At 42.7% G+C, this 72,089-nt stretch overlaps 1 long non-coding RNA gene across 1 annotated transcript; it reads left to right on the top strand.

Moving 5' to 3' along the window:
* The first annotated feature begins 35,337 nt into the window (after positions 1–35,337).
* Positions 35,338–42,559, top strand: LOC142488521 (uncharacterized). The gene is made up of 3 exons (XR_012799464.1): positions 35,338–35,576; positions 41,974–42,134; positions 42,311–42,559. It is a non-coding gene; the product is annotated as an uncharacterized LOC142488521 (long non-coding RNA).
* The last annotated feature ends 29,530 nt before the right edge of the window (positions 42,560–72,089 follow it).

Below are 72,089 nucleotides of genomic sequence, written 5' to 3'. Positions count from 1 at the left end.
GTCCAAAAGGCTTAGGGTTTTGTGCAATGCGTTTCGCCCTTTCATGGGCTTCCTCAGTCTCCGTAGATGGGGGTGGTCAGTCTCATGGTGATATATACGAAAATTTCAACCAATCCATGCTACCCTCTAAGCAAACTCCCTATAATCAATAGTTCTGAGTGAAAAAGGGCTTAAAACATTGTAAAAAGGCCATTTTAGGGCTCTAAATGTTAAAAACTAAACCTTGGTTATCTTAAATGATATTGTGCATTTTTCACAGAATTGAATAAGTGAATAAACATATAAACTGCGTACAAATAAATAAATAATTAAATAAACGAATAAACTGCTTGTGGATACATGTGCTAATCAACAAATGATTATACAATCAATGGATAATTTAATATTAGACAGACAAAGTGATATATGGAAATCCAGAGTTATGATGACACTGGGTCTCAAAAGTGCTCTCAAATGCAGATATTAGTTATAAAAAACTCTGTTGGTAATAGATGAAATAATATACATCTGGATATAAAGTAAACTATGGTGCCAAATTTTCTACAAAGACTTTAACGTGAGCCAAATGTGATTTGAGTAAAAACCTTAATATTGGTACAGGTCTAATTGATGTTGTTTAAAACAGCTTTCATACAAAAACTTTAATGTGAAACAAAATGTGATTCAAGTGGAATAATTGATATAAGTACAAATTTAATTAATATTAAATATTTTTGAAATATACAACCAAAAAATGGCACAAATAATACCATGAACCCTTATTGTAAATGCTCTATAAAGCGTATGAGGAGTGGCGATAATAAATTAATAAATGTATAGATATGCATGAATAAATTCAAATTATATAGTGAGTCAATTAACTAACAAAAAAGTATCCGTGAGATGTCATGCTTATAAAATATTAATAAACATATGTGTAACATCCCAATTTGGGTAGCGCCCGGGTATTTCTCTTTTCCTCTGGATATTCGGTCATCCGCGGGACGAATTCTCCATTTTCTCTAGGCTGCAGGGCATCTCGGACCCCCTTTCCCTCCGCGGGATCTGCAGATGTGTCTGTTCCTTCCACGGTAAGTGAAGACCCTTTTTTCTTTTTCCGCCTTTTTGTTTTGGATGACTCCGTCCCATCAGGGACCCTGGGGTCTCCGTCTTTATTTGAAACTTCAGCAACTTCACTGTATCCGCCATGTTTTCCTTGCAGTTGCGTTAGGTGGCATAAATATTCAACGATCTGCTGTTCCCGCTCATCCTCCTGCCAATCACATTCGTCATCATGGAGAGCGGTCTTTTCAGTTCATACCGAGTACAGGCACCCCCACCATTCTTGGGGTGTTCTGTGGGTGTGATTCAGTTCGGGTTCCCCGTAAGAGATGTCTTCCTCCTTATCGGACTGGAAGGGCCACTCTTCCGTGGGGTAGGGTTCATTACAGGAACGCTGCATCTTGTCCTCCATTTTGGGACTATCAGGTATATTTTTCTTCCTGACCTCAGGAGGTGCTATTGCAGCTGTTGCCACTGTATTTGCTGGAACCCCAAATGGTGGTAGTCCTACAGATGGGCATATTTTGCTTGTATAGGTAGTAGCTCTCACAGGCCTCTCTGTAGACTTTTTCTTCCCTTGGGTAAGTTTTACAATATTAGCAGTACTGTGCATGCATTCACTCTCATCGTCTGAATAAGGCCTGAAGAGACACTGCTCCGTGTGGTGGGGTTCTTTACACCAGGAACAAATTTTCTTCCCTATTTTTGCAGTCTGTATTTGACTTCAGCTGGGCGGCCATTTTAAATTCCCAGGTTTTTTTTTCCAAAGGTGTATTCTTCACCTTGACCTATTGGGGCTCTATTTCTTTAAATACAATGCTTGCTAGCTGCCCATTTCCTGGCTTCAGCAAAGGCATTTGGTTTTCTGCTTGAGTTCAGTAATTTTCAGTCTCATCTTTGGATAATATGGCATTCACTCTTCACACTTTGGGTGCATGTTGTACATACAGACTTTACTTGCAGAAAAAAAAATATTCTCTTTTTTTTCCCCCACTTTCTTTCACTCTGGGCAGGGTGACTTAACACTCAGCAATTGGCTTTGGGTTACCCTTTACACAGTTCAGCAATCCCTTTTTACCCGGCGGGGCAATTTTACACACAGCACTTGTTTGCTGAAAATTCCCCTGCTTCAGCAAAACATTTGAAAACAACAAACGCCTATCCCTTTTTAAGGGCTAACTTACTTCTTGAACCCTGACTACGGCTGGAAGGCAAAACCCCTATTTCAACTACCACATTACACTTTATTGTGATAGGCAAGTAAGGTTTACCTGCTTCAGCACAGTCTCTCTCTCTCCTCTTGGAATCGGGGAAAAGAGTCCATCTGTGGTTTTGTGGCTTTCTTCAGTGCAGTGTAGATTTCCTGCCTGGATGTGTATCCCTTTAATTCTGATCTCTGCTGCAGGTGAATCTTTGCTTTGTTGCTCAGGCTGCTTGCAGGAACTATGCAGGCAAAAGCACAAAAAAAATCACAGGCAGTCCCCGGGGCCACTTTGAACTTCAAGGGCCACCTCTCATCCCAACTTCTGACACCATATGTAAGAGACGTGTTCAGAGGTACGCTTTATTGCGCCTGTCCCTTTTACACAGCAAAACATATGAAAATAAGCCAAACAAAAACCTTGCTGCCTTTTCCTCAGGCTATATCAGCAGTCAGGTTTAGAAGTCTTGTAAACTCCAGACATCTGTGTTCCCTCTGTCAGTCTCCTCTGTGAGACTCAGGAACCTCCCCTCTGTCTGTCTCCTTGTTCAGCTCACATGTGTACTCAGGAGTCTCCTTCCTGTCTCAGGAGGAGCCTTTTCTCTAACAAACCTCCAATCAGCCAGGTGCTGGTCAATTAACCAGCACACTGCTGGATTAGAGGCAAGTTTTCTGAACAGGGATAAATTCCCACTTACAGGAGTCCATACCCCAAAGACAACAAGATGTTATTTTGGATAGCATTAAGTTTATTTTAACTCCTAATTTTTTTTATTTTTTGGATTAATATTATTTGCAATTCTGTGGAACTGCAATGGAGATCAGGTTCACCCCCAGTTATGCTAATCTTTTCATGGGTTGCTGGGGGGATCAGCAAGTTTGGTCTAGCAACCCATCTGGGTCGAGCCTGGTGTATTTTGGCCATTACATAGATGATATCCTTATTATTTAGGATGTAGAGAGGACATTCTGGCCAGTCTTTTATCACAATTCAACAATAATTTATTTGGCTCGACCTTCATGTACACTATTGAGTTTTCATCAGTGGTATTTCTGGATCTCTTGTTGTCTGTTAATGCAGATTTATCGATCAAGACCAACACTCATATCAAATCAGGTGCTTGCAATAGCTCCCAGCAACCATTATCACAAAGGGATCCAGAATATCCCCTATGGACAATTTAGTAAAGTCAATTGTAATTGTTCATCTGAGACAGATTTGTTTGGAAGAATCATCACTTGTAAAAAAAAAGTGAAGCTAAGAGATATGATCATCAGTTAATAACTACTGCTTTTTGAAAATCTTTATTGTTGGATAGATATGATCTTTTGGCCTAATCTAAAATGAAATGTAGGGATGGAAGAGATAGGAACAGTGGAGCTCCGGCAAATAAGGAGGGTTTAAAATGTCATCCCTTCATTACGAGATTTAATTAATCAGCATAAAAAATTAAAACTATATTACATACTCATTGGAGAATACCAAGATGTGATTCGATACGTAAAGGACATATATCAGATACTCCAAATGTAGTTTTTGGTAAGGTTCATTGGCATTGGCAGTTGGGAGGATGAGTTACACTGTAGATAGTGTGGATTGGTTGGTCCGTCATCCAGACAAAAATGCACTAAGCAACTCACCGGGTGTTGAAAAAAGAAAAAAGTTTTATTAAGTTACATAATTAAAAAACAAAAAACATGATAGGGACAAGACAGGGACAAAAAAATCTCGTCCACGGGCAGTCCCGTGGGAGAAGCAGGCTGTGGTGTGGACAATCTATGATGTTTTATTTCTAAAGAAGACGGTGGACAGACTGGGAGCAGCAAAGTAACAGATCTCAGCAGGGGCCCCAAGAGATCAGGAATTTTCTCTCAGCTACAACGCTGATCGTGAACTGCGGGACGCTGCATCTGTCGGATCCGGGTTGAACGGAGACAGAGGTAGGACTAGTATTTGGTAAAGGGACTTATGAGGCCAATCAATATATCCTCTTTGAATACAGCCCTTCCAGTGGTCCGGTATACCCCATTATTGACGGAAGTGACGTCTCCATCTCTCCAGCGCCACCCCCCCACACGCCTGCCATCGGTGCCGCTCCTAACGAGCGCCGGTCCCCCCACACGGCCAATCACATACACGGCGGTGGCGATAGCGGCCGGCGCCGCTCATAACGGCCGCCGTTCCCCGCTGCCATGCCGCGCATGCGCAGTTGTGATGGCGCCGCTGACGGACGCCACACATGCGCAGAAGCGGCTGGCAGCGGCGCCGTTCCCCTCACACGCTCAAATTAAAGATGGCTGCCCTGCGCGATTGCTGTGGATTGCGCATGCGCCTCAGATCTGTTGAGAGCACAAGGCGGAGGCACGTCTCTTCGGTCTCCAAGGTAAAGTTCATAAATAGTGGGCCTAGCGAGGTGGAGAGCTGCGCAGCCCCAGAGCGGCTGCTGAGGCAGAAAGGGAGAAGGGAAGAGCCTGGAAAATTCAAGATGGCTGCGGATGCTGCAGTTGCTATGAAGCCTGGGAGGGGTAGGCCATGAAACCCACACACCCTGGGACAGGGGTCCTCACAGGTAATACAACATAGTGTGGGGACCTGCTGAGGGGGGAGGGGGAGACTAGGGAGGGGGTACAATGGAGACCCCCTACATACAGGGGAAGAGCAAAGAGACCTTACAAGAACCAGTGACCCCATACACCCAGCTCAGGCTCCTTATAAAGGGTCAGTGACCCCATACCCCCATGGCCCTGTACCTCTGCCGTGTGCGCTGGCTGCAGCAGGACATGCAGCCATGTGCGCATCTCCGCCAGAGGGAAGAGAGTGGGGGTTTCTCCGGGCATGTACCTCTGGGGGGGGGGGAGAAAGAGCTGCTCAGGAGACTCAAACAGAGGCCCCCGTGTCCGCAGCTCTGCCGGGGGTGGGGGGAGGACACCGACAGAGAAAGACATACCACACAGAGAGAAAGACACACACATACACTGACTGACACACATACACACTGACTGACACACATACACACTGACTGACACACATACACACTGACACACACACACACACACACACACACACACACACACACACACACACACACACACACACACACACACACACACACACACACACACACACACACACAGAGACTGACAAACACACACACATAGACTGACTGACACACATATACACTGACTGACACACATACCTCCACAGGGGGGCTGGCTGCCGCAGAACACACAGCCTGTAGCTCTGCCGGGGGGGGGGGGGAGACTCAGACAGAGCCCCCCTGTCCGCAGCTCCGCCGGGGTGGAGAGAGTCAGGAGAGGGGGGAAGGACACAGAGAGAGACATACACACCACACATAGAGAGAGAGAGACACACACACACGGAATTCAGTTACTATAAATATAGACGTGCAAATGGCTAAAACACGTGCTCAAACTTCTTTGTGTTGTGGAACTGAAATTGTGTTTTGATTTTTAATTAAAAATATCACCATCACAAATACAATTTCTGTGACAAAAGAAAAAGAAGTTTCACTTACTATGCGCGTCCACTGCACATCCAGCTTTGTTTTTTATAACACTATACATAAATAACTGGGATAGGCACACCAAAGTTATGTATCGCCTAGTATACAGTGCTTCCACTGCAGCAAGGGTTTCTGGGAAATGAAATGCAAATGACACACAGTGTCACTTTTTTAATCATATTCATTTGGCCATGCAATGCTTAATACTATAGAAACAAGATCCTTGTAATTTTGACATCCACTATATAAAGCTCAACATCTATATATCAATCCATATTTCGCCAAGTGCAGTTAGCACACTGTCCTTGCATCCTAAAGTATCAGGTAACAGTATCAACTGTCGCACACAAACCTAGATGGTGCTCTAATACTCTAACAAGTGCAAGTGAATACTAATGATAAACAAATAAATATATAATAAATAAATAAATGGAAGTGCAAGGTGATAAAGCAATAACAATAACGTGCAGTGTAAAGGTACAAAAAAACACTCAAACCCTTGGGAGGACTGTTTCAAGGTCCAAGAACGAACATGAGCAACGAAGAACCAGGGGAGCGATGGTATGTTAAAATAGAAAAAACTACATAGTGCAATAATGTTTCAATATGACACAAATAGTGAGACTCCCAAATGACTGCTAATGAAGCTGGGTTAGAGCTGGAATGAGCAATGTCCAACATGGTATAGAGTCACAGGCTGGAGCCAGTAGGAGGAGGTGCAATCTCAAAAGAGAGAGACACACACAGAGCCAAGGTAAAAATAAAAATACGATTTATCCACAAACATAAAAAATGGAGGCTTACAAGATCCCAATGGGATAACAGCATAGAAGGTATGGTGATCTCAGAATCACATCACGCCGCCGCTGATGCTGCAAACAGCCGTACTGCGTCTCTGCCAGGAGCCGATACGTCACTTCCGATGTTCCGGCCGGTTGGAGATGATGTCACGGAATCCCCAGCAGTCTCTCTCCCTCTCAATCGTAGGGCTCATTCCAGCTCTAACCAGCTTCATTAGCAGTCACTTGGAGTCTCACTATTTGTGTCATATTGAAACATTATTGCACTATGTAGTTTTTTTCTATTTTAAGGTACCATCGCTCCCCTGGTTCTTCGTTGCTCATGTTCGTTCTTGGACCTTGAAACAGTCCTCCCAAGGGTTTGAGTGTTTTTTTGTACCTTTACACTGCACGTGATTGTTATTGCTTTATCACCTTGCACTTCCATTTATTTATTTTATATGTATTTGTTTATCATTAGTATTCACTTGGACTTGTTAGAGTATTAGAGCCCCATCAAGGTTTGTGTGCAATATTTGTTTTGTTTCTTTTAGATAGGCTGCACTACTCTTTCACTATGGAAGATATTGAAATAGATAACAACTCCTCCACCATTTTTTCAAGAAGACACACAAGATCTGTGGACTTCAAAAGCATTCTAAAATTAGATCTAGATATTGCCCCCATTGTTAGGGAGGCAAATATCCTAGAGGCTGAATTTGAAAAATTGGAGAAGTTGCTTATCAAAGATATAAAGAAATTTTGGGATTACACTTTTTTGGAACAATATGTTTTAAATGGGAGAGTCCCAAGACGTTTACGACTAAAAAAAGATCCACCTATAGATCTTGAAGATGAGGTTTTTCTTGATAAGTGGTATAACCTTCTGGAAAAATGTTCACATGATTTAATGGGTTTAGTCATAGATCAGCAAAAGAACCGTGTGTCTCAAATTGACATAGAGGTGAAGGAAATTGAAGAGAGGATTGATAGATTAGATCAAACTGCACTCTTTAAAGAGAAAGATACCAATTTACAGAATAAATTGGATAAAATTTGGAAAGAGACTGTTACAAAGAAAGTAAAGAAATTCTTAAGAGATAAAGAGGACTATAAAGAGGGTCTTCCTAGAAAGATAGAACCTATTGCCAAAAAGGAAAATGACAAAAAGAAAAAAAAAAAAAACCCCTAAAGAATCTTTTCTCAAAAAAGATAAGCCCAAAGAGGGTAATAAATCTAGGAAACATACGCCTAAAAAACCTAAAAAATCTAGGAAAAGCACAGAGAGGGATAATTGGAGGACTAAACAGCCCAAAGTAGCCCAAAGAGACAGGCTAAAGTACAGTTAAACATAGAGTTAACTCCAAAAAGAACTATGAGTACAGATTACGACTCAGAATGGGAAATAAATATAAGCAATAGAAGGGAACAAAGAGAAGCTCAAAGAGATAAAATGTTCTGAAAAGGTGATTTGAAATTAGGAAAAAATAAGGATTTTTTAGGGGAGGGAGGATCCACTTCATTTCAGAGAGCAAATCGATATGCTCCACTGTCGGAAAGGGACCCCTCCTCGGAAAAGAAAAAAAAGAGGAAGAAATGACGAAAACGGAGAAAAGGAAAAAAAGAAATACCTCAAAAAAAGCAAGAGATAGGTAATAATATTTTCAATTTGAGTTCTAAGGTACTATCAGAGTCTGAAAAGTCTCTCATCTCAAGAGGTCTGAAGTTTGCCCCCACTGTTGGTCCAAGCAGCTTTGGCCTCTTTATAGATGCTCAGAGATTCTTAAGAAAACTTACGATCAAAAGATTCTTTAGACAAAAAGAGGTAGAACTAAGAACAAATGAGAATTTAAAAATAGATTCCCCGAAAAAATTTACCGATCAACCCTCAGGAAAACCAATTTTGGTGCATTCTGGGTTAAAATTGCCGAGGACACCTGCTGGCTGTTGGAGGGAATGGAGACTTGATTCCAGAGCTCCTCTCCCACCGGCACTATTAACGCAATTACAAGCGACAAAAGTGTGATTCTACCTGATCGCTACACAGCACATCATTTATAAACAACCAGAGATGCCGATTAGCAAAACAGCTCGGTCCAAAAGCCAACCGGTTACTACTTATTTCAAGAAAAATGGAGCACCCCCAGCCGAAAATAAGGAGATCCCTATGCAGACATCAGACAAGGCCCCTGTTGTGGATCCTCTCATAGAGGAGGAGGGGGATGAAGAGATAGTCCGGCGCAAAGACCTTAAAGCATTCTGCACAGATATGAAGAAATTCTTTATGACAGAACTTTGGGCGCTTAGAAAAGACCTTGATGCTCTCGGGGAGCGGACTGACTCCATTGAAACCAAAATGGATGAGACAACTACTGTCCTAGCTCAAACTCACGACCAAGTCACTGCATTGAATGACAGAGTCAGGTTCTTAGAGGACAAGGCGGAGGACGCGGAAAACCGTGACTGGCGTTGCAACATCAGGCTGCGGGGGGTCCCTGAAAATATAAATGATCCTGAGGACTTTACCAATAGGTGGCTGGAACACCTTTTTCCAGATAAGCCAGACTCTGAGATACTGCTGGACCGCTGCCATAGAGCTCTACGTAGAAAACCTCAGGTTGGTGACCCCCCTAGGGACATAGTGGCAAGATTTCACCATTTCCGCAGGAGGAGGTGTGCAGGATTGCCCGGGAAGCTAGGACACTGGAGTTCGAGGGGGTCAAGCTTCAGATATTTCAGGACTTGGCCCCTGCTACCCTGATCAAAAGAAAGGCTCTGGCTCCTATAACAAAAGTTCTCCGTGAGCACAGCATCAGATATAGATGGCTGTTTCCCTGTGCCCTCCTTTCAATTAAAAATGGTGTTGCTCATACATTAAAAAATCCAGAGGACGGAGAGGGCTTCCTTATCAAACTTGGTGTCACTGGAGCCATTCATAGTCCAGCACACCCCCCATCCGCTAACACCAACCCCCCTTCTCCCTCATGGAACAAAGCAGGGGCCAGCCACGCTAAACAGTATGCAGCACCTAAAGCTTCAGGCCCCAACTGAACACTCGCAATACAAGTCTACAACCTTAAATATCTCCCGGAGTGAACCCCAGTCCATACCTGCTGTCTCCTCAGTGCCAGCTGTCTCCTCGACATACCCATCCTGTCAGCTACCGGTTTTCGCCTGGATCGGATCCGCATGCTAACTTTGAGCGGCAGCCATATTGACCCGGTCCTCCCCTGAGCAGAGCGGGAACCTCAATGGTTTTGGCGCGAAGGAGGTGACGTCATCGGCAAGCACCGTCTTCGCGCGAGACTTCAGCCGCACATTGATGACGTCAGAGTGGCTGCGATCCCAGAGCAGGAGACAGCCTCGGCATTGCCCCAGAAGCCATGAGAGGCGGAGGGGGAGGCTCGGAGACCGGGTCCCTCTCCCCACTCTGGGATCTCGGTCCACTCACCCGGAGCAGCTGAGGGGAGTGTGTTCATCCCCCGTTGATCTCCCCAAACATGCCCCTGTTCCCCATGAGATCCCCAATGTCCAATAAAGATTAACCCCTTAATAAGCGCTGCCCCACTTAGAGTGACACAAGGATTAGGAACAACATAAGCAATGAGTTAGACCTATACAGTCCCATGCAGCTGAGCAACTTCTGGTTAAGTAAGATTAGATATGGTCAGTCTATGTACTACTATGCATGCACCCCTAATACAAAGTATACCTGACACCTGTAATATAATATAGGTAATACATGTTATATAAGATATTGTTATAATATTCATGTCATAATGTGTTATATGTATATGTGTGTGTATGTATGTGTATGTGTGTGTGTGTGTATATGTATGTATGTGTGTGTGTGTGTATGTGTATGTATGTATATATATGTATATGTATATATATATATATAAATCTATTGTTAGACAGGGTCTATAGGGTATTAATATGATACCCACCTTACGTCAGTTTGGGTGGCAAAGATAGGCTATAAAAGGATATTCTATATCACGGCATAATTGTCATATCAATATCAGAGACACTCCAGCACCAACACATTCATGCGGTACAGGTGGGTTGGTATATATCTACATGAAGGGTAGGGTATATAAGAGATATATGCAATACACTTCGGGTATTCTCTTGCTACGTGTTATAATTACCGTACGTTTTGTATGCATATGCTTTGGTACATAGGTTACTGAGCCCAGATAGGTCAACTCAGGTCAATTGATAAGGTCAATATATTTAATCCGGTACTTCATTATACCACATATAGCTGACAACAACCTAATCGGCTAAAATACATTGTTTATTTTAATTATCATATCTGTCATGAATGTTTATGCAGATAGTATACAGATACATATATACCTATTTCAATTCGGATAAGAAAGTTTGTTAAAAGTTGTTCAGATGCTGTTCACTTTAGATAAGTACACAAACATATAGGCTATTCGGCCTACGGTCACTGTTATTCCATCAATTATTCCCGTTATTATTAATGTTAACATCACTGTTTACGTTACAAATAGGAATCACTTGTCGCTATCAGTTGCACTATGTTATGATCACTGTCACGTTTGCTGTCACAGTCTACAAAATATACATTTCCTTTACAAAAAGTGCCGGGGGAAGTACCCTCCCTCGCGCATGTGTCCCTTTTTTCGGTCCCCAGATTCGAGGGACCGATACCAAGACCCAGGGTGGGATGTCTCCAACACAGGAGACTGGTCCATCTTTAAGATGAAGTCAGATGACCCACCCTATGGGCGCAAGGGCTACGCTCGGGGGCTCCCGAGATACGCCCTTGTTTTTTGTTCATACCTTTTCACATTTTCTTCCTTTTTATTATTATTTTCCCGTTCCCGTTTTAGCCCGCTTGTCGCTTTCCCTGTTTTGTCTACCTTTCCCTACCCTCTCCCCTACCCCCCCCTCTCTAGGACGTATGGATCCCACCCAGAACATCTTGCCAACGGGATGGACATGGACACAACCGAAGGAAACCTCAGACATGATATCACAAGTAAGCATACAGTTCACTACACATATAATTTCTTGCACCGTAAAGCATGGCGTTAACATTAATCTCTCACAATGTGAAGGGCTTTAATAGCCCAATCAAAAGGAAGCTTGCCTTTACGGATTACAAGAGAAAACAAGCGGATGTGTTATTCCTACAGGAAACACACTTTAGTAATAGTAACTCCCCTAAATTCCTAGATAAGGGCTTCTCCCAATTTTACACAGCATCAGCATCAGTCAAAAAACGAGGAGTAGCCATCTTATTTAGTAACTCAATCCCATTCGTGCTACAGACAACCAAAAAAGACGTAGAGGGTCAGTATATCATTTTAACAGGAACCATACATGAACAGCCCATCACATTGGCCTCCCTCTACGCCCCATGTACACAGGATGCGTCCTTCTTTGACAAATTCTTCCACTTATTGGCCTCGGTAGCTAAGGGATATATTATATTAGCAGGAGATTTCAATATCACACTGCAATCTTCACTAGACAGATCAGGTGGAAGTGATTCCGATAACAAGAAAGCTCAAAACTCCCTACACAGTGCCCTAAAAGATACTCAACTAGTAGATATATGGAGGGAGCTCCACCCTACGACAAGGGACTACATTCTCTATTCCCACCCACATACCTCATACAGCAGAATCGATTATCTCTTTGTTTCGTGCCACTTGGTTCCTAAGGTCACTCAAACAATGATCCATGATATTTCATGGTCTGACCATGCACCAATTGAGCTCAGGTGCAACAATATTCAGACCAATAGACCAGGCGCAAACTGGAAACTTAATGAATCTATTCTTAAAATACCCGAAACCTGCGAAAAGATAGGTCAAGAAATAACTCAATTCTTTGAGATAAACACAGGCTCTGTGGAATCCCATATGACTTTATGGGAGGCTCATAAAGCAACGCTAAGGGGCATAATAATTAATCTCACTGCTAAAAGAAAACGAGTGAGGGATTCCAAAATTCGGACGCTCCAATCCAAATTGCAATCCCTCTCAGCGAGTCATAAGATCAATCCCGATCCACTTACGACACAGGAACTTAAAGATACAAAAATTGAATTAAATATGTTATTGACTTCCCGGGCGGATAACTCCCTATGTTGGTCTAAGAGGAAGTTTTATGAAAAAGCTAACAGGCCGGATACGATGCTGGCGCGCGCACTGAAGGATAGGCAATCTAAGTTTAATATCCAAGCTATACGCTTAAAATCGGGTGTACTTACGGCCAACCCTAAAAAAATAGTGGAAGAATTCGGTTCATTCTATGGCTCCCTATACGACGGTAAGAAGGTGGCACACAATAAAAACACGAGCAGCGCACTGAGAGATTTCTTAGCCAGCTCAAAACTGGAGAGATTGACAGAGCTAGACAGAGAAGCTATGGGCGCTGACTTCACATTGGAAGAAGTGTCGCAGGCCATCAAGGAGCTTAAGCCATCAAAGGCACCAGGCCCTGATGGCTTTTCGGGGCTTTACTATAAGAAATTTTCCGAATCACTTGCTCCGAGGCTGCTCCAAATGTTTAATGCTATCTTAGCAGGAGCCCCTATTCCTGGGGACATGCTGCGGGCGTCTATATCACTTATACATAAACCTGGCAAGGATCCGCTAAATTGTAAAAGCTATAGGCCAATATCTCTAATTAATACCGATATCAAAATATATGCGAAATTATTGGCCAACAGATTAAGTCATATCCTACCCAGACTAATACACCCAGATCAGGTCGGTTTTGTTAAGGGGAGGCAGGCAGCGGATAACACCCGACGATTTATTGATCTGTTGGAATTGGCTAACAAAAATAACACACAAAGCATGTTATTAAGTCTGGATGCAGAAAAAGCTTTTGATAGGATAGACTGGCCATACTTAAAAGAGACGCTCGCGGCATTTGGCTTCGGAAATCGGGTGAGTAGAGCGATTATGTCACTATACTCAGGCCCAACCGCCAAGGTCATACATCAGGGCTTCCCCTCGGTCCCATTTCAAATCCAGAGTGGCACAAGACAGGGATGCTTTTTATCTCCCCTCCTGTTCGCCCTATGTATTGAACCCCTCGCGGCACGAATTCGAGATAGCCCGGATATCTCAGGGTTAAACGTTTACTCCCAATCACATAAAGCGGCCCTGTATGCTGATGATATCCTATTAATCATCTCCAAACCCCTTACGTCATTACCTAACCTGTTTGACCTACTAGATAAATTCTCCAAGGTCTCAGGTTTCAAGATTAACCAATCCAAATCTGAAGCTCTGAATATCAACCTCCCTAGACATACAGAGAAATTACTGAAACTAAATTTCAATTTTAACTGGCAAAAGCACTCGATAAAATATCTGGGGACCTATATCACCAAAGATGCAAAAAGCATCTATAAAGCAAATTATCCCAAACTGATCTGGACTCTAAAACAAGACCTAATCAGATGGTCTTCCAAGAAGATTTCTTGGATTGGAAGGATTCACAGCGTTAAGATGAATCTACTTCCCCGTATCCTATACCTCTTCCAGACACTACCTGTGCCACTCAAACTGAAGGACATACTCTCACTTCAGTCTGGAATATCTAATTTTATCTGGGGAGGTAAAAAACCGAGAGTAAATAAATTATCTATGAAGAGACCTACCTTAGCGGGTGGCCTAGCAGTACCCTGCCTGTTGTCATATTTTAAAGCGGCTCAATTAAGCCAGGTCATACAATGGCATTCTGACCCCAAATTAAAAAGATGGGTAGAGCTCGAACATGCGGCTTGCTCCCCTATAGAGCTTAACAATTTGATTTGGCTACCTAAAACATCAAGGAAAAACACTATTCTACCGCTTACCTCAATGACTAACTCCTTATCTGTTTGGGAAGCATCAAAATTAAAAAACTCACTTACTTCAGCAAATTCCCTGATGTCACCCATTTGGAATAATCCTAGCTTTGCGCCGGGTCTTATTGGTCATAATCACTCAATTTGGAAACAAAAAAGCTATACTAGACTCAAAGATCTGGAGGGTCATGATCTAAAATGTAAATCTTTTGACCATCTCAGACTAGAAAAAGACATTCCCCACGCTGAATTCCATAAATACCTCCAGCTCAGATCATTTTATAATAAATTTGCCCCATACCCCCCATTAACGAATTTTGAAAAGCTCTGTCGGGCAGAAACCGACACTAAGGGACTCATATCTACGATATACAGAGAGGTAGTCGAGCCTGCAATCTCAAAGCACCAATCACCTACATTTCGTACCCAATGGGAAAGAGACCTAGGGGAGACCCTGGACGACGAAGAGTGGAATGCTATATTCCTAGGAGCCGCAAAAAGTTCTATATGCACCACACTGAAGGAGAACGCATATAAAGTTCTTATGAGATGGTACCTCACCCCACTCAAATTATCTAAGTTTGTACCAGGGTCCTCCCCATTGTGCCCTAAACAGTGTGGAGGAACAGCTGACCTGTTACATATGCTGTGGTCTTGCCCGCTGATATACCCACTATGGGAAAAGATCAGAAATTGGATTCAGAGAATATTTGATCTCACTATTCCCCCAGACCCGTGGCTGTTTCTCATGAACAGACCCCTAAAGGGCCTATTAAAATCACACAATAAACTAATTGCACATTTTGCTCTAGCTACGCGGTGCGAGATCGCAGCACTATGGAAACGCCCCGATATTCCAATTATCCCAAAGATTCGGAATCGTATTTGGTTTATCTGCCAGATGGAAAAGTTAACGAGCTTAGTTATTGACACTGGCGACAATTATCTAAAAGTTTGGGCCCCCTGGCTTGCCCAAACAGACATCCCTGGGGTAGAGCGTAACACAATTTGGCTATAATAGTAATAAATGCGTTCTCCTTTGGGGACATAAGAACCTACCCCACACCTAGAACCTTATACTCCTTACGCCCAATCACTTATTCTACCGAAAGGCCTCACTAGTTGATACATAGTCCTCACGCTGTCCAGGTGTTCCCCGGAGGCAGATGTATTATTATCCTTGGATACACCTTCCCTCTCTCCTCTCCCCCCACCCCCTTCTTTACCTCCTCCCCCCCCACCCCCCTTTTTTTTTTTTTTTTTTTTTTTTTATTATTATTTACCCCAGTACCTTACACATGACGATTCCCACTCACGTGGTTAAGTAGGGCTCAAAAAACTATGTGAGTTTATTATGCTTTTGTTATTGTATATGATATGCTAAATATGCACCTGATGTCTTTTTTTTTATGTATATCATGCATTTATGTATAATAAAATACAAGTTATAAAAAAAAAAAAAAAAATTGCCATCCACATTTTACCCAAAACACATGAAAGGGAAAAATCTGGATGTCTTTGCCCAGTTGGTGCAGAGAGATTTTGAAAAATTTGTTCTATCAGAAGACAGATTCAACAATAATCTGAATAAAAGTGAGAGAGAAGCACTCAAAACCCTTCAAGAAGATACCAGTGTGGTCATAAAACAGGCTGATAAAGGGGGGGGGGGGGAGTTGCTATTATTAATAGAAGCGACTATATTACTGAGTCCAATAGGATTTTAGGTGATAAACAAACATATATATATCATTAAAAAAGGATCCAACATTAGACTTTTTGAAAGAACTAAAAATACTGCTAGATAGAGGAAAAGCTGATGAGGTAATAAATGAGAGTGAATATAATTTTCTCTACAGAGAACACCCTATCAGACCTATTTTCTATTATCTCCCTAAACTCCACAAGAGTCTGTCTAATCCCCCGGGAGACCCATAATAACAGGAATCGACTCCCTGATGTCTAATCTATCTGCATACATAGACACTTATCTGCAGAAATATATGAAAAAGCTCCCATCATATCTTAAAGATACGACGGACATCCTACGCATCTTGGATAGTCAAGTAGGGGAAGAAGGGTGGTTCTTAGCAACATGTGACATAACTTCATTATATACATGTATTAGTCACAAAGATGGACATGAAGCCATAGACAGAGCAATGTCGAGAGATCCTGATATTCCCCATGAACAGGCTAATTTTATCCTGAATAGATAAAATTTATCCTTGAACACAATTATTTAATGTTTGAGGGAGCATTTTATCTCCAGAAATGTGGTACCGCATTGGGCACAAAATTTGCACAAAGCTACGCAAATCTTCTCATGGGTGCATGGGAAGAAGACTATATTTGGTCCATTGCTGAGCTGGGTGCAGACTTGTGCCTGTGGCAGCGATACATAGATGACATATTTTTCATCTGGAGAGGAGATGAGGAAAGTCTGGTGAGATTCATCCATTATTTAAATGATAATCCACATAATCTCATATTTTCTTGTGAGTACAGTCAGGAAAGGGTTAATTTCCTGGACTTAACTGTTCTCATTGAGAATGGATCAATCGGCATGCAGACTTTCTTCAAAGAGGTGGATATTAATAACTATATATCACCCTTAGCTGCCATCACCCCAAATGGTTACAAAATGTGCCATACGGACAACTAAGGAGAATTAGGAGAAACTGCTCGATATGAATAGTTTTCAGAAACAGTCCCTTTTTTTGCAGAACAGATTTAAAGAAAAAAACTATGAGGATAAGATTATTCAAGATGCGGTAGAGAAAGCAGGGGGTCTAGAAAGAAAATACCTTTTGAATGATAAAATAAAAATAAAGTCCAACAAAAACTTTGACTTTTCTAACAAATTATAATAGACAATCAGAGAAAGTAGTCGAAATAATACGTAAATATTGGCATATTGTTAAAAATGACTCAGTGTTGGGAGATATAGTTCCCGAACAGCCAATGGTAATCTTTAAAAAGGCTAATGCACTAAAAAATAAATTAGCACCTAGTGCCCTACCAAAAGTTATAAAAGAAGGGAATAGATGGTTACCTCAAATAAAAGTTTTTTTTGGCTGTACTACATGTACGGCGTGCAGACATAGAGCGGATGATAAATTTGGATTTATGTCAAATAATTCTAAACAGAAATTTCAAATAAAACAACATATCACATATAAGACAGACCACGTGATTTATCTTATACAATGCCCATGTGGGCTACAATATGTAGGCCAAACCACCAGGCCTGTAAGGACACGTATTCTTGAACACATTGGTAATGTTAGAAGAGGTGTCACTACCCACTTATTATCGAATCACTTTATTCAAAAACATCAGGGTGATACATCAGGCCTGAGGTTTATAGTGCTTGAACATGTGCTGCCCCATTGGAGGGGTGGAGATAGAAATGTTGCGCTGAAAAAAAGAGAGCGCTTTTGGATTTTTTCATTAAAAACTTTAGTTCCTCAAGACCTAAATATAGATTTTGAATTGGGCGCTTTTCTGTAATGTCTATAATTTCTGCATTTGCTTAAGTCCATCCTTGTCATCTGCTCTGTGTTTGACATAACACCTATGTGTTTGATGCATTTTTCCTATGTATGCTGATTGTAGGCTGTGTGGCATATTGATGCATTTAAAGATGTGTAATGTAATCCCTATGTTGTTTCTTTACTAATTTTTTCTATCTTATATTTCCGAGATTCATCAATCGTCGTCCTTTTTATTGCATAAAGAGCCAATGAGATTAGGGATTAATATGTGATTTATATGTAAAGTTGTTTGACTTAGAGACATTTTCTTTGATTAATAACTTTGTGTATTTTTTATAATGATATGATTCTTTCCTTATTATTTTAAAGGAGAATCTTTTAAATTTGTGGTTGATTTGTTTTAATATAAATGTATAAAATCTTGCCTATTTTGTAACCTCTGGCCAAATAGGGTATTTAGTTCATCTGCCCATTAACCTATAGGAGGAGAAGTTTTTGATTGTCTAGTGGGTATATAAAGACCCTTTTAGCATGTCACTGCTACTCCTGACGAAGCCGTCATTCAGAACGGCGAAACGCGTAAAGAGCGTGACCCTACGATTGAGAGGGAGAGAGACTACTGGGGATTCCGTGACGTCAACCGGCCGGAACACCGGAAGTGACATATCGGCTCCTGGCAGAGACGCAGTACGGCGGCTTGCAGCGGCAGCGGCGGCATGATGTGATTCTGAGATCACCATACCTTCTATGCTGTTATCCCATTGGGATCTTGCAAGCCTCCATTTTTATTGTTTGTAGATAAATCGTATTTTTATTTTTATCTTGGCTCTGTGTGTGTCTCTCTCTTTTGAGATTGCACTTCCTCCTACTGGCTCCAGCCTGTGACTGTTGGACATTGCTCATTCCAGCTCTAACCCAGCTTCATTAGCAGTCACTTGGGAGTCTCACTATTTGTGTCATATTGAAACATTATTGCACTATGTAGTTTTTTTTCTATTTTAAGATACCATCGCTCCCCTGGTTCTTCGTTGCTCAACAGTATCAACTGATTGATGTAATTTTACTTGTATTTTTTGTTGATTTTATTTTTGCATTCCTATATGTTTTGAGACGTTGGGGTGAATAACACTGGTCATGCAATGCTTTCACGTTACCATTGAATTTTTTTATTAGTGACTATATACTATATAGCTTACTTTTGATTAGCTGTATCCCTAAGAACATTTTTCAATGTCCATCTTACCTGTGAATTAAGCTCTGTCATCCCGTACATTCCCAGTTACATAGTTACATAGTTACATAGTAGATGAGGTTGAAAAAAGACGTACGTCCATCAAGTTGAACCTATGCTAAATTTAGACAACAGATACTTTATCCTATATCTATAACTACTTATTGATCCAGAGGAAGGCAAACAAAAAACTCCAGTGTCATATTATCCAATGATATCTCATAAGGGGAAAAATAAATTCCTTCCTGACTCCAAGAATTGGCAGTCGGATTATTCCCTGGATCAACCTCCTTCCCATGTATACTTATTTGGTATATCCCTGTATACCTTTCCTTTAAAAAAAAAAAAGTCCGTGGGCGCATGCGCAGGGGACATGGTGCAGGAGGTGTAAAGCAGAGGCTCCAGCACCCGTCGGCATATACAAGCTAATTAAAGGAATTTTCGGCGCAGCCACCCGAGATCTAAATACAGCATCGGGACCGTGAATTCATACTGATTAAGCACATACTAAACACAGGGGGCCATGGTGACAACGCGGCTGAAAAACAAGCGCAAGTCGGACGTGCGCTCCTATTTCACGGGGGGAAGGAAGGCACGACCAGAGGAGACCCCGGCGGTGTCGGACTCAGACTCTACTCCAGAGGTGGAAGGGTCATTATCAGAGCAAACGAGCGTGATAAAGAAAGAAATAGCCAGGCTCCTCAGTGATTTAAAAACATTTTTCAGAGGAGAGGTGGAGGGCCTCCGTAAGGACATTCAACAAATTGGGGCACGCACCAATGAACTGGAGGAGAAGATGGAGGAGAGCGCACGATGCCACAGTGAAACGAATAAACGGATGGGGCATTTGGAGGCCAGAGTGGCAGGAGGACCGGCAGGAGGACGGTGAAAACCGAGACCGGCGCAATAACCTGAGGATCAGGGGTATCCCCGAAGAGATCCTTGACCCAGAGGAGCTGATCAGCAGATGGATGACCTCTATCATGCCCGGCAAGACAGAGGCTGCCATCGTGCTCTGAGATCGCGCCCCACTCCAAACAACCCCCCCCCCCCAGAGATGTGATCCTCAGGCTGCATCATTACAAGACTAAAGAGGAGATCAGTAAAATAACCCGATCAACCCCCACGGTGTCCTTCGAGGGTCTCTCACTGGCAGTCTATCAGGACCTCTCCCCGCTAACACTGGCACGGCGACGGGCCCTGCAGCCGGTCACTAGAGTACTGAGGGACAGAGAGGTGCGCTACCGCTGGGCATTCCCTTTCGCCCTAGTGGTAATACGAAATGGCCGCCCCCACGTGTTGAAACACCCTGCAGACGGATCGGCCTCCCTCAAAAAACTGGGAATTGTCGATGTAGTGCCTGAAGTGGGGGGCCCAGAGGTACGGTGGCCATGGCTGGCTTACTGGGAGACGGTGTCTACCTCGGCAGAACGCCGCAAGGACAGAGCTGCCCCCGATACCCAGTAAATCCCCAGCGGGGAGGGTGGAGGGTCCGCAAAAGTTACCATGTTAGGTTCTAAGTTAAAAAGTTTTTTGCCAGAATGGCTGAGTTGGGTCCGTATGCCTGAGCGGAGTACAAAAGTAGCAAGACAGGAGCTCCGGTGGTGAGAAACTGCCCCTACATCAAAAAAGAAAAATCGTGGAAAGCTACCCCCAAAAGCACAGGAAAATGGCGTGTTGAGTCTTACCTGAGGAAGAATGGCGGTCGGCGGGCTGAAATCCATGGCGGCTGAGGATTTGGCGGGACGGAGTGAGGATCGGTACGAGCACGCCTCCGAATGACGGAACGGGGCAGCGGCGGATGTGACGTGGCGGAGGAGAGGAGACCCGGAAGCGGAAGTGACGTCGATCCGTAACTGCAGTGCAGGGGACTCCACTCCAGCAGGAGTACGTGAATTCCGCTGCCGGAGAGGGGAACAGAGTCCTGGACGGTACCGCCGAGCAGCAGAGCCCCCCCCGTGCCCCCCCCCACCTCCCCCCCAAGCCACAGATTAAGGGAGGCCAAGACATAGCAGGCACTAGGGGAGAGAGGGACACGACCTAGGATGAGTCCCCGCAGGAGCATGAGACATACACAACAGGTGAGGGCCCAGGCGGAGGGGAGCATGTCCCCGGCGGGGGAAGGGATTGGGGTATTAAGGCAGATAGGAGACCGGAGGAGCCCAATAGTGGAGGGGCCAGAGATACACCAGCTAAGAGGAGGGGTAGTGAGATGGGCCCCAAGTAAAGAACTGTGCAGGACAGCAATGGGCGGGCGGTACTTGAGGTCAGGGGGGTCCCCCAGGGTGGCTAGATGACGGGCCTACTGAGACTCTGTTATCAATGGAATACCACCGGGTTCAGAGGTGGCAGGCGCGAAGATGGACAGTGATTGTCGGCGGGTGGATGGGAGTACACCACTATTCTTGCCCGCAGGCATGTGCTTTGGTGACAGGGGCATGGGTGTCCCCCACATCCCTGTAAAAGTCCCAGGAATACATGGTCGGCATTGGAGACCATGGCCCTGGACTGGGAGGGAGATGGGTCCAGAGAGGCGGAGTTACAACCGGGCAATGAACCTGGGGCCCCTAGAGGCTACCAAGGTTCTTTCCATTTGTTTACTTGTTTGTTGTTCCCCTTGCTTTTCCCCAGTGTCTCCTTCCCTCAATGTACCCTTCTCCCACCATGGAGGACCAAGTACGAGGGTGAATCACCACCAAAGAAGTCGCCTCCCATCAGAGCGATCTCCCTTAGGTAAGAATTTGCCACAAAGCACACACAGCATTTCACACCCCACACACGAATGTCTGTAACACTGATCTCCCAGAATGTTAAGGGGTTCAACAGTCCCAAAAAACGCAGGGTAGCTTTCTCAGAATTTAAAAAGAGGAATGCGGATGTAGTTTTCCTACAGGAGACTCACTTTAGTACACAAAGTAACCCTAGCTTCCTAGACAAAGGATACCGACAGTTCTTCCTGGCCTCCGCTAAGGAGAAAAAGAAAGGGGTGGCGATTGTATTTAGTAATAGACTCCCGTTTCATGTAGAAAAAGTTAAAAGAGATGTTAATGGGAGATACCTCATCTTAGTAGGGCTTCTACAGCAGTGTAGGATCACGTTAGCCTGTGTTTACGCACCGTGTGAGAACGAACCGCAGTTCTTCAACGAGTTCTTCCTGACGTTGCAAAGATGGGCAGAAGGGAACATAATCTTAGCGGGGGACTTTAACAAAGTGTTAGACCCCAGAGTGGATCGATCACCACAACGGCAAAAACACAGGCAAGCAGGGAATGGACCTCTGCTGGAAGGTCTTAAAAAAGGGAGTCTGATAGACATTTGGAGAGAACAACACCCCGGGGAGCGGAGTTATACTTTCTACTCGAACCCACACGATAGCTACAGCAGAATCGACCACTTTTTCGTGTCTAGTAGAATGGTCCCACAGATCTCCGATTCCAAAATACACAACATTACATGGTCGGATCATGCATCAGTAGAGCTGAGATGCACACAAAATAGGCCTAATAGCCCGGGAGCAAACTGGAAACTTAATGAATCACTGATTAAGATACCAGAATTAGAGAAAGTAGTTAAAGAGGAGATTAAACAATTCTTCCAGACCAACCTGGGTAGTGTGGAATCCCACACGTTGCTGTGGGAGGCTCACAAAGCCACGATGAGGGGGGTGCTAATAAGCATAGCAGCCAAAAGGAAAAAACAGAGAGATGCCAAATCTGCACAATTTTACAAGAGGTTACATGGGCTCTCTGTACTGCATAACCGATCAGGCAGAGGGGATACCCTAAAGGAGCTGAAGGACGTAAGGACTAAGCTTGGCCTCCTCCTCACCTCCAGGGCCGAGAGGGATCTGAGTTGGACACATAGAAAATTTTATGAGAAAGCCAACAAGCCGGACACAATGCTGGCCACCCGACTTCGCAATAGGCAACCGAATTATAATATACAATCAATTAGAACTAAATCAGGGGAGATATCCTCTTACCCCAAAGTTATAGTTGAGGAGTTCCGACAATATTATGCAGAGCTGTATAACGGGGAGAAGGTGACTCATAATGCAAAGACAGCAGGCATATTGCAAGAGTTTCTATCTGAAGCTGCACTGCCACAGCTGGGCAGACTGGAGAGGGAGGCGATACAGGGGGATTTCACACGAGAGGAACTGGCAGCAGTAGTCAAAAGTTTGAAGCCCTCCAAGGCCCCGGGCCCGGATGGGTTTTCCAACCTATACTATAAAAAATTCATAGACATATTAGCCCCTCACATGCTCCGGCTGTACAATGGGGTCTTGGCGGACGAGCCTTTCCCGGGGCAGATGCTCCAGGCGTCAATCTCAGTGATATACAAAAAGGACAAAGATCCCACAAATTGCCAAAGCCACAGGCCGATCTCATTGATAAATTTGGACGTCAAAATTTATTCTAAACTATTGGCCAATAGATTAAGCGTCGTCCTGTCGTCCTGATCCATCCGGCCAAGGTTGGCTTTATTAGAGATCGACAAGCGGCCGACAATACGAGAAGAGTAATTGATATGTAGATTTTGTTAACGCCAACAAGGTCCGGAGCTTGCTGTTAAGTCTAGACGTGGAGAAAGCGTTTGACAGGATCGACTGGCCATACATGGAGACCACGCTTGGGGCATTTGGTTTCGGGGAAAAGATCCTCAGGGCAATAAAAGCATTATATTTAGCACCAGCAGCGAAGGTGATGCACCAATGCTTCCCCTCAGAGCTGTTTCCAATTAAAAGTTGGACGAGGCAGGGGTGCCCGTTATCTCCCCTGCTTTTCGCCTTATGCATCTAACCACTAGCACCACACATACATAGAAATAGAGACATTGTGGGGGTCCAGATACACTCGCAGGAACACAAGTTAGCGTTATATGCAGACGATATTATCTTGACGATTACCAAGCCACTCACCTCCCTCCCTAATCTGTTTGCGCTCTTGGGGCGGTTCAATCAGATCTCTGGTTTCAAGATCAACCAGATGAAAACCGAGGCGTTAGGCTTGAACATCCCTGATGAGATGCAGAAACTACTAGAACTCAATTTTGAGTTTAAATGGTGACCCAAGGCCATAAAATACCTGGGGTGTATCTCACAAAAAATATAGCTTCCCTATATCAAGCCAATTATCCCAGTCTATTGAATACTCTAAAAAAGGAATTAAGAGACTGGTCGGCGTATGGTATCTCATGGCTGGGCCGCATCTATAGCGTTAAGATGAACATTCTCCCCCGGATACTTTATCTGTTTCAAACGCTCCCGATACCTGTAGTGAGATCAGAGATCAAAGATTTACAAAACTCTATTACTAAATTTATATGGAAAGGCAAACAACCGAGTGTCAAAGCAGCTATTATGCACAAACCCAAAGAAGCGGGAGGGTTGGCAGTGCCATGCGTGTTGTCCTATTATAAGGCGGCGCAGATGTGCCAAATTACACAATGGCATGGTGACCCAGGGCTACGAAGGTGGGTGGCACTGGAGAGAGAGCTGTGTGCCCCACTGGAGCTCAGGGACCTAATCTGGTACCCAAGGATAAGGGTGAAAGCTATAAAAGAGCCTTTGGCATCAGTGCTCAACTCACTCTCGGTCTGGGAGGGGTCTAAACATAGCGGCTCATTGACTTCTAAACATACATATATGGCACCTCTGTATGGTAACCCGGATTTTGCTCCTGGGCTAGAGGGGGGAAATTTCAAACTCTGGCAACAACTAGGGGTTAATAGATTGAAGGACCTGGAGGGCGGCAACACTATTAAAACATTTGACCAATTAAAGTCGGAAACAGGCATTCCCAACACAGAATTTCTTAGATACCTCCAGGTCAGGGCATTTTACAATACACACACAGTGAGACCACCCTTAACGAATTTCGAACGGCTCTGCGTGCGGGGCACAGACACGCGGGGACTGATCTCCACTCTATACAGAAAGGTTGTCAGTTCAGACAAAGACGACACAAACAGACCCAGATTTATGAACCAATGGGAAGCAGATTTGCACGAAACACTAGAGGAAGAGGACTGGAAAGCTATTTTTCAAGCGGCAGCGAGTAGCTCCATTTGCACAACATTGAAGGAGAACTCATATAAGGTGTTATTGAGGTGGTACCTCACCCCAACCCGATTAGCTAAATGTATTAAAGGCGCTTCCCTGCTCTGCCCACGACAGTGCGGGGAACCGGGGGATCTGGTACACATGCTGTGGTCCTGCCCGAAGCTTATGCCGGTATGGCAACAGATTCGAGAATGGCTACAGAGGATCTTGGGTCTCCAAATCCAGCTAGACCCGTGGCTGTTCCTATTAGGCAAACCCACAGACGAAGTCTCACGATCGGGAAACAAACTAATAATGCATTTTGCAACATCTATGAGATGTGAGACTGCAGCACTGTGGAACCAGAACGCAATTCCATCAATAGACAAAATTAGAAATCGAATTTGGTTTGTATGCCAGATGGAAAAATTAACAAGCTTGGTTAATGACACTGGCTCAAAATTCCAAAAAGTCTGGCAACCATGGCTAGCCCAGACAGATATCCCCGGGGTGAGCAATGCCACCGTCTGGCTTTGATAGGGTAAAATGAGTTCTCTTTGGATGAGCAGTGTAAAAGACAGATTGGATGTAGGGACTCACTAATAATCACCCCCGTATCAGTAGGCGGGAATAAATGGGAAACCCTCAATCCTTATAGAAGGGAGAGTCGCAATAAAGTAAGCCGAGGATGACCAATCCCCGTACAAAGAGACGCAAGATATACAGTTGTTAGCCCTCCCTAATCCCCCCCCCCTTACTTCTTCCCTCCCCCCCTTTTTCCTCCATGTCCCCACGTCTGTCTACATCCTGTCTTCCCCCCACGTCGGTTATATGTTGTAAGTCGGTTAAAGAGTCTGTCCACCAGGACAGAATATTGTAATGTCATGAATATGATATGTTTTGAAAATGAATAAAAAGAAAGTCGAAAAAAAGAAAAAAAGTCCAACCTTTAATTTAACAAATTTATTGTATCTGCCATCACAGTCTCCATGGGTAATGAATTCCACATTTTAACTGCCCTTACTGTAAAGTACACTTTCCTTTGTTGCTGGGGAAATCTCCTTTCCTCCAACCTAAAGGGATGCCCCTGAGTCCTTTGTACTGCCCTTAGGATGAATAGTTCATTTGAAAGCTCATTGTACTGACCCGAATATATTTGTATATAGTTATCATTTCCCCTCTTATACGCCTCTTTTCTAATGTAAGTCAATCTAATTTAGCTAGCCTCTCCTCAAAAGTTAGATTGTCCATCCCCTTTATTAATTTGGTGGCTCTTCTCTGCACTCTCTCTCTCTAGTTCCATAATGTATTTTCTAAGGAGTGGTGCCCAAAATTGTACTCCATATTCAAGGTAAGGTTTTACTGATGCTTTGTAAAGGGGCATAATTATGTTTACTTCCCTTCCACCCATTGCCCGTTTAATGCAAGATAAGATCTTTTTTGCCTTTGCAGCTACTGCACGACTTTGGGCACTATTGCTAAGCTTGCTGTCTACATGCAACACACAGAACCCCAGCAAGCTCATTTTGGGAACCCCTGAGCCCCCACAAAATATATATGTATATAAGTGTCAAAAAGGTGAGCTATTGAGCGTGGCAAATGTATACAACAAGCAACAGAGAAGCCCAATGCTACAACCAATATGACAAAAATACACAGTAAAATACTTATATATTCTCTTTAAAAAGGGTCATTTATTTTAACCCTTTGGCCAAAGCATTGTAAGCCTGTGAGCCACGACAAGGCAGACCCAGTTCACAGGTCCTAACACTACCAGATAAAATACTAATATACCTCTATTAGGATAACAAGCACTCCTAAATCCTTCTCCATCAAGGATTCCCCCAATTTATCCCCATTTAATATGTAAGTCGTCAGTTTATTCTTGCATCCCAAATGCATGACCTTACATTTATTTGTATTAAACCTCATCTGTCATTTACCTGACCACGTTTCCAGTCTCTCCAAATTCATCTGGAGAGAAATTACATCCTGCTCTGATTCTACTCCCCTACACAATTTAGTATCATCAGCAAAGATGGAGACATTGCTCTCAATGCCAACCTCAAGGCCATTAATAATCAAGTTAAAAAGCAGGGGTCCCAGTACCGATCTCTGAGGTACTCCACTCAAAACTTTAGCCCAACCTAAAAAAGTTCAATTTATGACAACCCTCGGTTGTCTATCCTTCAACCAGTTTTAATCCAGGTGCATATATTATTACTGAGTCCAATTTGCTTTATTTTGTACACCAACCTCTTGTTTGGAACCGTATCAAAAGCCTTTGCGAAATCTAAGTAAACCACATCAACTGCCTTACCTTGGTCTAAATTCCTACTTACCTCCTCAAAGAAACAAATAAGGTTAGTTTGGCATGATCTATCCTTCATAAATCCATGCTGACTTTTACTAATGATTTTGTTTTCCATTACTGTAGGTATTCCTGAATATTATCCCGTATTAAACCTTCAAGTAGTTTTCCCACTATTGAAGTCAGGCTTACAGGTCTGAAATTCCCCGGTTGTGATCTAGCCCCCTTTTTAAATATAGGCACCACATCTGCTTTACGCCAATCTTGTGGTACTGAGCCTGTGGAAATGGAGTCCTTGAATATTAAATGTAATGATTTGGCTATTACTGAACTTAACTCCTCTGTGAACTCTTGGATGTATACCTTCAGGGCCAGGTGCCTTATTTATTTTAATTTTTTCAAGCCGTTTATGAACTTCTTCCTCAGTTATACCAATTGTTCATTAATATGAAGGTTGTGGCTTCCTCCTGCGACACTACTATTGAAATTGATTCTTCCCTGGTAAACATAGAGGCAAAGAATTTTTTTAATACCTCTGCTTTTTCCTTATCTCCAATAATCTGCCTGCCCATCGCACACTGAAAGGGTCCTATATTTTTTTTTCTAATTTTTTTTGTTATTAAGGTACTTAAATAACTTTTTAGGGTTGATCTTACTTTCTATTGCAATCCCTTTATCATTATCCATTTTTGCTAATTTGATTGCCCTTTTGCAATTTTTGTTACATTCCTTATAATTCTGATACAATGTTTCCATCCCTTCTGACTTAAATAATCTAAACGCCTCCCTCTTCTTGTCCATTTCCTCCCCTACCTGTTTATTTAGCCACATTGGTTTTGACTTATTTCTTTTATACTTGTAACCCTTCTATGGAACCCCACCGACATGAGATTGGGGGGTACACTCCTTCTGGTCACTCTGAGTGGTCTTGGTGCTGTGACCTGCTGGTAAACAGGAGGGCTGAGTGCTCCGTGGTGTTGTTGGGAGAACCCAGGACAGGGACAGGAGGTATGGTGTGGGACAGGTTACGTTGTTCTCTCAGGGTGCACAGCGCCTCCAGTCAGCAGGGATCCCCTGGGGTCTCCAGAGGAGAGACCCCCACTGACACTCCATTCTTCATACACAGGAACAGGGACACACACAGCAGCTTCTTTTCTGTGGATCTTTATTCAGCATAGGTGTGCAGACAGCATACAGCATGATATCACAGCATGGTGTAATCTCTGCCTCTCTGCTCATGGCAGCTTGAATTCCCCCCCCCCCATTACCCAGGTGGGGCAAGAGGGGGAGACCTCTTCTTAGCTTCTTATCTCTCTCAGCTCTCTCTCTAGACTAACTCACACTAACTGAATTTGGGAATATGTCTCAATTTGAATATCCTCAGGGAGTGTCTCTAGCTTTGAATCATTACAACTCAAAGCTGGATACCGATTGGCTCACACACACATTAGGGGGTGTTCCAACCCATATCCACCCTTTGGATTAACACATTCAAATGTTGCTCAGGCCCGCCCCTGAATATTGCTACATACTCAGAGCTGAAATGCAAAACAGGCCAACTGAAGGAATCAACCTTTCCACTGCCTGTTCTAACAGGACTGACAGAGGAAAGGCCCAGACGAATACATAGCTGCCAAAGGCCATGCTATAAACTTATTACCCAAGGGTATACACTGATAAGTGTGCTTTTCTAACAATGTTTTAAAGACTGACCATTTATCTTCTACATTTTCCCTGCAAAAGCATCATCCCAATGTATTACTTGTAGATTAAACCTCTGTTTATTAAAATCCGCATATCTAAAGTTTAAGGTCTTTGTTGAACCCAAGTAATCTGTTTTTTGATCATTTATTTCAAATGAGACCATGTTATGATCACTGTTACCCAAATGTTCCAGGACTTGAATATTTGTTATTACTTCTACATTGTTTTATATTACCAAATCCAGTATGGCCCCTCTCCTGGTTGGTTCCTCAATTATTTGAGTCATGTAATTGTCTTTAAGCACCCCCAAAAAACTGGTTCCTTTTGTTGTAATGCTAATCTAATTGCTCCAGTTTATGTCTGGATAATTAAAATCACCAATTATGCAAACCTGACGTAGTTTTGATGCCTTCTCCATTTGCAAAAGTATTTTACTGACCTAGTTTTACCTGGTTGAAGGCCATAAGCAAGCATGATTTTTGTCACCCCTCCCATTACCCATTACTTATTAACTAAGATTGTCAACTGTATCACTTTAAATTAAACATATTTTACATCAGTGGGATAAATAGGCAAGATGAAGACAGTTATGATCAAAAGCAAATTGACCAATCAAACTATTTGGAGTCTAAACCGTTTGCTTTGCTGTCCACTCTGGCACTGAAGTAGTTAATGAGAAACCTTCCTCAGGAGATTTAAAGTTCTACTGTAATTGCAGATAAAGCAATGTTTGGTGAAAGTAAAAGACTTTCACATTACCTTATTACCATACTATACCACTTATTACCATACTGCCTCACAGTTAAAGGGTCTTTAGACGTAATGGTACTGAGTATGCTTACAAGAAATTCTAAACCTGCTAAATATTGAGACAATACTCTCTTGACCACATTTTACAAATGTTAATACTACATTTATGTCTTAAGGACAGAGAAAGAGATTGAATGCCTATTTAAATTAGGAGCTGTATTTTTGTAAATTTTTTTGGTTGTTGACTGAGACAGGGAGATAAAGTGACTCGCCAAATGTCACAAGGGGAGCTACAGTAGCACTGGTTTCCTCCACATCAAACATTACTACTAAGCCAGGGATAGAGTTGGAACAGGATTCTGGCAGTTTTTCAGCTGACAGGGTAGGAGTGCAGGGACATCTGTTCGTGGTCTGATGGCAGAGGGGTGTCCACCCCAGTGCTCCAAATTTGGAAGTTAGACGCCACCGGGGAGGGTCCGGACAGACCATGTGCCCTTACTGCACAGGAGGTAGAGGGGTGTGAGAGAGAGGAGAAGAGAAAATGGGCCATGTAAGAGAGAGAGGACTTAGAGTGCGAGAGATGGGGAGTGGGGGGGGGGGGGTGGGGGGGGGAGGAGGAGTAAGAGAGAATTGGGGAGAGTAATAAAGAGGGGGGAGTCAGAGAGAGAGCGGTGAGTAAGAGCTTTCTTTTTTTATGACAGTCACTGCCATGCAATAAGTGTTCTTAGGTAGCGATTTAGTTTTGACTTGTCAATTCCATGACATATGAAAATCTATATGTAAATGTGTAAGTCTGGCTACATTAACTATTCACAAGCTATCAAGTACATTGCAAAATAGCATTTTACAGCAACCTTTTTTATTTTTGAAATCCTTGGGACCTCAGGCTGACGATATTGAAAGTTTGCCTTTGTATATTGTTGGAGACAATTACACAGGGCTGGGAGGATGGTTTCTTACATATCTACACATTGAGTCATTGAACAAATATCAGTGATATGCATAATACTGTAGGTTACAATTTGGTGATTGATAACTTTATACAAGTATTTAATTTGTATTTATTTTTAAGTAATAATGTGGGCTATAATATTTATATAGTCTTGGTTACACTTTTACAAACATTTACAGGTTAAACTATGTTAAAATAATGATGCTAGTTTTTCCATGTAGTTTAGCCCTTTCAACATGCAGTATTAAAAAAGTATCAAAATAAGTGCCCTACCAAAACTCTGTATAACTATATGGATTTTTGAGAAACTTATCTAAAACATGTAAATACTCCTGTTATGGAAAACAGAGAGATGTACAACTACACAGAAAACAATATCCCATACAAAAAAAGCCAATATTGCAGGCCTTAATGGGTGACCAATCATTTTCACAGAAATCTCAAACAAACAAACAAACAAACAAGCAAGCAAACAGAAACATATCCATGGCATCAAATCTTTATAGTGAATAATAGCAAGTGGTAATGCACTTTAAGAAAATCAAGGCTACAGTGTGCCTCATATGCAGAGTGGGTATCCAAATTCTACTCTGCAGGTGAGGCCAGACACAATGTAGCCTTGATTTTGTGTAATTGCATTACCACTCTCTTTAAATTACTATTTATAAGATCTTATGCCATGATTGTGCTTCCTTTCAACATATCACTGCGATCAGGTCAGTCTGAGGAACCTGCAACTTTCAGAGTGACTTCCCCAGCCCTTCATGTTAGAAATAGTGTTTCTCCGTCTCATTTTTTTATACCAAAAATTATCCTGATTTAACCCCTTACACATGTCAGGGACATTAGTTCATTTTGTTTCTAGGAGTTACTACACCCTTCAGTTCTGAAATTACTAGAAAGGTGTAACATCATTAAATGTGGCACCATGTCTCATATATTTAAATATATAAGGCCGTTTTCATGTGCTTGTAACTTCCATCAAAATGATCAAGTGCCTTAATTGTTTTCACTTCAAGATCTGAGCTTGTTTCCATTACATTTCATATTAAGCAACATGGCACCAAAGGGGTAGATGACCAAATTCAATGTGGAATATTAATATGAAGGGCTCCAGGTTACATTTTATTTTAAGTTAACCAAACTCTTTACTGTCATAACTCTAGCTACAACATTAATGTATATCTAAAATATGAATCTGACAGTCCACCTGACACTTGGTCATTAGGACACAGCTGTGACTCTTGTACCTAAATAATTATTTCTAGGAAATAATGTGATGCTCTCATTCCACAGAACAACCTTCATGATTTTTATGATAAACAATTTAGAATTTCTAGATTACCAATTCCAACATTAATAGGAAAAGATTAAGTTTTTCCATTGCCCGCACTTCATGCAATAACAATTCAAATGGTCTTTAAACACACAGAATAATCAGAGGGCAAAATCTATTTGATGGTGATATGATTGATGGTCTGTCATGCCTAATACACTGTTTATACTGGTAGAGAGCCTACTGGGGACATTCTTCATTCATCTGGGTATTATTGAATTCAACTAACGTATGGCACCTCTACTTTAACAAACTATACTAGAATGGTTAAATGGGAAGAAATTGACAATCATCTCAGATTCTATGATAATGCAATTAGACTTGCCCTCTCTTGAGCTTCTGATAATCCACAAACCAGCTTCAGCCGGCAGGTCATAAATTTATGATAATTTTCACACTTGGAAATGTAATGATGCTCCAACATGAATCAATAAATCTTAGTAAAGTCATTTATGCTTTCATCTTCTGCCTCTGTGTCATTTTTAAAACTAATGTATTAAATCTTATTTTCTCAATTTGCATACAGCACACAGTCAAAGGAAATAATGCAGTCTTGCAGTGATGAACAGGCACTATAACTGTACAATAAAACCGCTCCAAGGGAAATGTATTAGTGTATAAATGATAGAATTATGTTTCCAAAATGCTGATTGTGAACCACATGCATATTGGTAATACAGATACACACACTGCTTCATATGTAACCTCTCACGAGAAGGGCCCTCATTACCTCTTTGTATCTGTTTGTTCATGTTTGTCCTCACTTATATGTAACTGTTTATGTTTTAGTAATATACATAACTCTGTACCCCATTGTACCACTCTGAGGAATAGGTAGGTGCTTCCCAAATAAACAATATTAATAATATGTAATTCATCAAAGCATTTGTTTCAATGCTCATATTCTGATCATAGTGTTAAAGTGGCTAGACTGATACAAGCCTAAAACACATTCTCTATTTATAGGTTTATTATTTGATAACATGAGGTTTTTTCAAATTAGTGAGTACAAAGATAATTAAGGTAATTAGGGAAAAGGGTAATTAATGTAGTTTGAGGTTTATTTTAATCCCTTTGTAGCCCGTGGTAGTCAGTTAGTCATGGGTTGTCCATGGCTAACTGCCCATTTGGAATACTAAGGAGTAAATATATTACAAAAGGCATAAAGGTTTACTGAATGAACTTTTATAATGTATTGAAGGGGTAGGAGTAACGTTATGTAGCGTTATAATGAAATAACATGATCTTACCCTAATGCCAATGAGACTAAAAAGTTCAGTCACGGAAAATAACATTAATCCTGATTTAGATAGCATCACACGATGTTCCCTGATTTGACAGAATTTTGTAGATATGGGAACACTAGGTGAATGTCATCATGTTCAAGTGTTTTATTTATTATCATTCCATTCAAGAAGAGAAAGGGCAAATCCATCGGTTTTTTTCCTATTACTGAAAATCAGAACCCGAGTCTAAATCCGACCACGGAATCCAGTCCCATGTCGGATTTATGAAGTTCCGAAAATCTGAGCACCATGGCAGATTTGAAAGAATTCTCGTGGGCTGTAGTTGCTGAAATCTGAACTCGGATTTCAATGTGTGATTCAGATCTTGACTGTAGACCCCGGGAAAATCCGAGAAGGGGATTTGGTTCAGTCTGCCCATCTCCAAAGCAACGTTTCTTTTACCCAAATTTCAGGTAAAGTTACAGTTAAGGGAGACTTCATTTCCCTTGAATGGGTCCCATATTTTCTTTTACAATCATTTTGCTAACTCAAGTGCAATTCTTGTTTCTCTCTCTCTCTCTCTCTCTCTCTCTCTCTCTCTCTCTCTCTCTCTCTCTCTCTCTCTCTCTTTCTCTCTTTCTCTCTTTCTCTCTTTCTCTCTCTTTTTCTCTTTTTCTCTCTTTCTCTCTCTTTTTCTCTCTTTCTCTCTCTTTTTCTCTTTTTCTCTTTTTCTCTCTTTTTCTCTTTCTCTCTCTTCTTCTCTTTCTCTCTCTTTCTCTCTCTTTTTCTCTTTCTCTCGCTTTCTCTCTCTTTCTCTTTCTCTCTCTTTCTCTCATTACCCAGAATCCTTGGCTGCTGTGGATGCATTGTTATGTAACTATAGGGAAAGTCAATATTCATGTTATATAAAACTAATGTGAGGCATTGCTAACGTTACATGGCATTAAGCCTAGGGTAGTGTTGATTAAAAAAAAGGCGGTTGTTTTGGGGTATGTGTTAGCCTCAGACTAAATTACATCCAGTAATGATTTTGATAATGGACTGAATTAACGAACATTTGGGGTTGAGCATTAACTTTACTCTGCTATTTACAGTAGAAGTTGTTTTATGCAATATTTTTTTTTACTCTTCATAAACTAGAATGACATATTTACATTATACAACCTCTTCACATTTAGGGCTATATATACTAAGCAGTGCTGCTTTTGGTACAAGAAGACACCTTACAACCATATCAAGTGACTGGCCCATGAATGGACCTTTTTACTACACATTCAGTTTTATTGTAAAGACTACTGCTTTCACATGTTTTAATATTTTTTCCTTCTTATATAACGTATGCATGGCTGTACATATAATTTTGTAGGCACAATGAGTCGCTGCCCTGGAGAGCTTACAATCTAATTTTTGGGCCTGAAGCACAGGGATATTAAGTGATTCACTTCAAAGGCAGTAACATTACCGCTGAGCTACTCGTACAGCCCGTCACCTATTCCCTGTTAGGTGGGATTGAGGAAATGCAAACCTTTCCACTCTTCGGTATCTACTTACATATATTTTCCCTCTGGTTGGTATTTAAAGTCACACATTTTATTTTCTGTGGTGTTCTTGCAAAGGAAAGTATTTGGATTAATGACATAGTTTAATGGCAATTTAGTGACAGTAAATCTAATCTGTCCAGAGTGACAATAGGATTGAAAAGGTAAACCAGTGGGAAATACTTGATTTTGTCTGCTGGACTGGCAACAGGGAAGCTGCTGGGGTCACGCTGATTGGCATTGTCACTTTCCCCATTCATCAAGCGAGGCCAGACTTCCCGAATCATTTACCAGATGGGTCAGCTCGACAGTTCAAACACCTGATATGAAGCCATCCGTCATCTGATAACATGATCGTTCAGCAGCAGCTGGCTCGGAGCTCTACAGCCTGAGTGCACATGTGATGGACTGGAGCCAGAGAAACAGGCTTAGCAGCACTGCAGTCCTCTGATAGGATTTGCAGTCCTCCACTGGACCAAAGAACAGGTGGAGGCTGAGAGAGAGAATGAAAAAATTACCATGTGTTGCAGGGATTAGAGAGCACTCACCCCTCTACTTGAATACCAATCAGTGAACAACCTTGAGCTAGGCAAATTTAAGGTAATGATATAATAGGAGAAAAAGGTATGTAATGGAAGCCTCATTTCTAAAAGCTATATATATGTTCACAGATGAGAAGGAAACTGAATCCTGTTCATTTATATATTTCAAATATTTGAGCACAGATACATTAACATGTACATCCCGTTTTCAAGTAGGTCTTGGGATACAATGCAGTGATCACATTTTCCCTAACAATTCAGCAAGAGAAAGAAAAAATGAAGAGGTTGCTCAATAACCTACAATTTTACCAAAGCATAAAAATAAGTGTTTTTTTTTTTTTTTTTTTTTAAATGCCCTCTCCAGGGAATGAAAACAGATTTAGTCACATTGTGCTCATCAGAAAAGAGAATGGCTGCAACAAAGACATTCATAGAAAAGGAAAATTACATCCAGCTTCAGTGGAAGTGTTCTCCATCATGTGAAATATAATTATACCCATTACAATACTCACATGGTAGTTAGAATAGGATTGGGGTGATTTTTTTGCATTGCCTCCACGACTGTCTGGTGGTTAAAAAAGGGTATATTATAGTCTGTGATTTACGTTACATCCACATTTCCATTGTAGGTATTTGCTTTACATTGAGTTCCACGCCTGAAAAGAAGTTAATTTATTTCTATAAATGTGTTAGGTATTTCAATGGCAAACACAAAATGGTCCAGATATGAGCACTGTATATCAAACCTTGTTATCTGTGTTTAAAGAAATAACATTTCTGATGTCAGACATGGATGATGCGCAAATATTGCTCAGATATTGAAACCTTTATCAGAGTTAACTAATTAATGCATTTATAAAATAAGGGACATGCTTGATGGATAGTCGTGCAAGGTTTTTGGGGGGAAATTTTAAACTTGCAGTCAGGACCGCACCATGTCTTTTGGCACAAAAAGACAGTTTCCAACTACTGCCCGATTTACTTCAATGCAACTTTCTGTGTGATTGGGCCGGATCGGGGCTACCACACTTTATAAAATAAGGGCCTAAAGGGTAGATCCACAGAAGCGCGTAACATTTTTAGTGTTACGTTATCACCTTTTAACGTACCTTTATCCGTAACGTGTATCCCCAAAGGTCCATTGCGTTACAATATACTAACATTTTAACTAAATAACCAAGTAATTATTATTATTATTGAAGTATTTAAACTTTATACTTATTACCATATATGTTTTGTCAATTGGATGTAACATTGGGCACCCCTGTCTTTTGTTGTAATGTCCTAGCATTTACCTGAAAAATAGCAGATCGATAAATTTGAACAGATTTTAGGCTTTACTCATATGCAAATAATATGGTAATGATTCGTTTACCTAAGCGGTTTACCTAACGACGGAGATCCTCAGACCTCCGTTCATGTTACCACGTCATAATAACTACGATATTTAAGACCTTTCAAAACCTGGCATTGCCTACATCCAGACCCTGATTAACATTGTGATATTTCTACAAATAGCCTTCAAGGAAAAAGGGCAGGTCTTAAGTGGTACCCACATGAATGTACTGAGTGTAGGATTCAACCCTTTCAGCACTTGTGTTATACTAAAATATATATGGTGCAACATATAAATGGCTGACACACATTAACAGATGCATGTGAAATTGTGTTTTTTTCATTGAATATACTTTACTATGATTGTTATGATTAAAGGGAAAGTTGGATATGTTTATGTGGCCTATTATTGCATGTAATGTTGAGTTTATTAAGTATGAGTATACAATAATAATTCTCCAAATGAGAACAAGAATTTCCAAGAGACAGAAGTATGCAAAATACAACAGCAACATATAAAGTATTAACAAATGTTTACATCCCATGCCTCTTTTTGGGTTGTTTGCTGCCTCCCTCACTTGGCCCATGAATATGGTCTCTCCTATGCCTCAAAGTTTGCCCTGAGGCGTAGATGGCATAGGCCTCTCTGATGGCAGAGGAGGAGGAGGGGGAGTCTACACAATGTTTGAAAACCCTGATGTGGCCAGGGTTAGTTAGCATGGAGGGGGAACAGAGAGTCTCCAGGCCCTGTTGCACTGCCCAGGTGAGCCCACTTATAGATGCAGTCACCTGGGCTGTACTTTTAATGACAGCACTACTATGCAATCGGATGGTGAGGAGCATTATTTATTTATTTCTGTATAACATGTTTTACCAGGAAGTAATACATTGTATGTATATATTTATGCCTTTACTTATATAGCGCCATTAATGTACATAGCGCTTTACAGGAGTAATACACGTGACAATCATATAAATAACAAATATAAATAACAGATCATGGAAATAAGTGCTTCAGACATAAAAGTAACATTTAGGAAGAGGAGTCATGCTCCGAAGAGCTTACAATCGAATTGATAGGTAGGAAGAACGTACAAAGACAGTAGGAGGGTGTTCTGGTAAGTGCGTCTGCAGGGGGCCAAGCTTTATGTACCATGTGTATAGTATTAGCCACGGTGCTTCTCATATGCTCCTTTAAGCAAGTGTGTATTAAGGTGGTTCTTAAGGGTGGATAGAGAGGGTGCTAGTCGGGTATTGAGGGGAAGGGCATTCCAGATGTGTGGGGTAGTCAGTGAGAATGGTTTAAGGCAGGAGAGGGCTTTAGATACAAAGGGGGTAGAGATCCTTGAGCAGAACGCAAGAGTCAGGATGGTGTATAGCAAGAAATTAGGGCTGATATATAGGGAGACAAAACATAAAACCCCAGCAAGCTCTTTTTGGGAACCCCTGAGCCCCCACAATATATATATATATATATATACAGTGGTCGACAAATCACCAAAAAATCTACTCGCCGAACAAAAAAATCTACTCGCCACCTAGTACCACACGTGTGCTGCTTGGGCCAATAGGAGCTCGCCAAGATGTTAAATCCACTCGCCCGGGGCGTGCAAATGTATAGGTTTGTCGAACACTGTATATATATATATATATATATATATATATATATATATATATATATATGTAGAGGTATCAGTACCGTGTTAGCCGAGCTTCAATAATCAAAAAATAAATAGATGATACCGTTCTGTGGCTAACGAAATGCTTTTATTTGTGCAAGCTTTCGAGATACACTGATCTCTTCTTCCGGCGATGTTACAATGAATGAAGCAAGCAAAAGCTATACTATAAACAGTGTCTATTGGAATGTTATCTGTGCTGGTCCTTCCCCCGGTGTGGCTGTGTGGTGAGGAGTAAAGTATTCAGTAGTACAACTGAATGCGGTACAAAACCATGCCAGGACCCAAGATGCAAAAGCTGCGCAATGCTCTACACAGCGGACACAATACAAATACCACTCAGGAATCGGGAATACAAAATCAGAGGAAGGTTCACCTGTTCCTCCAGCAATGTCGTGTACCTCATCATGTGCATGAAATGCCCAGGGGGCTGCTACTACTTAGGTGAGACAGGGCAGGGGCTAAACAAGAGAATGAACCTGCACCGCCACAGCATCACACGCGGAACAAGAGACAGTCCTGTTGGCGAACATTTCTCTGACTCTGGCCATAAGATGAACGATCTGAGGGTTGCCATACTCAAAGGTAATCTTAAAACCCCGAAAGAGAGACGGTTGCATGAATACAAATTTATGCAAATGCAAATGTTCGGGACACTTAGCAGTGGCATAAACAGAGATCGAAATTTTATGAGTCATTACTGACACAAGTGAACTCTCTTCCCATGAGCGCTATAGGCCATGTCTGTACATACTGTGCTATATGTATGAACACACAGCTGTCTCTATGGATCTGCAGTGGCTTCTTGAAACAAGACATCCGGAGGTTGTTTTCACCACCACATTCGTATTGGCCATATAAGTTTTGAAACATATCATAGTAGTTATGTCCATCTTGCATCTCGTCGAGAGGAATGGACGGTGCAGGTATATCAGCAGATGCGACAGTCTATGAGGCTTTTATGTAACTGGCATTAGGCAAAAATATGCTATTTAACAGCAGATATGTTCCATGTTCCATGGTAAGTTTAAATGATGCAGCAACCTGCCAGCAGCCGTATCGTTGAGCTTGACGATGAGGGACATGCTCAAAACATTCATTTGCGGATAAAGTGAAACGTACAGAAGTTTTAAAATTTCTGTTATTGGCTGTTTCTTGGTAGTATGGATATTTGTATTGGATCAAGTCATAGATTTCCCCCACGGTAGCTTTTTTCAGTGGCGTTGACTCGATTGCTTCATAAATCAAAAATTTGTATGATTTACGTGGATGGCTGTGCAATGTGGAAGGTCCTGCCATTTCTTCTCTCCAAGTGTACAGTGTCTAAGTTGAAAGCATAAGGATGTCTGCTGAATGTGTGAATGTTATCTTTGCGGTATTTTCCAAGGTTATAATACAAACGAACATTTATACGCCTTGTTTTTCTCCCACAAGAAATTTGTTACAATAATTGGCTGAGATTCTTTGTCTAATATACCCTCTTTTCACAGGAATCGAAACTTTACTTGCTGCTTAGGCAATCAAAATGAGAAAAACAAGTTTACTCTTAATTACAATAACAATGTGTGTGTAATCATCAACTGTGCTATGATGAACAGATTTCTACATACACCTCTCTCTCTCTTTCTCTCTTTCTCTCTCTCTTTCTCTCTCTCTTTCTCTCTCTCTTTTTCTCTCTGATGTGATGTGGTGTGGTCAAGGGATTGTCAGAGAGCCTTTGAGGACATAAAAAGGTATCTATCAGAGGGTCCCATCATTAGAAGCCCAGACTTCAACAGCCATTTTATAGTGCAAACAGATGCATCAGAGATAGGGCTAGGGGCAGTGTTGTCACAACAGTTTGAGGGAGTTGAACATCCTATCCTTTACCTGAGTAGGAAATTGTTCCCAAGGGAAAAAAACTACTCAGTGATTGAGAAAGAGTGCCTCGCAGTAAAGTGGGCAATCGAGGCTTTGAGGCATTACCTGGCAGGAGTCCATTTTACTTTGGTGACGGATCATGCTCCACTGAAGTGGTTAAATAGCATGAAGGATTCAAATGCTAGATTGACTAGGTGGTATATGGCCCTCCAACCCTTCTCATTTGAGATTCAGCATAGGCCGGGAAAAGAGAATGCAAATGCTGACTTCTGTTCTAGAGAAGGGGTGGATGGTCGGGCTTCAGCCGTGCATAGCCCCAGCCACACACTAACAGGGGAGGAATGTGACAGGGTAAATAAAAGCCACCAGTTATATGCCTGGAAAACCTATGTCTAGTCTGCAGTGCAGCACTGACTAGGTTAACTTCATCTGGGAACCTCAGGACAATTAGTTGGATCCCAGCTGCCTAATCAAGATGTGTTAAAACCCAGGCTGTAGACACATGGGGTTGGCTGTTGAGGAGAGGAGTAAGCTGCTAAAGAGGTTACTGAAACAAGGTCTGAGTAGCAAAGTAGTTGAATTGTGAACTGTCTGTCCCCTGCATAGAAAAAGGGTAGCTACCTTATATATAGACTGTCTGCTAAAGAGAAACTGTTTTGTTTGGTTTGCTGAAGAAAAAGCCATTTTCTTTTGTTTGCTGATGAAACGCTATTTTTGTTTTGTGTGCTGTATATCTTTTAAGGCTAGATAAATAAGCCTTGTCAAGAAACCCACGTGTGTAGTTGCATGTACCCTGCAACACACCTTTAACATGTAATACTGAACAAGAGCTAAGTGAATGTAATCTTCCATATACATGCAAAGTGTGTCATAATGTATTAACATCAATCAACTGATGATTAATAGATATTCATATGTTATAAAATATACCTTCACTCATTCAGTGAATGAGCATTTATAAACATTCATGTGTACAAGGACATACTTGAATGTTTGCAAGCATCTGTACATGATCATACATACACTATGCATGAAAGAGTCTGCAGTAAAGGACACCAGTACACAAAAATATTTAGTGAATGTGCTTATTTATTGTTGTTTATCCTTTTGAGAGCGAGTCACAGGTCTGCTTGTTGGCTGTTGTGTTCGCCTTTTCCCTGTGCCAAGTACTCTCGCCTTAACTTTAGCACTTGTACTGGCCTGTGGCAGTTCTGGGACACTGGTTGTGGGCTGTGGCACTTCATGGGTACTAAGTGTGGACTGGGGCACTTCAGGGGCACTAAGTGTGGGCTGTGGCACTTCAGGGGCACTGAGTGTGGGCTGTGGCACTTCAGGGGCACTGAGTGTGGGCTATGGCACTTCAGGGGCACTGAGTGTGGGCTGTGGCACTTCAGGGGCACTGAGTGTGGGCTGTGGCACTTCAGGGGCACTGGGTGTGGGCTGTGGCAGTTGAGAAACACTTGATAAACATTGCAAGAGTGGTGGTGGAGCAGTTTCTTGTTTTTGTGTTTTAATCTTCTTCCAAAAGCTGGTTTATTAGTAATTGTTGTCCTAACTTTCTTTTGCGTGTCTCATTTGTAGGTGTCGGTTCCATATTTTGAACAGATGTAAGCGGTTAGATGTTGACAGGGACCTGCACAGAACTTGCACCTACTGTACCGGTATCATCCTGAAGTGGGGAATGAAGAACTGATGACTCTGGAGAAAAAGTAGCAGCATGTAAAGATCCATCCTCTGATGGGGTAAAGTGGAATTGTTGTTCTTTTGCTGTACTCTGAAACTGATTTGCTTGGCTTACATTCAGAACTAGTGCTTGTAATGTCCTGTTTACATTTTAGATTTCTTTAGGAACTTGGATGATGACATTTTTAATTTGTGCCATTTCTGATATTGACCTTTCATGCATCCTTTCATGCAGTGACATCATCCTTTCAAGTATTGACATCATTTCTGAATGGCGACGATTTTCTTCACCCAAGATTCGTTCTTCAGAAGCTGCAATAGCTGAGTAGGTGTCACGAGCAGGAGGACTTGAATGCTGTGTTAATCCAGGAGTGTCAAAATTTTCATGGTAACTTGAGAGAATTTGTCCTTGAGCGGCAACATCTGGTTCTACAAATAAATAAAGACATTATGAACTGACATGGAACTTTATTTTTTTTTACACTACTGTATAATGATAGTTCTCATAGTGGAACACATAACATGTTTCCATAATTAATTATTTGTGTCCAATTAAAAGATGATGCTTGAAGCAACAATGAAGTTTCGACTCAGTGTGAAAGAAGAATGAATTCAAGTTTGTTGTAACATCACAACTCCTAGCTGATACTTGAAAACAGACACAATACATGTTGTGTCATGAAACACTACATCTCCTGTGTCAATAACTGATGAGAAGTTCATTACATGTGAAAGGCATTTATTTTGCATGGCAAATGAAATGCTTCCAATTTAAACATTATATGGCCTGCACCTCATACACTCTCCTTCCATTCTTGATGATGACCTTGATGAGACAGGTGATGAGACGTGTTCAGAGTCAGGTGCCACAGGTGCCACAGGAGCTGCCGGACCAACTATATAGAAGAATAACATCAGAATTTCATTTTCATGTGTACATTATTAACATTAAGTATTTGTAGTGGGAGTACTTATGGCTAAATAGCAGCATCCCATAAGGAAATCACAATTATATTGTTAGGGCAATCTGTATATTATCCATCTTAACATAAATGTACATCTGAAACTAATCGTCACATTTCTTTTGAACAACATACATACAATGTTCATGCAGGAATGCGTTATAAGATTAACTGGTCTGTTGTACATACACTGCATATGTTGGTTATTAATATAGCTACAATTATGTACATCACTACCATGAAAGCAAAGTTGACTCTGCTTATAATTCAGTACCTAATTGTGGAAATGTGTATGAATGTTTTTAGTGATCTGTCTGAACATTTAAGAGAAGCAGGTCTAGCGCTCAATGTGGCTGACACTCAGCAACACATGCAGTGTGTCGCTCACAGATGGTACTGGTGGGAGAAGATGGCCTATCTATAACATTACAATAATATAAAACTGAACGAATGACTAACGTACGTTGTAATATATCGTGGTCTGGTGCTTGAAAGTAGTAAGATAATTACCATTTCTAATGATTGTGATGAACTTGTGTTCACCTTGTCAGCTTCTAACAACTGTAGTCCCTCCCCCAGAACTTGACACCACCATGACCTCTTAGCTGCTTCTCCCACCTGTAAGCCCTCCCACAAGACTTGACCCTACCATGATCCTGTGATCTGGCTCTTTGCCCGACACCACCCCCTCTGTTCACCTCTATGCTGTGATTACATATTAATTGCAGCTGGTTTCACACACCGGTACATGAGCGAAATAAAAATAAGAAGTGAGCTACATATGAACACAATTAAATACCATATGGTACATGTTCCTATTTATGCTCACATTATACTACATGAAGAGAAAAAAGAGCTTTCATAATACATAATGGAATTTGTTTGTGAAAATTATTCATGTTCGCCTTTCAATTGACAATATTCCATGCAAGACTTTATTACGCAGTAACGGCCTATTTATAGGTGTAACATAGATTATCACAAATATATATATATATATATATATATATTATATGTGTATATGGATCGACACATATATGAAAAAGTGAATTATGCATGTGTGTTCACAGACACAGTATAACGAACAACACAGTGATGTTAAACATTACTGTGACAAAGAATGACTGCGGGTGTGCTTAGTGGTTATGCATGTTAACCCATTGTTTGTAAAAAGATTTGAACACACATTCAGCTTTCAACTATAGGGGAAATATGTTGAATGCTTTGTAAACTATAAGGTTGCAGTATGTGTTATTTTGAAGATCATTACACAGAATCCCTTCATGCAGGTCAAGTGGTGTATGTTGACTCATAATGATCAGGGGATCTGAGGAAGTCGCATATCGCGACGAAACGCATAGGGAAGGAGCTAGTATTGGACTTACACATTTATTCACTATCTATGAACATTCCAGTTTATTAGTTACACGATCGTTTTTGGAGCTGGCACTTGGATTCATATTATGGTGATGCAGGAAGTCTGACTGTTGTGTCAGCATCCTGTTACGTTGGAGGACACACACTCTCACGAGATCTATTTCCAGGGGGAGATTAGGTGCGCACGCACCCACCTGGCGTTCACGACAAGAATGTGTTGGACATCTACTCATCTCTCCACAGAGGCTCCATCGGGTGACTACGAATGACTTCACATTTATGTCTTTATTTTACTTGCATATTGTAAGTGTCCGTGATTCACTTGCACGACATTTTTATTATTAAATTACAATCTTACGCTATGGGAGCCGCGCTGTTTTCTTTTTGTTTTATATATATATATATATATATATATATATTTATATATAAATATATATATATATATATATATATATATATATATATAAATATTGTTTTTTTTTTTTTGGACAACTGTATATAAATATATATATATATATATATATAGATATACATAGATATATATATATATATATATAGAGAGAGAGAAGAGAGAGAGAGAGAGAGAGAGAGAGAGAGAGAGAGAGAGAGAGAGAGAGAGAGAGAGAGAGAGAGAGAGAGAGAGAGAGAGAGAGAGAGAGAGAGAGATACAGAGAAAGAGAGACAAATATACAGATATATATGTAGGTATGCTTTTATTTGGAATAAATTATAAGTTGCAGCGGAAATATAGATAAGAACTGTAACATAGGACACGCGTAGTACAGTAACATTTATTACCTGCTGGAAATTGAGCTGAATAAATTCCGATATCTCTGTCCCCTGGCCAACCCTCCATGACGACACGAAGACATTTTTCACGCATCTGCTCCTCCAATGGAGTTAAGATAAAAGCTTGTGGTGGCGGCCCAGCTCCAGTGGCAGAAGCATGCATCCGTTGTGCTTGGATTTTTTTCTTTAAATTGGCCTTGATATCATCAAATCTCTTGCGACAATTCCTGCGGTCCCTGACATGATTCCCACACGCAGACACAGCCAATGTTATTTGGTCCCACATTTCTTTTTTTGAGGCTGAACTTGTCCGCCCTTGAAATCATAAAAAATATATGACCTTACTAATTAATAGAAAGACGAACATTTTACACAAATGATACCTGTTCCAAGACATACCAAACATGCTGGTTTAGGTTGAATATGTGTAGCACATGAGCATTTACGTGGAAACATAGAAATCTAAGGAAGCTTGCATGATTATTGTATGAACTGTGGCAAACTTTTTGGACTGATTGTTATGGTCGTTATAAAGCATGAAGGATTATGTGTGTAGCAATTAACTTTAATTGATAGATATTAGAGATTAATAGTTTGATATTAACACATGCCACATGAGATAGGATAAAATGTCTTTGAACAATCAATGCAAAGATTGACTTACATAATAAATTCTGATACAGAGAGTCATTGTGCTCCAAAATTCCTGTGACAAGAACTCTGTTTTCTTCATCATTGAAACGAGGATTACGTGGCCGCTCCAGACGTTTCTTCCGACAACGTGCAGCCACAGAGCTTGGCTGCTGCTGACTGGACTCTCCTTCTTCCAATGGAAGAGACTCCAAAAGCGGGCCACCACCAACCACCCCACCACCAGACACCCCAGCAGCACCAGCACCAGACACCCCAGCAGCACCATCAACCGACACCCCAGCAGCACCAGCAACAGAGCCACCACCAGCACTCACACTCACAGCAACACCACTCACACTCCCAGCAACACCAGTCGCACTCGCAGCAACAGCCCTCCCCTGAATCCTATGTTCACTCAGATGCGTACTCACACGACTACCAGTACCACTCACACTAGCATCACTTTTCCCACGCCTTTCGGCCATACCTATAGCACTCACAAAGAACAGAAAAGAAATTTAAACACAATCGCACTGAACACTTACAAACTGAACACAACACAAAGATGTTAACAAAACAACACAGGACAAACCGATGACAATACACAGCAACTCTCTCTGTCAATCTGAAATATGCAAATCGCCCAGCTCTGTGTGCCTCTCGCTCTCGCTCTCCCAAAAACACAGAGAATGAATAAAAATACACGCTACCTTTAAATAGGCCTCTCAATCAAAAACATGCTTGCTTCGGCAGATTCAGGAAGAAGTTTCATTGGCGAACCTAACACCACCTCGCCATGCACGCCGATACACCTGTGTGTGATCGGCAAATCATCGCCAGAGTGGGAACAAATTTTTTCGGCTTGATTCGGAAGCGATTCGGCACTTATTGCATACGGCGAGGGAAAATCGGCAACTTCATGCCGATAGTGAACACTTGCTGAGAGCACTTTTTCGGCGCTTACTGCATAGAGCCCAGAGTGGCCAAGGGCCTCAGACATTACTGTAGACACGGTGTGGGGGTACACGGTGGTTGGGAAAGGATTATATTTTCTATGAGAGAGAGTATTGTTATGACCATTATAGAGTGATAGATGTGTATTGTGTTATGTTCTATTCTGCATATAGTAAATTGTTATACTTATACTCCTGTGTATGTGGTTACTATATGTGGGTCCTGTGCAGGGGACATTCTACACTCCTAGAATCCTACAAAGGTGGAAGCGCTGTATGTAAGATCGTTCCAGAGGATTCACCCCAGGCTCTCACTGGCGGAGGTTCAGGCTTCCTATGAGCCAAACAGGTGCAAGCACTACACACCTGGTAACATACATATAGGTTCCCCTCACATGTACCCTATCTGCAATTAGGGATTGAGGGAACATGCGTTACATATGGATGTTACGAAAAAGGTTTTATTTGAATGTACAAGACAATGTGTTGCTAGACCATGTTAAGATATATATATATATAAATATATATATATATATATATATATATATATATATATATATATATATATATATATATATATATATATAAAACCTAATAAAATTGGAGTTACAAAAAAATATATAGACTATTTCTAACAAATTTGCAATAGCTAACAACATAAGTCTGGAATACATTTAGACAGGAAGATGATTTAAGGTACACAGGTAATTAGGTAAAGCTGGGTGGAAAGTTGGTAAAGTAGGGTGATCGTTAGTACAAGAAAGATCACCAATTTTCAGCAGAGAACACGAAGACCATAAGCCAGTTGGTGATGTTGAATCTTAGGAGAGAAGTGCTGGGTACAGTGGATGGTTAGATATCTTTCATAAGATGATTAAGCAGGTTTGACATGAAATCTTTGATATACTGAGACCTTTTAAGTGTTGATTAAACTAGTGTTCCAGTGATTAGTGAGCAGTTATATGGTCTTCAAATAGGCAAAAGGATTAATTCATACTGATTGATTCCTTATTGCAATGTGGAAGGCATGGCCTATAATGTCTGCTGGCCATATCCCTAAGACCTGGAAAGCTGCCAGAGTTGTCCCAATCTTCAAAAGTGGGGACAAAAACGCTGTCTCAAACTAGAGACCAATCTCCCTTCTCCCAATCCTATTCAAAGTCATGGAAAAATGTGTCCACTCCCAATTAAGCGATTACTATAACAAGAAAAATTTCCCTAGCCAATTCCAATCTGGCTTTCGCCCCAAACACTCTACCGTAACTACCCTGCTAAAAGTTTGCAATGAAATCCAGTGTTGAATGGAACGGGGTCAACTCACTGGTGCAGTATTCCTAGATTTTGCAAAGGCTTTTGATACTGTTGATCATGCTATCTTGCTCAACAAACTCAAGTGCTCTGGAATAGGGAATCATGCTTTAAACTGGTTTCAGTCCTACCTATCAGGTAGATCCCAACATGTGTCCATCTCTGGCGCTAACTCTAACCCCCTGGCTATCACCTGTGGCGTCCCGCAAGGCTCTGTTCTGGGGCCCCTACTCTTCTCAGTGTTCATCAATGATCTTCCCACAGCTTGTCAGGAAGCCTCAATACACATGTATGCAGATGACACAATCCTATATGCACACAGCCATAGCCTCTCTGACCTTCAACACATACTTCAAGTCTGACTTTTTGAGACTCGAAAACTGGATTTCCCAAAACAAACTGTTTTTAAACACTGACAAGACTGTAACAATGGTGTTTGGGACCAAGACTAAATTTGTAAAGCTTCCCGCGACTGAGCTCCAGATTACAACCAACACTAACACCACCCTAACTCCTGTAACTAGTTTTAAATACGTGGGCATATGGTTTTACTCCCACTTAACATTCGGGGTGCACATTATTACCCTGACAACCAAGACCTATGCCAAACTAGGGGTACTCTACAGGAACAAATCTCCCTAAGTCTCCTGGTCAGAAAACGTATCGCACAGCAGATGCTAATGCCAATTATTGACTATGGAGATATAGTATATGGCTCGGCACCTCAAACCCACCTTAGCAAACTTGACACCCTCTACAACTCAATTTGTCGTTTTGTTCTCCAATGCAACTATAACACACATCACTGCGAAATGCTCAAAGAACTAGATTGGTCATCACTCGAGTCTAGGTGCAAAGTTCACCTTTCCTGTCTTGCCTTCAAATTCTTTATGGGCAAGCTACCCAGCTACCTGAACAAGCTCCTCACCCATACCACATGCATCACCTATCACCTGAGATCAGACTCCAAAAGACTGTTCATGGTCCCAAGGCTCAACAAAGTATCCGGCCGCTCCTCCTTCTCTTACCGTGCACCCCAAAACTGGAACAACCTACCGGAGACTCTTACATCCACCACCAGTCTAAGTTCATTCAAATCTAAGGCTGTCACACATTTTAATGTGGTCTGTAATTGTTTCATACGCCCATAATACAAATTATCTTTAACTGTGCATGCAATGTCTTGTATATAATGTATACCCTGTTCATTATGTAACTGTATTTGTAAACATGTATTATTTGTCTTAACTCTGTGCCCAGGACATATTTGAAAATGAGAGGTAACTCTCAATGTATTACTTCCTGGTAAAATATTTTATAAATAAATAAATATAATGTTTTGTAATCTTATGAGGGCACACATGTAAGCCTGTCACATAAGTTGTTTAGCTAAGTACTGCTCACCTATATGTGTGAGTGCACTGCAAATATGACAGTAATCTTTGATCTGATGCTTAAGTTTGTGTCTAAAGGGACATGTATACATGAGATTGATATCTAGTTTATTATACTGTATACAGTATGTCCTGTATTGTCAATTCCCAGGTCTCTCCACATCCCCAGAGTCCACAAGTTCAGGTAGTCCCAGAACCCGGGAGGTGGCTATTACAGAACTGACCCACTCCTACATAGCACTCAGGTGCAAAAGGACAGATGGTCCCACTGCAGTCTTCTGTGCCTCAGCAGCATAATCAAGTAACTTCGTCTTAACTTTCCTTTAGCTGTCGACCCAGCACTTCTTCAGCATGTCAGGGTGGCTCCCCAAATCCTCTACCTCTCAGTAGTGCTCTTTCTAGAGCAAAGAGCCCCTAATAACTGGGTGCTGTTATCCACCACTCCATTATTCATGTTTTCTAGCTCCTCATCAGTAAATTTCTGACTGTGGATCCTCACAGCATCAGCACTAGGAGCAGTCCCAGAGGTAGACACTTGATAAGCCATATCTGCTGTTTAGCAGTTTTGAAATGGCTGAGTGTAATAGGGCCTTAACCCCTATCTAAAAGGACTTTAATAAAAAAAACCTCTTTTGATCTTAGGAATCCAGCAGGGAGCTGGTTAATTTCAGCAACAGACAATTAACCAATCTCCACCTGGCTCATCAGTGAGGTAGAAAAGCCTCCTGCTTCAATTGCAGGGATCTCTTGAGCACAGAGGAACTGTGTTGCCAGCAAGAGACTCACAGGAGCAGTTGTCTTGAGCACATTAGGACTGTGCTGCCTGCAAGACACCCTGAAACCAGACCCTCTATAACCAGGTTACAGCAGACCCTGGAATCCACATGAGGGTGGCCCCCAACGGATGCAACCCAGAGACTGACAGAAAGAGCACCCTGCTTATAGGTACCTCTTTGGACTTTGGGGTCATAGGTTTGAAAGAGGCCTATCCTCTCAGCCCTGCTGATAGAGCCTGGGAAAGTGAGTTCGCCCTTACAAAGGAATAGGATGTTTGTTTATTTGTGTGCTTCCTTAAACTGTATTGCTTAAAGTACCGGGCTGAATAAAGAGAATGGCTTATTTCCCCCAACTATGTCTCCCCTGGTTATACCTCTGCACATGTCTCTTACATATGTTGTCAGAAGTTGGGATGAGGTGGCCCTTGAATTTCAAAGGGGCCCCGCAGACCATCTGGGAATTGTTTTTGGTGTTTTTGCATTCTTACAGTTCCTGCAACAACTTGAGCAACCAAATTAAGAACCACGTGCAGAAGTGACCAGAATTAAAAGGCTACACATGCAGGCCAGAAAGCTTCACTGCACTGGAGAAAGACACAGGGCCTCATTCAGAAAGCCTCGATAAGGCCCTTATCGAGCACTTATCGACCAAAATGGCTACTCGTATTCAGTAAGCCTCGATAAGTGCTCAATAATGGCCTGTATCGACGCAAAATCTTATGATCAAAAGAAAATCGCCAATTGAGTGGCGATCAGCCGCTTATTGACCATTTTTGGAAGGACCATAAACTCGTGCGATTCTAGTACCCGCGAGTCGGCTGTCGCCGCCTATCGCAGCCCTAAAAGGCGATCTTCTCCCCATTTCCAATTCACCTCAAAATTTAGGTAAATTGGTGGGGAGATGCCTCGATGAGCTGCGATGTGTCAGGACAGAACAAATCAGGCCCTTTTCCTGCCTCGGATTGATACTGGGGGTCTCCGGAGCTGATAGACATTAATACCAGCACCGGAGCCCCCCGGCATGCATCCGATGCAGGAAAAATGCATTTACAGCAACTTCATTACCTTGGCGGCTAACCGCTAAGGCAATGAAGGGGTTAAACACCCATGCCAGGCTTACTGTGGCTAGCAAGGATGGGTGAAGGGGGGATTTGGCCCTAGTGACTGTTTAGGCCTTGCGGGGGGGTTGCGGGGGACGTAACCCTTTCATTACCTTAGCGGTTAATACCACTAAGGTAATAAAGGGGTAAACCCAACCGCTACCCACCCGCAAGGTCTAGACACCCATCCTTAGAGCTAATACCCCCTTCACCCATCCGTGAAGCCTAAGCACCCACCCCGGACTGACTATACCCACCCTGTACCCATTGAGTAGTATAGTTGTACATCATACCCATATAATAATAATAATATGGGCATGATAAGCCTATATAGCACTCAATGGGCACCCTAATTACAAAACATTAATACACAAGACACACAATAATAAAACCTAACTAAACTCCAAAAAAACACACTTCACTAAATAAAAACAGTAGCCAGCTAATCCAATGAATACAAGCAATAACAACATCAACAATGAATTAATTAAATCATTAACGAATCAAAACAATTAATTCCTAAAACAACTCCGAATTATTTTATAAAGTAACCAATCCAACCACATTATTACAAAACAACCTCAAAATTAATAGTAACACTAACCAATCAAACCAATTAATTACTACAACATTCATGAATTAATGTAAACATTAAAATACAAAGAAATAAATTCAAACAATATCTGAAATAACCATAAAACGCATTAGCTAACATAATACAATATTAACTAAAACCAAACACCAATCGCAAACATTGTATTACCATTAAGCAGGAAAACAAACAAACAATGACATCCACATAAGAAACTGAAATTAAAAAAACCAACAGCAATACCAAGCCAGAAATGCCCCCAAATATTGTCATAATAATGTATTAATCTGTACCCTAAAGTGGTACAGATTAATATATTACCAGTCAATGTGCCTCCCCCCAAAAAAACAAAAAACACATCCAATGAAAAAACCTGTAAAAAGAGACATTTACAAACATTCAATATATTACTTACCATTAGAAGCGGTGGCCCTCCGACTCCCGGGGAAACAGGAAGCTCAGGTACCTTGGAGGCCTCCAACAGCATCCGATGCCATCCGCCATGAAGATCTGGATCAGGTACCCAAATCTTCTTTTCTCACCTTCTTCTATCTTCAACTGTCACCATATCTTGATCTTCTTTATCTTCTATCTTAATTTCTTTAATCACCTTCTTCTATCTTCATCTGTCACCATTTCTTGATCTTCTTTATCTGTCAATCCAAAAAGCCACATGGTAAATCCCAACCGGCGTCACATGGTATTTCAGCCAATCAGATCGTGGGAACCAATTCCACACTCTGATTGGCTGAAATACCATGTGACGCCGGCCATCTTGGATTTAGTGACATCATCTTAAAGGCAAATGAAGCACAGCCATTCTGATTGGCTGTCATCATTCCCTTTAAGTGACTTCATTTAAAAAATAATTAATTAAAGTTGGAACATGGTTTTGACAGCCAATCAGGTGGCTGTTAACCATTTTGAAGCTAAATGTGACGTCACAAGCCCTATTTAAGGCAGTGACGCCTCATTTGAGCCCAAGAAGACGACGAGACAACATCGGTTGGGTTTTACCATGTGGCTTTTTGGATTGACAGATGAAGATAGAAGATAAAGAAGATCAAGAAATGGTGACAGATGAAGATAGAAGAAGGTGATTAAAGAAAAAAAAAAGAAGATTTGGGTACCTGATCCGGATCTTCATGGCGGATGGCATTGGATGCTGTTGGAGGCCTCCAAGGTACGTGAGCTTCCTGTTTCCCCGGGAGTCGGAGGGCCACCGCTTCTAATGGTAAGTAATATTTTGAATGTTTGTAAATGTCTCTTTTTACAGGTTTTTTCATTGGATGTGTTTTTTGTTTTTTTGGGGGGGAGGCACATTGACTGATAATATATTAATCTGTACCACTTTAGGGTACAGATTTATTCATTATTATGACAATATTTGGGAGGCATTTCTGGCTTGGTATTGCTGTTGGTTTTTTTAATTTCAGTTTCTTATGTGGATGTCATTGTTTGCTTGTTTTCCTGCTTAATGGTAATACAATGTTTGCGATTGGTGTTCATTTTTAGTTAATGTCGTATTATGTTAGCTAATGCGTTTTATGGTTATTTCAGATATTGTTTGAATTTATTTCTTTGCATTTTAATGTTTACATTAATTCATGAATGTTGTAGTAATTAATTGGTTTGATTGGTTAGTGTTACTATTAATTTTGAGTTGGTTTAGAAATAATGTGGTTGGATTGTTTAATTTATAAAATAATTCTGAGTTGTTTTAGGAATTAATTGTTTTGATTGGTTAATGGTTTAATTAATTCATTGTTGATGTTGTTATTGCTTGTATTCATTGGATTAGCTGGCTACTGTTTTTATTTAGTGAAGTGTGTTTTTTTTGGAGTTTAGTTAGGTTTTATTATTGTGTGTCTTGTGTATTAATGTATTGTAATTAGGGTGCCCATTGAGTGCTATAGAAGCTTATCATGCCCATATTATTATTATATGGGTATGATGTACCACTATACTACTCAATGGGTACAGTGTGGGTATAGTCAGTCCGGGGTGGGTGCTTAGGCCTCCCGGGTGTGTATTGGGTCAGGGTGGGTTAACCCCTTAATGACTATAGCGTTTAGTGACCGCTAAGGTGATTAAGGGGTTAGGGGCCATTAGAATGTCTTTATTATGTACTGTATACTGTATATGCTTTCTTGCTACGGAGGACAGAGGGACCTGCTGTTGTGGTAAGTATAACTGTATTTATTTACTTTATTTATATATGCTAATGCAGTGTTTAATAATGGGCAAATAATCTATTATCCATATCTGGATAATAGTTATTTTGCCCATTACTGTACTGTATGGGTTTGGGCAGAGGTGGGGGGGTTAGGGGGGGCGTGTATTGATGTTTATTAAAATGTTTTTAAATATAAATTTCTTTCATAGTGTAGATGTGCAGGGGGTCTCCGGAGCTTAACCGCGTTGGTTTCAGGTCCAGGGAACCCCTGCTTCCCAAGATACAGTCCCCTTTATGGGGTGCCGGTATCCCTCTGCATTGAAATGTCCCGCATCATGTGACCGGGACATTTCCTTGCATAGGAGAAACCGGCACCCCATAAAGGTGCATGTATCTCGGGATGCAGGGGGTCCCTGGGCCTGAAACCAACGCGGTTCAGCTCCGGAGACCCCCTGCACATCTACACCATGAAAGAAAATTTTATATTAAAATAAATAATTTTCGGCGACATTTACGCTGTGAGAGGCGGCTCTCTCAGAGCCGCTCTCTCTGCAGCAGAAATGAATCGCCGGTTTAGGCTTTTTCAGAGGCTCGATGCTCTCGCTGGCAGCAACTCGCCCGTTTTGGGAATTTTGCTATCACAGGTAATCGAGGCTTTCTGAATACCGTGATAGCAACCCCCAAAAAAAGCAGCATTTTAAATGTCCTGGCGATAATTTTTATCAACCTTCTCTGAATGAGGCCCACTGACTCTGTGACCAATGTCTACCACACCACTTGTGGAAACCCCTCCCAAAAATAAACCCACGGGTTTTTTAAATGACCGCTCAGAAAAAGAAAAAGTCTACCGAGAGCCCTGTGAGAGCTTCGAACTCTGCAACTGAAGTTTGCTTCCCTGTAGGACTACTAGCTGGCATGCTAGCATATGTACTGCCAAAATGGAGGGCCAAATCTGGTGTTCTTCTAATGAACCCGCCAACATGGAATAGTGTCTCTTCCAGTCTTACGAGGATATGTATGAGGATGAAGATAAATGAGCTCCAAAATGAGACGCACCCACAAAACACCCCTAGAATGGTGGAGGTGCATGAACTTTGTACGCACCAAAGACAGGTCTCTAGGACCACAAATATGATTGACAGCAAAAAGAGCAGGACCAGCTGAATGCCAAATATTCCGGACAGCTAATGCAACTGCAAGAAAAGAATTGTGGATGCTGTGAAACTGCTGAATTTTCAAACATAGGAGATCCCAGTTTCCCTCATGGGATGGAGTTATCCAAAGCAAAAAGGCAAAAAAATAAAAAGAAATGAGGTTCTCCACTTACCATGGAAGGGTCAGACATGTCCACATATCCCACAGAGAAAAAAGGGTGCCAAGATGACCTGCAGCCTAGAGCAAATGTAGGATTCGTCCTGGAAATGACAGAACTCCAGAGGGCTCCAGGCAGAAGTCTTGAACTCCGAAGAAGTGTCTGTCTGGTTCTGACAGTGAGATACCCTCAAAAAACTATACCAGGGAAGCGGAGCTGGAACAAATAAGTGAAGATCCCTTGATCGACCCTGAAGATGCACTGCAAAATGCCAGGCATGACTGTGATCTCCTTTGTGAATGATTGAAAAAGGAGATGGAAGCTAATGACAAGCTACTGAGTGGTCTGCTCACACTCACCTTTAACTGTGGGACTGTGATGAATACTGAGTGTCACTTACGTAGTGACTTTGAAGACCAGATGACTGAGCTGAAGACATCAAACAATATTTTTACCACAATAGTCAAGAAACAGACCCGCTCAGGTGAATGTTTTTGCTGACTTGCATCAGAAGCAGGAGGAGGTTCAAAGGGACGCACAGTGTGAGCTTGGACTATGTATGTATGTATGTCTGTATGTCTTTATTTATATTGCGCCATTAATGTACATAGCGCTTCACAGCAGTAATACACGTGACAATCCTATAAATAACAAATACCGTATTTCCTCGATTGCAAGACGCAAGTTTTTTCCCTTTTTCACGTTGCTGAAATAGGTCTGCGTGTTACAATCGATGTACTGGGGAAAAAAAAAAAACAGCCAGGGGGCGCTGCTGGAGATGCCTGCCGGGTTTTCTGTGTGCAGCAAAAATGTCTGCGATCACGGGCCCCCCTCCTCCCCCTCTGTGCAGAGAGATAATGGCCGCCCACCTCCATGAGGTGCAGAGAGTTCAGTGGAGATCCCACGGACAGGGGTATGTCTTCACAGCAGCCCCTCCCCCCTGTCAAATCTCTGTGTGAGCTGCACGTGCAGAAGGAGATCTGTGTGTGTATCTCTGTATCTGTGTGTGTATCTCTCTCTGTTTGTGTGTGTGTGTGTGTGTATATATATCTCTGTGTGTGTGTATGTATATGTGTGTGTGTGTGTGTATCTCTGTGTGTCTGTCTGTCTCTGTGTGTGTGTGTGTGTGTGTGTGTGTGTGTGTGTGTGTGTGTGTGTGTGTGTGTGTGTGTGTGTGTGTGTGTGTGTGTGTGTGTATATCTGTGTGTGTGTGTATCTCTGTGTGTGTCTGTGTGTGTCTGTCTGTCTCTGTGTGTGTCTGTCAGTTTGTCTCTGTGTGTGTGTGTGTGTATATCTCTGTGTGTGTGTATATCTCTGTGTGTGTCTGTCTGTCTCTGTGTGTGTCTGTCAGTCTGTCTCTCTGTGTGTGTGCATGTCTGTCTCTGTGTGTCCTTCCATTCTCTCTCTCTCCCCACCCTTCCTATCTCTCTCCCCCTTCCCTCCTATCTCTCTCCCCCCTTCCCTCCTATCTCTCTCCCCCCCTCCCTCCTATCTCTCTCTCCCCCTTCCCTCCTATCTCTCTCTCCCCCCTTCCCTCCTATCTCTCTCCCCCCCTTCCCTCCTATCTCTCTCTCCCCCCTTCCCTCCTATCTCTCTCTCCCCCCTTCCCCCCTATCTCTCTCCCCCCCTTCCCTCCTATCTCTCTCCCCCCTTCCCTCCTATCTCTCACCCCCTTCCCTCCTCTCCCCCCTTCCCTCCTCTCCCCCTTCCCTCCTCTCCCCCTTCCCTCCTCTCCCCCCTTCCCTCCTATCCCTCTCCCCCTTCCCTCCTATCCCTCTCCCCCTTCCCTCCTCTCCCCCCTTCCCTCCTATCCCTCTCCCCCCTTCCCTCCTATCCCTCTCCCCCTTCCCTCCTATCCCTCTCCCCCTTCCCTTCCCTCATATCCCTCTCCCCCTTCCCTCCCCTCCTATTCCTCTCCCCCCCTTCCCTCCTATCCCTCTCCCCCTTCCCTCCTATCCATCACCTTTTCTCTCCTCCCCCTCTCCTTTTCTCTCCCCCCCTCTCCTCCCCTTCCCCCTCTCTATCCCCTCTCTCCTCCTCTCTCCCCCCTCTCTTTCTCCCCCCAGAAAAAAATTCTGCACATTTAATATAATGTTTTTTCCCCCCAAATTTTTTTATTAAATCAAGGGTGCGTATTAAAATCGATGGCGTCTTAGAATCGAGGAAATAGGGTAATACAAATAACAGATAAAGGGGAGAAGTGCTTCAGACATAAAAGTAACAATTAGGAACAAGAGTTCCTACTGCGAAGAACTTACAATCTAATTGGTAAATAGGAAGAACGTACAGAGACAGTAGGAGGGCGTTCTGGTATGTGTGTCTTCAAGGGGCCAAGGTTTATGTATGAGGTGTAAAGTATCAGCCACGGAGCTACTCATTTGATCATTAAGCAGGTGTGTTTTAAGGTGGGTCTTAAAGGTTAATAGAGAGGGTTCTAGTTGGATATGGAGGGGAAGGGCATTCCCGAGGTGTGGGGCAGTCAGTGAGAAAGGTGAGTTATAAGCCCTGGTATGGGGTGCTAATATCTCCCAGCATTGTTTAAATGTCCTGCGTCACGTGACCGGGAGATTTAAATGAGCAGGCGATACCGTCACCCTATACAGAAGCCTGTAACTCAGGAAGGAGGGGGTCCCAAGGCTGAAATGAATGTGGTTCAGCTCAGGAGACCCCCTGATATAATACATTGTTATTAAAATGTACATTAAAACTGCACGATCTCCTGTAAGAGCCGAGCACGGAGATGTTTATGTGCGATAAGACTTGAAAAAAACAAGTAGTGTGATGTTGCATTTTTTTTTACCAAAGTTTAAAAAATGTGGGATTTTTCTTAGTTATCACCGTTTTGACACACATTTTTTATAGTGCAATAAGAATGTGCAAAATCGCTTGGCAATGCACTGAACTTACTGAAGTTTAGTGAATAGGCCCCTAAGCGAGTTGCTAAAACTCACACAGAACTGACTATACTGTCACCCTGGTATTGTAACCAGGGTATTTTACTTTAGTATAATGTTAGTATACAATGTTACTCCTTCCCCCACTTGGAAATATAAATTTGCAAAGAAACTCAGGGGAATCGTAGTTGATATTTTGCAGATGTTAGCTTCATTCACAACTTTCTATTGATCATTCCTATTTTTATTCAGACTCAAACATATGCATTTAATCAATTCCAGAAGGGTGTTAGGAGACAGAGAATTATTGCTTAGTGGTCTGTGAGTCTACATCCTTCTATCCACTATTCTTCAGCAAAAATATTCAGCTACAAGAAAGGAATATAAGCATGTTGCCCTGGAAATAAATGTGGCATGGCAATTAAAGTGTTGGTCTTGAATTGATTGGAGCAGGCTGCTGGTCTAATGCAAAACGTATGCTATGGAAGCCATCACATTATATCCTTATACTTCAGCTATATGCATATTTCTGACTAAGGTTAGCAGAGAACTATTGAAATCAATGATGTTATTTTAGACAGTCACACTACTTACTTTATAGTTCCCACCAATATTTTCTGTTCCCCAGATGTGACATTGAATAGCATGTAAAAAATGTGCTATATGTATAGGGGTTATTCAATAAGCTGTGATAGTTCTGAGCGGGGCACTACAGCACAGAAACTCTGATTGTCTTCAATGGAAGTTTCAGTGTGATAGTGCTCGATCGGCACTATCACAGTTTAATGAAGAACCCCCATAATGTCTGATTGCTAAGTAACAATATGAGATGTCAGGGATGACAAATATATACAGAGTAACAAAGGCCAGTCACTGGAACTGGACTATAGACCACCATTGTTGATCAGTAATGAAGAGTCTCAATGGCATACCGTGAAAAGAAAGCTGGCGCTCTCATGGAACTTCTATGATGTGCATTAATGAGAGCATTTACACAGGGAGAGAACCCAGGGGTGCAGAGTTAGAAATAATATAGATAGTAAAGTAGGGGGACAACGGCTTTCTTAGGCTGTCGAAGCCAAGTTGCGGCAAAACAAATGCATTCGCGCCATCGCGTGCACTTATAGTAGAAGCGGCGCGATGGAGCGATGGCTTGGTCGCGATCGCTGGAAGTCAAGTAAATCTGATTTTTCCAGCGACCGCAGCGACGTCACTGTCGCCGTCACATCGCTGTTGTCGGCACTATAAGCACAGCCTTAGGCATTTAAGCTAAACGAGAAAGAAACAGCAGATGAGGTGACATGCAATTTCCAGTCCCAGTTCTTTATTTTGAAAAAATTCGTTAAATTGGCTTTTTAATGTTTTTTTATACATAGTACAGCAGTTGTAGTTAACTCAATGAAAATAGCATCTCAATGCACCGCAGCTATCAAGAAAGCAAATAAAATGTTAGGGATAATCAACATAGGCAACTGTGATTCACTCACTTCCCGAGCTACCAAGGGTATCTCATTCTGCAGCATGAGACTGGGCCTCACACATGCGTGAGATCAGCGTGATCAGGGAATCTGTGCCATCAGAGGGGAAGGTCTCCCGGGGGTGTGGTCTGTGACGTTTGTGGCAACGATAATGACATTTGTGGATACGAAATGATGCAAGGGGACAGGGTAATGATTAAAAGGTTGGGTAATGAAGAAAGGGGATGAGGTTAGTACTTGTCTCCGGCTCTCTTGGCACAATGAGATTTACCTCATGCTGGGTGAGAACATGATGAGACACTGTCCTAATGTGTGAGACTTGACAGGGCTGCACATCTATAATACCGCACCGAGTTCTGGTCACCTCAGTTTAAAAAGGACATACATAAAAAATTGCAAAGAGCTACAAAGAAGTAGGACAAGAATGGGATGGAGCATGTTTCTGATTAATCAAGGTGGAAAAGATTAGGGTCCATATTTCCTAAACTGTGTTATTCCATAGGGATCTTTACTACTGTATGCTGAAAGATGCCTTAAAGCCCAATCAAGTGTATAGGCCAAAGGGTATCGTCCCTGCTGGAAAGTGTCTTATGGCATAGTTCCACTTTGTTATATGGACTAGAGATGTAGCAGACATTATTGCATCTGTTGGTGTGTTGTAGCGGGGGACACACAATGCTCCAGCAGGAGCAGACACCATTTTCTTCAAATTAGGCTTGCATGAAAAAGGGACAGGGCTAATATTTTAGTGAGCCTGCTGGTGTGTCAGCGGGTACAATAATGCCTGCTACTTCTGTAAGTCTCTTTAGCCCGGTGGGAAGATGACTGAGGGTAGACATGAAAGAATTATACAAATTATTTAATAGTGTTGAGAGAAAAAACAGGGAAGTGTTATTAACAAACGTGTGTGGCCCCCTGGGTCCCACTTCCTCCCCTTACCTTCCACTGCGGCTGAGACCGTCAGTGGAAGATGGGGAGAGTGCAAGGAGGGTTGCAGGTGGTGAGCGGCAGCAAGACAGGTGACTGAGTCACCGGCGACTCCCTTTGCAGGGCGCCGCCATGTATGTGCTCGCGCATGCGCAGTACGCTTAGCGCATGTGCGGCCCAATAGGATTCAGCGGCGGCCATTACAGTTAGAGCCTGTATGGAGAACTACAGCCCCTAGAAGACATTACGGTGGATAGTCAGGTGCAGGTAATAGCCAATCGGGATACAGCAATCCCCTTCTTCCAGAGATTGATACATTGCATGCGCTAGGAGCATGCCAGTTGGAGCTGGGACAAGGTCAGGGTAGGTTGTATGTGCAGGTGTCTGTGGCACCTGCACTAGTCCAGAGACCCCATGTTAAGCCCCAGCTAGGCCCCGACTCCCCTCAGTTTGTGGTTGCTGCAGGGACAGGCCCATGAGATAGGGACACTGCCCCTGTAGCATAAGTGTGAGTAACTCAGCCAGGACGCGGCTGCATCCTGGCATCTGGTGGTCTGGGACCAGATCACGATCTACAATACAGAGACACTGCATGGTGGCACTGTGCATGCGGGACACCACCCCATGTAGAGGCAGAGGCTTCGCGGGTAATGTAATTGGATCCATGGATCCCATCTTGCTGCATCAGCGTGCCCCGGTGCTGGGAGCACCCAGCAGGTACCTTACATCATCATGTGCACCCACTATACACTTCTGTTCTAGTAGGGCAGTGTTGTCTCACACATTTGGGTGGGTTAGTTCCTGTGGACACCGGAGAGGTTAGCTGCCACGGGGCACCTCTGCACTTTGGGATAAACCCCACAAGGGTATGGACATGGTGTGGGGGCATGGTGAAGGGGCATCGCCCTGCGAGGCCTGAGTGGTTCTGTATTATTATTATTATTAGTCACATATGTTCAGTAAACCTGTTATATCATACCCGGGTGTATTTCTTATTGTCCTGCACAGGGTTATCCCACACTGTAGGATCCCACGCAGGTGGAGGTGCTGTCAACCAATGGATCAGGTATACCCCAGGCACCCAGCAACAGAGGTTCAGGCCTCCTGTGAGCCGCAGGTAAAGCACCACATATACCATAGCTGCCATATCTCCCAGGGGGTGGGGGAAAGTGCGCAACATTTAGGGCGCTGCTGAGATCTCAGACTTGGGGTGCCCTAGTCAGCAGTCAAATTAGTCAGCCAAAATCCACAGCAGGTTCTCCCCGTCCAAGCAACAGGTCCGCGACTGGGCCCTGGAACTCAACGAGTCTCCCCACCACATGGTCACCGTAGGGGACATGCCCTCTCGCATTACCACTCAAGAAGTCGTTGACCGACTCAGGCTTTTCCCGGGTTTTGTCCACATCCGACAACTAGGGCAAAAATAGGATCCCAATTTCCGCTGGTAAATCCTCATCATGGTGACCAGCCACGAGGTGAGGGAGGGTGACACTGCATGATGACCACAGGCATCTTGGAGTAGACAAGACCTTCGGGTTAATACGAGACCGGTTCTTCTGGCCCCTGATGCAAGAGTCGGTAGAGCACCACTGCCGCCGATGCTCAAGGTGCATACAACAGAAGACTCTGCCCACCCGAGGCGCTCCAATGGCTCATCTGAAACGCTAAGGTCCTCTGGACCTTGTGTACATGGATTTACTGTGCATTGAACCCGACGCCCGAGGCATCAGTAATGTGCTGGTCATCACGGACCATTACACCTGCTACACCCAAGCCTTTCCAACTAAGGACCAAAAGGCCATTACGGTGGCCAAAATATTATGGGAGAAATACTTCAGCCATTACGGCCTACCAAATCGGCTACACTCAGATCATGGCAGAGACTTTGAAAGCAAACTCATCTGGGAACTGCTTAAGTAACTAAACATAACCAAGTCCTGAACAACCCCTTATCATCCGGAGGGGGGTGCACTACCGGAGTGGTTCAACTGGACCCTCCTGGACATGCTTGAAACTCTGAAAGGAGCGCAGAAGAATGAGTGGAGCAAGAATGTGTAGCCTCTGGCACCCAATCGTACCCACTTACGATATGTGCAACGGCTCCAAGAGTCATTACAGCAAGCATACCAACTAGCAGAGAACGATGCCGCGCATCTAAATGCCAACAATAAAAGGTGCTATGACCACAAGGTCAGACATTGGGAGATTCGTCCTGGAGAAGCCATGCTTCTCCACAACTATGGAATCCCCGGGAAGCATAAATTAGCCGACCTTTGGCGAGAGAGTGTTCGAGGTTGAGTCACAGATGCCGGGCCTCCCAGTCTATTGCATAAAAGAGGCAGATGGTCGGGTAAAGGTCTGGCACTGGAATCATCTCCAACCCATTCCACAAGTGTGGGATGATGAGCAAGAGCTATCGGTTACATCTCTGAATGGTGAGCCCACAAGATTGGAAGACAATGAGACCACCCAGGATCATATGGATGAGGAAGAAGCTGTCAACGAAACAACAGATGATCCTATGGAGGGACCCTCCCAAGGGGTACTCCGAAGTCATGGAGCACCTCCCTGAGGAGCTACGAGTAAAGGGCCCCGACGACAAATGCCTTCTTCGGTGGTTTCAATGAGCCAACCTCTGGATCCTAGAAGCCTGTGCTTCATACCACAAAGGGATATTTCAGAGACATTTGTACCCTCAATGGTAGAGGCTGAGCCTCTGGACTACGTACATTACTCCCCAGAGGGAGTAGAGGAAGAGCTTCACCGAAGCTAAAGAATTGGTACCTTCCAAACCGGGTAACCTATGATACAATTGGGGCACCCCTCTATGAGGCTCAGCAGTGGTCTCGGAGTACAATACACTCCATAATTTTTATGTTTACACAGAAGTACAACCTCATGTAAAGTCAATTATGTGATAAGTTATATTCGGGAAACTGCATTTTTATTATATAACTTGTGTGTTTTGTTATATGTTACGCTGTTCCCAAGCGGGGTCGTTGGACTTTTCACCAGGGGGAAAATGTGGCATGGTCCCCCTTATTCCTCCTTCATTCCCTTACCTACTGCTGCGGCTGTGACCGGCAGTGGAGGATCGGGAGGGTTGCGGGTGGCGTGCGGCAGCTAGAGAGGCGACCGAGTCGCCGGCGGCTCCCTTTGCAGGGCGCTGCCATGTTGTATGTGCTAGCGCATGCGCAGTATGCTTCGGGAATGCGTGGCCCAATAGGATTCAGCAGCGGACATTACAGTAAGAGCCTGTATGGGGAACTACAGCCCACAGAAGACACTGTGGTGGATAGTCAGGTGCAGGTAACAGCTAATCGGTCAGCAGCTTCCAGAGATTGATACATTACGCGCGCTAGGTGCATACCAGTCAGAGCTGGGACAATGTCAGGGTAGGTTATATGTGCAGGTTTTTATGGCACCTGCACTAGGCCAGAGACCCCCTGTTAGGCTCTAGCTAGGCCCCGACTCCCCTCAGTTTGTGGTTGCTGCAGGGGCAGGACCATGAGATAGGGACACTGCCCCTGTAGCATCCAAACGAAGGAAGCACCCCCTAAAACTGAAGAGCGGAGGATGCAGGTCCCAAAGGATAGAAGAATGGAGTGTCCAGGCTAGTGTATATATAAATATACCGCTATGGGCACTCGGATGGCGCCACAATATGCCAACCTGTTTTGCGCAAAACTGGAAAGTGACTTTCTTTCCACCAATCACTTGAAACCCCTTACATACCTCCGCTACATAGATGACATCCTAATGATTTGGACCTCTGGTGAACAGGACCTCCTAAAGTTTCATGAGAACTTCAATACATTCCACCCGAATATCAACCTCAAACTCACCCATTCCCCAAACGAAGTTTACTTCCTAGACACCACCATCACCATAAAGAACAACCAACTACAGACTTCTGTATACCGCAAACCTACAGACAGACCCAGCTATTTGAGGGACAATAGCTTCCACCCGACACACACTAAGCATGCAACAATCTACAGTCAAGCCATACGATACAACTGGATTTGCTCCGACACAACAGACCGAGACCAGCGGATTACAGCCTTGAGATCTGATTTCATAAACTGGGGCTACAACCACAGAATTGTAGACTAGCAAATCCACAAAGCCACCAGAATACCAAGAAGTGATCTCCTTGTATACAGACAGAAAGAGACAAGCAACAGGATACCTTTGGTGGTCACATATAACCCACACCTAGAAGCCAGATCGCCAGGAAACTACAACCCATTCTCCAGGAAGATACAAGACAGCAACAGGTCTTCCCTGAAACACCCTTATTATCATACAGACATCCCCCTAATCTCAAGAAAATGATGGTGAGGAGTTAAGTATTCAACAGTACAACTGAATGCGGGACAAGACCATGCCAGGATGCAGGATGCAAAACCTGCGCAATGCTCCACACAGCAGGCACAATACAAATACCAAACAGGAATCTGGAGTACAAAATCAGAGGAAGGTTCACCTGTGCCACCAGCAATATCGTGTACCTCATCATGTGCATGAAATGCCCAGGGGACTGCTACTACATAGGTGAGATGGGACAGGGGCTAAACAAAATAATGAATCTGCATCGCCACAGCACAAGCGGAACACATCACAAGCGGAACCAGAGATAGTCCTGTCGGCGAACATTTCTCTGACTCTGACCACAAGATGAACAATCTGAAGGTGCCCATACTCAAAGGTAATCTCAGAACACCGAAAGAGAGATGGCTGCATGAATACAAATTTGTACAACTGTTCGGGACACTTAGCGATGGCCTAAATCGAGACCGAAATTTTATGAGTCATTACTGACATGAGAACTCTCTTCCCATGAGTGCTAAGACCATGTCCGTACATACTGCACTATATGTATATATAAATATATATGTATATATATATGTATATGTATATATAAACTCATAAAAATGTTTTATTTATTATTTTTTTGCGCTGTTCACACCGTCTTTTTTTTTTGATATATATATAAATAAATAAATATATATATATATATAAAATTATTATTATTATTTGCTTTCCTGTGGAGGGTTTTTGTCACTTTTTTTACTCACCATAACTTAACTCAGTATTATGGTTTAGCCTATCCCATAGCCTCTCTTGCATTCCCAGTAAAATCAACCCCACACTGATGAGACCTATCAAGGTCGAAAAGGCTGTCTGTGGGTGGTTTTCTGGGTATGCACCTTAACCCTGGCTGTGCTCAAAGCTGTTACCATGCAGCAAGCTTAAGCCTATAGGGAACCATGTTAAAAATGGTTATTGAGGCAAAAAGCGACACTGTGTGCTCATTTGCATGTCATTTCCCAGAATCCCTTGCAGCAGTGGAAGTGCTGTATGCTGGGTGATAATGGGGAAAGGCGGGGTTGCAGACCTGCCTAAGACATGCAGATGAGCATACAGTTATATTTGCATATATATATATATATATATATATATATATATTTTTGCGCTGTTCACACCGTCTTTTTTTTTTCTTTTGATATATATATAAATAAATATATATATATATATATATCAAAAGAAATTTATTATATAAATTATTTATATATATATATAAATATATATATGATATATATTATATATATATCAAAAGAAAAAAAAAAGACGGTGTGAACAGCGCAAAAAAAATAATAAATAAAAAAAGTTAATTAGTGTGACCCTAATGAGATTGCCCCTTAACGACTGGGCTAGGCTGCCTGGTGAATACTGATTGTACAATCAGATAACAAAGAATAAAAGAAAACCAGTGCCTTACAAGTCCAATGATGACTATGGAAGTCCAATGGATAAAGGATAGTGTCCCAATAATAATCATCTGATAACAGGTGGTTTGGTAGAACTCCCTCCGTGGACAGATGAATATGTGGAAAAAACACAAAAATATATTATGGTGAAGTATGTCAATGGGAATTATACACTCACATATGAGCCCATAAACAATCACGAACACTCAGGACAAGACACTGCAGACAGACAAGACTGACAATACAAACACTAGCAAGGCTAAAAATGAATAAAAGCTATTTTAATATAAAACAACATAAATGATGGGGTTTGTCTGGTCAGGAAGTCAGGCATCTCTTGATGCATTTTGCACATATTTGAATTGTAATGATAGGAATTTGAAATTCACTTGTAATTTTAGCACTGAACATTTAGATTTTTTAGATCTTCATATATACGTTAGGAATAATGCACTTCACACAAAAACATTCTTTAAACCGGTACAAGCAAATAATTATCTGAGGGCAGATAGTCAGCATAACCCTCAATGCTAAGAAATATTCCAAAAGGTCAATTGGTGCGTCTTAAACGTAACTGTTCAGAGAAGGAGATATTTGAAGCTCAGGCTAAAGAGTTAAAAAATAAATTTATTGAGAGAAAGTACTCTGAGAGTCTCTTAGACAAGGCTCTAAAACAAGTCAACAACATTGAAAGAAACACATTACTTAAATATAAGAAAAATGACAAGGTGACCAAGTGTAACCATCAAGTTTAGTTTATTACCCAATTCAACGAGATGGCACCCAAAATAAGACAAATTTTAAATAAATATTGGCCAATCCTGCTTAAAGATAACATTCTGGCGGAAATTGTTCCACAAAAAACAAGTATTATATTCACCAAGGCCAACAATTTAAAATCTAAATTGGCCCCTAGCTGTCCATTAAATCATCTTAGACAGAAACAAACAGGGAGTGTTAAAGGTTTTTGCACATGTGCTAAATGTGTAGCATGCTCTTACAGTCGCAACGTTAAATTATTTAAATCGAATGTAACCTCTAAGTCTTATCCCATTAAGTCATTCATTAATTGTCATTCAATGTTCGTTATATATTTGCTTCAATGCCCTTGTGGCTTACAGTATATAGGCAGAACAGGGAGAACATTTCAGAGGAGAGTGTACGAGCACATTTATAACATTAAGAAGGGACTGGTCACTCATAGTGTCTCGCATCATTTTCTCATGTGTCATAACAGGAATCCTAAGGGATTGCTGTGTTGTGCCATTGAGGTTGTTCAGGCCAATTGGAGAGGTGGCAACAGATTAGAACAAGCCTGTATGCGAGAAGCAAACTGGAAATATGAATTCAAGACACTTTCTCCAAGTGGCCTGAACATAGACTTTGAGTTGAAAGCATTTTTGTAAATGAGTAGAATTCCATATAGTATGTGACAAAATCACACTCTCATCTCCATCCTAGGATCTTCTTTATTGCTTTTTGTTTTTTGTTGTTGTCATGTTGTTTTAATTGTTTAGTGTTGGCAAGGCTGTTTGCAAGTGATGTTACAATTGTGTTAATTACTGTGGTAATTTGTATTTTATATGATTAGCCAATCAGAACCACGGATTAGGTATAAATGCCACGACCTACTTGTATCATCACAATCCCCTGAGGAAGTATGCGCAGGCGCACGAAACGCGTTGGGAAGTTTTTTTAGAGCTGTTATTGTGTGAAGGAGAGACGTGAGTGACGCGGCGGGCGCAGGTTGGAAACGTGTCACGCTGCGCTCACCACAAACAGGACGGAAGACCGCGGGGCTGAGGTGGGGATGTATAGGCACCGACCCACAACCACGCAGTCCTGTCCGGAATGCGTAGTCCTAGTCGTACCGCGTCGTAGGGTTGGAGAGGTCAGGGTAGTCAGGGTACTTGCCGTGTTCCAGGGTTGGGGAGTCCGGGTAGGTAGAGTTTCGTAGCCAAGGTCCTGGGTAATAGAAGGTAGAGTAGTCGAGTAACGAAGCCGGGGTCAAAGTGCTGGAGAGTGTAGAAATCCAAGTAACAGGCAGGGTCAAACAGGACAGACAAAGTTCAAGACAAAACTAGACAGCAGCGGTGAGCACAATGCATAAACAGGAGTTTATGCTCAGCAATGAAGGACAGGCAGAAGCAGGTATATATGTGGGAAGGGTCCAATTACCTTGCAGGGGTGTGTTCTGGTCCACCAATGGTGTCAGAGAGACACTGATCAAAAACAGCTTGCAATTAGGCTCTCCTGATGCTAGGTCTGGTTGCCGGGCAACCCGCGCGCGTGCGCGATGCGCGTCGCGACGTGATGACGTCATGTGGTTTACTCAGCAAGTCTCCGCCTGTGGGAGGTTCCAGCAGCTCCCTCACGTTCTCCTGCTTCCTGGTTGCCAAGCAACCCGTGCGCGTGCGCGATGCGTCTCGCGGAGCTCCGCCATCACGCTGCTGCGCCTGCACTGCCCTGGCAGTGCGTGGGCGCATGACTCTGCCCCGTGGTGCTTTCCTGAGTCGGTCTCCGCGCGGATCAGAGGCAAGTGTGACAGTATCCCCCCCTTGAGGAGAGACCTCCGGGCGAACCAGAGATGGTTTCTCAGGATGCCTACGGTGGAAGGCAGAGATGAGGCGGTTGGCATGTACCTGATGATGAGGAATCCACTCTCTCTCCTCTGGGCCATAGCCTCTCCAGTGTACAAGATATTGTAATCCTCCTCTGGATATTCTGGAGTTGAGAATGGTCTGAACCTCGTATTCTTGTTGGCCCTCTACCAGTATGGTTTGCGGAGGTTTAGATTGTCCTTTGGAGGATGAGTCTTGATGATAAGGTTTGAGAAGGGATGAGTGAAATACAGAAGGAATCCTCATATTTTTTGGCAGTTCAAGCTGATAGGCTACTGGGTTGATCCTTTTGGTGATGCGGAAAGGGCCGATAAAACGTGGTGCCAGTTTGGGTGAAGCTACCTTTAGCCGAATGTTTTTGGTAGACAACCAAACCCTTTGTCCTACAGAGTACCCTGGGACCTCTCTTCGGTGACGATCCGCTTGTCTCTTGTGTAATATACCAGCGTGCTGTAGATTCCGATGGATCTTCTGCCATAGGTCTTGTAAGTGGCGAATCCTGTCCTCTGCGGCCGGGACTCCAGACTTGGAGATGAGGGAAGGAAGTGCCGACGGATGGAAGCCATAGTTGACCATAAATGGTGACTGTTGGGATGATTCGTTCTGTAGATTATTGTGGGAGAATTCTGCCCATGGGAGAAGTTCCGCCCAGTCGTCCTGAGTGTCAGCGATAAAGCACCTCAAAAACTGTTCCAGAGACTGATTGGTGCGTTCCGTCTGTCCATTGGTCTGGGGGTGATATCCCGATGAAAAGTGTAGGGTAACGTCCAGATTTTTACAAAACGCCCTCCAGAACCGGGAGATGAACTGGGATCCTCTATCGGACACTATGACCTGAGGGGACCCATATAACCTGAAGATCTCCCTGATGAAAACTTCGGATAACCTTGGTGCAGTGGGTAACCCCTTCATAGGGATGAAGTGTGCCTGTTTGGAAAATCTGTCCACCACCACAAGTATAGTGTCCATGCCTCTAGATTTGGGCAACTCAACGATGAAGTCCATCGATATATGTGTCCATGGACGTACTGGGATGGGTAGTGGTTGAAGGAGACCTGCTGGTCTGTTGTGTGGCGTCTTGCTTCGAGCACAAGTAGCGCACGTAGCTACGAAGGCTTGTATGTCTCTCCGCATGTAGGGCCACCAGAATGTGCGTTCGATGAACTCAGTAGTTCTTTTGGTGCCAGGATGGCCTGCAGTCTTGGATGAATGTCCCCACTCCATGACTCTCCTCTGGAATTTACGGGGAGTGAACAACCGGTCCTCCGGAACGTTGAGTCCTGCCGTGATGTTGTTCTGAGCCTTAGTAATGTCCGTTAAGGCACTAAAAGTATTTGCAGCCAAAATACAAGTGGAAGGGAGAATGGTCTCCTGTTGATCCCCCTTGTTATCCTCTACCAGGAACTGTCGTGACAAGGCGTCGGCTTTAATGTTTTTTGAACCAGGGATGTAGGAAATGAGGAAGTTAAAGCGAGTAAAGAATAAGGACCATCTTGCCTGGCGAGATCCTAGTCGCCGTGCTCCCTCAATGTACAGAAGATTCTTATGGTCCGTAAGTATCGTGACTGGCGACTCTGTGCCTTCCAGTAAGTGCCTCCACTCTTCCAAGGCCAGCTTGATAGCGAGGAGCTCCCGGTTACCTACATCGTAATTCCTTTGGGCGGAGGAAAATTTCTTTGAAAAATATGCACAAGGATGAAGTGGAGCTTGAGGATTCTTTCTCTGTGAAAGTATAGCACCTGCTCCTACATCGGAGGCGTCGACCTCCAAAAAAAAAGGTAACGAAGGATCTGGATGGGTTAAGATGGGTGCTGAGGCGAATGCCGTCTTTATTCTCTCGAAAGCCTGGAGAGCCTTCTCAGTCCACCTTGTAGGATCAGCTCCCTTCTGTGTGAGTGCCGTGATGGGTGCTACTACCGATGAGAATCCCTGAATGAACCTCCGGTAGTAGTTAGCGAAACCGAGGAACCTTTGGATGGCCTTGAGGGAGAGGGGACAGGGCCATTCGAGTACCGCCTTGACCTTGGTAGGATCCATGGCAAGGCCGGTATCCGATATGATGTAGCCGAGAAAAGAGGTGGATGTTTGATGGAAATGGCATTTCTCGAGCTTGGCATACAAATGGTTCTCTCTTAAACGCTGCAGGACTTGTTTGACATGCATTATATGTTCCGGTATGGATCTGGAAAAAATTAATATATCGTCCAGGTATACTATAACATGGTGGTCCAGAAGGTCTCTGAAAATGTCGTTGACAAAGTCTTGGAAGACCGCAGGAGCATTACACAATCCAAATGGCATGACCAGGTACTCGTAATGCCCGTCGCGAGTATTGAATGCTGTCTTCCATTCATCTCCTTCTCTGATTCTAACCAGATTATAGGCTCCTCTGAGGTCCAGTTTGGTGAAGATCCTGGCTCCCTGGAGTTTGTCGAACAATTCGGCTATCAACGGAAGGGGGTAGCGGTTTTTTATGGTGAGTTTGTTGAGGCCCCGGTAATCAATGCAGGGTCTGAGGGTTCCGTCCTTTTTTTTGACGAAAAAAAATCCTGCCCCCGCAGGTGATGAAGATTTCTTAATGAACCCCCTCTGGAGATTCTCCTGAATATATGTTCTCATGGCCTGGGTCTCAGGAATCGATAGTGGGTATGACCCTCCTCTGAGAGGTATGGCCCCGGGTAGAAGATCGAAAGGACAGTCGTACGTCCGATGTGGCGGAAGTACCTCTGCTTGACGTTTGTCAAAGACATCGCGGAAATCTTCGTATATCCCCGGCAGCTGTACCCTGTCAGGATCCGTGACCTCCATTCCTGCCACTGCCTTTGGAGCAGACATGCAATGTTCCAAGCAAAAAGAACTCCAACGAAGTGGCGTGGCCTCTGTCCAGTCAATGACAGGATTGTGGATCCGGAGCCACGGAAGTCCCAGAATGATGTTCGAGAAGGGGG

This window comes from Ascaphus truei, chromosome 2 (genome assembly GCF_040206685.1).
Source record: "Ascaphus truei isolate aAscTru1 chromosome 2, aAscTru1.hap1, whole genome shotgun sequence".
Taxonomy (NCBI): Eukaryota; Metazoa; Chordata; class Amphibia; order Anura; family Ascaphidae; genus Ascaphus; species Ascaphus truei.
Note: the sequence above shows the minus strand (reverse complement) of the source record. Positions and strands in the feature narration are given on the sequence as shown.